Here is a 72,089-nt window from a genome sequence, read left to right as displayed (position 1 = left end):
AAAAAGTCTATGATATGCTTGACTTGCCACCATTGAAAAACTGTTATCTGGATGTTAATCTCGCTGATAATGCTAAAAAGAAACCTTTGGGGAGAGTTGATAATGTTCATATTATGGTTAACAATAACCTTGTCCCCGTTGATTTTGTTGTCTTGGATATTGAATTCAATGCATCTTGCCCCATTATATTGGGAAGACCTTTTCTTCGAACCGTTGGTGCTACTATTGATATGAAGGAAGGTAATATTAAATATCAATTTCCTCTCAAGAAAGGTATGGAACACTTCCCTAGAAAGAGAATGAAGTTACCTTATGATTCTATTATTAGAGCAAATTATGATGTTGATGCTTCGTCTCTTGATGTTACTTGATATATACTTTCTGCGCCTAGCTGAAAGCGTTAAAGAAAAGCGCTTATGGGAGACAACCCATGTTTTTACTACAGTATTTTTGTTTTATATTTGAGTCTTGGAAGTTGTTTACTACTGTAGCAACCTCTCCTTATCTTAGTTTTATGTTTTGTTGTGCCAAGTAAAGTTTTTGATAGTAAAGTAAATACTAGATTTGGATTACTGCGCAGTTCCAGCATTTCTTTGCTGTCACGAATCTGGGTCTACCTCCCTGTAGGTAGCTCAGAAAATTAAGCCAATTTACGTGCATGATCCTCAGATATGTACGCAACTTTCATTCAATTTGGGCATTTTCATTTGAGCAAGTCTGGTGGCCTAATAAAATCCATCTTTACGGACTGTTCTGTTTTGACAGATTCTGCCTTTTGTTTCGCATTGCCTCTTTCGCTATGTTGGATGAATTTCTTTGATCCATTAATGTCCAGTAGCTTTATGCAATGTCCAGAAGTATTAAGAATGATTGTGTCACCTCTGAACATGTGAATTTTTATTGTGCACTAACCCTCTAATGAGTTGTTTCGAGTTTGGTGTGGAGGAAGTTTTCAAGGATCAAGAGAGGAGTATGATGCAATATGATCAAGGAGAGTGAAAGCTCTAAGCTTGGGGATGCCCCGGTGGTTCACCCCTGCATATTATAAGAAGACTCAAGCGTCCAAGCTTGGGGATGCCCAAGGCATCCCCTTCTTCATCGACAACATTATCAGGTTCCTCCCCTGAAACTATATTTTTATTCGGCCACATCTTATGTACTTTGCTTGGAGCGTCGGTTTGTTTTTGTTTTTGTTTTGTTTGAATAAAATGGATCCTAGCATTCACTGTATGGGAGAGAGACAGGCTCCGCTGTAGCATATGGACAAGTATGTCCTTAGGCTCTACTCATAGTATTCATGGCGAAGTTTCTTCTTCGTTAAATTGTTATATGGTTGGAATTGGAAAATACTACATGTAGTAACTCTAAAATGTCTTGAATAATTTGAGGCTTGCAACTTGTAAGATATAATTTTCATAACTCATATGCTTTATTACTACCGTTGACAAAATTGTTTCATGTTTTCAAAATAAAAGCTCTAGCACAAATATAGCAATCGATGCTTTCCTCTTTGAAGGACCATTCTTTTTACTTTTATGTTGAGTCAGTTCACCTATCTCTCTCCACCTCAAGAAGCAAACACTTGTGTGAACTGTGCATTGATTCCTACATACTTGCATATTGCACTTGTTATATTACTCTATGTTGACAATTATCTATGAGATATACATGTTACAAGTTGAAAGCAACTCGCTGAAACTTAATCTTCCTTTGTGTTGCTTCAATACCTTTACTTTGATTTATTGCTTTATGAGTTAACTCTTATGCAAGACTTATTGATGCTTGTCTTGAAGTACTATTCATGAAAAGTCTTCGCTTTATGATTCACTTGTTTACTCATGTCGTTACCATTATTTTGATCGCTGCATTCATTACATATGTTTACAAATAGTATGATCAAGGTTATGATGGCATGTCACTTCAGAAATTATCTTTGTTATCGTTTTACCTCGCTCGGGACGAGCAGTAACTAAGCTTGGGGATGCTGATACGTCTCCGACGTATCGATAATTTCTTATGTTCCATGCCACATTATTGATGATACCTACATGTTTTATGCACACTTTATGTCATATTCGTGCATTTTCCGGAACTAACCTATTAACAAGATGCCGAAGAGCCGCTTGTCGTTTTCTGCTGTTTTTGGTTTCGAAATCCTAGTAACGAAATATTCTCGGAATTGGACGAAATCAAGACCCGGGGTCCTATTTTGCCACGAACCTTCCGGAAGACCGAAAGGGATACGAAGTGGGGCGACGAGGCGCCGCCACCATAGGGCCGCGCGGCCGGAGGGGGCCCGCGCCGCCCTATGGTGTGGGCCCCTCGTCGGCCCTCCGACTCCGCCCTTCCGCCTACTTAAAGCCTCCGTCGCGAAACCCCCGATACGAAAAACCACGATACGGAAAACCTTCCGGAGACGCCGCCGCCGCCAATCCCATCTCGGGGGATTCGGAGATCTCCTCCGGCACCCCGCCGTAGAGGGGATTCATCTCCCGGAGGACTCTACACCGCCATGGTCGCCTCCGGAGTGATGAGTGAGTAGTTCACCCCTGGACTATGGGTCCATAGCAGTAGCTAGATGGTTGTCTTCTCCTCATTGTGCTTCATTGTTGGATCTTGTGAGCTGCCTAACATGATCAAGATCATCTATCCGTAATGCTATATGTTGTGTTTGTCGGGATCCGATGGATAGAGAATACCATGTTATGTTAATTATCAAGTTATTACATATGTGTTGTTTATGATCTTGCATGCTCTCCGTTATTAGTAGAGGCTCCGGCCAAGTTTTTGCTCTTAACTCCAAGAGGGAGTATTTATGCTCGATAGTGGGTTCATGCCCGCATTGACACCTGGGACAGAGTGATGAAAGTTCTAAGGTTGTGTTGTGCTCGTTGCCACTAGGGATAAAACATTGGCGCTATGTCCGAGGATGTAGTTGTTGATTACATTACGCACCATACTTAATGGAATTGTCTCGTTGCTTTGCAACTTAATACCGGAGGGGGTTCGGATGATAACCTCGAAGGTGGACTTTTTAGGCATAGATGCGATTGGATGGCGGTCTATGTACTTTGTCGTAATACCCAATTAAATCTCACTATACTTATCATGACATGTATGTGCATTGTTATGCCCTCTCTATTTGTCAATTGCCCGACCGTAATTTGTTCACCCAACATGCTTTTATCTTATGGGAGAGACACCTCTAGTGAACTCGTGGACCCCGGTCCATTCTTTAATACCGAAATACAAATCTGCCGCAATACTTGTTTTACTCGTTTTCTCTCGCAAACAATCATCTTCCACACAATACGGTTAATCCTTTGTTACAGCAAGCCGGTGAGATTGACAACCTCACTCGTTTCGTTGGGGCAAAGTACTTTGGTTGTGTTGTGCAGGTTCCACGTTGGCGCCGGAATCCCCGGTGTTGCGCCGCACTACATCCCGCCGCCATCAACCTTCAACGTGCTTCTTGGCTCCTCCTGGTTCGATAAACCTTGGTTTCTTTCTGAGGGAAAACTTGCTGCTGTGCTCATCATACCTTCCTCTTGGGGTTCCCAACGAACGTGTGAAATACACGCCATCATTGAAGCATATGGATCAATAGTGGGATTTGTCCATCCTGATGACGGATAGATATACTCTGGGCCCTCTCGGTGGAATGTCATCTGATTAGCTTGCAAGCATATGATTGGATCATAAGAGATGACATATCATGGTACGAGTAAAGAGTACTTGTCGGTAACGAGGTTGAACAAGGTATGGAGATACCGATGATCGAACCTCGGACAAGTAAAATATCTCGTGACAAAGGGAATTGGCATCGTATGTAAATGGTTCAATCGATCACTAAGTCATTGTTGAATAATGGACACACACCCATATAGGTCATTGTTGAATGATATAATGGACACACACCCATATGAGCGTAGCATAAGATCAAGTCATTAAGTTCAATTTGCTATAAGCTTTCAATACATAGTTGCCTAAGTCCTTCGACCATGAGATCATGTAAATCACTTACACCGGAAGGGTACTTTGATTACATCAAACACCATTGCGTAAATGGGTGGTTATAAGATGGGATTAAGTATTCGGAAAGTGTGAGTTGAAGCATATGGATCAATAGTGGGATTTGTCCATCCCGATGACGGATAGATATACTCTGGGCCCTCTCGGTGGAATGTCATCTGATTAGCTTGCAAGCATATGATTGGATCATAAGAGATGACATATCATGGTACGAGTAAAGAGTACTTGTCGGTAACGAGGTTGAACAAGGTATGGAGATACCGATGATCGAACCTCGGACAAGTAAATATCGCGTGACAAAGGGAATTGGCATCGTATGTAAATGGTTCAATCGATCACTAAGTCATTGTTGAATATGTGGGAGCCATTATGGATCTCCAGATCCCACTATTGGTTATTGCTCGGAGAGGAGTCTCGACCATGTCTACATAGTTCGCGAACCGTAGGGTGACACGCTTAAGGTTCGATGTCGCATAAGTACATTCGAAATATGAGATGGAGTCCAAAGTTTTTGTTCGGAGTCTCGGATGGGATCCAGGACATCACGAGGAGGTCCGGAATGGTCCGGAGAATAAGATTCATATAAGGGAAGTCATTTTCCGGGGTTCGGGAAAAAGTCCGGTGTTTTGGCCAGAGCTTCTGGAAGGTTCTAGAGGGCCACCAGTGGGCCCACCACCCTGGGAGAGGCCACGTAGGTGCCACATGGCATAGTGGGGCCTGCCCACTATGACATGTGGGCCCAGGCCAGCCTACCCCTTAGAGATAAGATCTATCTCTTAATTTAAATGGTTTAAATTTAGAGATAAGATCTATCTCTAAAATAAAGTGTTTAAACGAAGAGATAAGGGGAAGGCTTGAGGGGGAAGAAAATTCTCCCCCCATGCGCCGGCCAAGGGATAGGTGGGGCCTAGGGGGAACCCTAGGCCGACCCCTCCCCCTATATAAAGAGGGGAGGGGGTGGCCGGCCAACACACCAATCCAGAAACCCTGGCCGCCCCCTCTCTTCCTCCTCCATATACTGCGCAGGCTTAGGCGAAGCCCTGCAGTAATTCTTCTCCACCACCACCACCGCGCCATCGTGCTGCTGGGATTCCGTGAAGATCTACCACACCTCCGCTGTCCGCTGGAACGGGGAGAGGAAGGGGCTTCATCGACACCGTACGCGCGACCGAGTACGGAAGTGCTGCCGGATTGCAGCACCGAGGACAATCGTCTACACCAACAACGAGATCTAATCTCGTAGGCTTTGGAAATCTTCGAGGGTTAGTCTCATATCAATATCGTTGCTCCGATCTTGTAGATTAGATCTTGGGTGTTCCATAGATTAGATCTTGGATTTATTCGTCTTGCGGTAGGAAATTTTTTGTTTTCTATGCTACGAACCCCAACAGTATTGGGACCTATGTTTTATTTTCTAAAACTTTTGGGGTCTTCTATAATAAAATACACTTCCTCTGTTTTTGTTTTAATCGAAGCTTCCAGACCCTTCGGGGCTCTATAAATAAATAAGCGCGCACCCAGCTAATGCGGAACTAGGTTGACCCATCCCAGGATTGTTGACGTGAACGGCTAGACTCGTGACTCGTGACGCTTCAAGCGTCAAAAATTGGGTCAGTTAGAAGTAGTTGACACTTTCGCTCGAAAATAAAATATTTCTTCCTTTTTTATATAAAGGGTCGCTGTGCATTCTAAGGGCAAAACTTTAACTAATAATTTGACCAAACCAATATGAGATTTTTGTTTTGAACAGGAAAAGATCCCCCTAGAACCTAGTAGGTGCATTTCATTCAAGCAGTGGGCTTACAAATTACATAGATATCCAAAACAACAAAGACAATAACTAACAGAGCCTGCAACTTTACTAAAAGGATCCCAAAACAAAAACAAGAAAAACATTCGAGTCTTTCTCCACAGCACAACATAGCTCCGCTCCGCATCCTGGCCAGCAACTCCGTTGCCAACGACGCAACACTTGGGACTGTGTCATTGAAGTCGCCAGGACGAAGCAGGAGAAGGGCCTCGGCAACGGCATATTGCCCGGAGGTTGAAGAACAGCTTGCGCATGGCTGAGGAGGACTGCTCAATGGCCAAGATGAGCACGGGCAACACGGAAGTCGCCGTCACATGTCTCGAGCTGGTGAACTCCTGGGAACGTCCGCAACTTGACTTCCCCATCGGACAGATCTGAAGCCCTCACCAAAGCAAGCCTCGCCGATGGCACCATCACCTTGATGGTTGCAGATCGGAATTTGGCCGGCAAGATCCGCCAGATCTGAGCCGCAACCGCGCTTTATTGGGGGAGGGGGAGGGGATGTAGTGGTAGCATCACCGGCCACATCCGACTCCATCCTTTGGACCGTCGTAGACAACAACAACACCGCACCCATCCACCGTTCCCTGCTCGTGAGCTCCGATGACAAGATCCCTGACGGCATCACGCCATTCCACATGGGTAAGACTAAACCCGAGTCTACAAATAATGCTACTATATATAGGGAGGAGCTGGGCTCCTCTCCCCCGTGGTCTCCGACCCGACGGAGAGAAGGGGAGAGAAGCCGCGGGCATGGGAGAGACTCTCATAGGATAGGTTGGAGAGAGAGAAGGGACAACAAGAAATGAGAGCCCTTTTTTAAAACAATATGAATCAGATCATCGGACTCAATTTGAAAGGTGTTTTTAACGATATGTTTTTGATGTTATATATCGATCAAATTATTAGTCAAAGTTTGGGTCCGAAATACTTAGTGGCTTCATGTATAGAAAGGGATGGAGTAGTGGATACTTGAATTGGATATGAGGGGATTGTACTTATGTTAGTCTTATGCACAAAGTACAAATCCAATCCTCCACAAATTATGCGCAAGAAAAGGGCTAAAATCTCCACTTGAGGGCATCTCCAGCGGCGCGACGCAAACGGACGCTGAGCGACCGTTTGTGTCCGCCGTGACCAAAAATGCGTCTGGCACTACCTCCAGCGGCGCGACGCATAGTGACTGGGTCGTCCCGGAGACGCAAACCTAGCCCAAATATGCGCCAGGTTTGCGTCTCTGCGGACGTTGAGCGGACGCGCAAAGTGTCCGCTCGGTCCTTGCACGGGCCCGCCTGGCAGGAACACAACTGCATCGTCTTCCGCGGCATTACTTGCGAGCGGCGCGCTGCAGCCTTTGCAGGGCCGCGTTAATGACGCGCCTCGACTTCCGCGAGCGTGCGCAGCGAGGCGGAGTTGCAGTGGCAAGCCATTGAAGGCGAGATGGCGTCCGAGCCTCTTAAAGGGACGCTGCCTGCGGCTATTTCCCCGACCAAACCATTGCCACATCCCACGGTATCCACCCCACCGACACCATGAGGAAGAAATGCTGGCAGTTCCGCAAGACCAAGAATGACCACGAGTCTAGCGGCTCGCGGTCCGGCAAGAAGGCACGGGTCGGCCGGTACGTCCACGTCGACTTTGCGCGTCAGCTATGGGAGGAAAACCGGCCGGTACCATGGCCGGACGCGAACTTGCCGGGAGGGGCTGGTACCTCAACTCGAGGCGTGTGCCGGTCCCCCCCGTGCCGCGCGAGGGCCGAGAGCGGCGGGACGAGGTGCGCCGCCGCCGAGCGATCTTGCCTCCGGATCTGCGGGAGGATCCGGCGTACGCGCTTAACTCCTACAACTGGATTTCATTCGGGACGTGGGAGTTCGATGCGCGCCGCCGCGCTGGCTGCCTCGCCGACGTAGACTACTTCGAGCGCGAGATCGCCGCAGAAGAAGAAGAGAACGACCAGGAGGACGCGGACGAGGACGGCGACGAGGGCGAGGACGTGACCATGCCACAGTACGACCACGACGAAGGCGGGCCGGCGTGGGATCCGGAGACCCAGCTGCCGGACATTTCCGAGGAGGAGGCCATTGCCATGGCACTGGCCAACAACGAGCAGGACGAGCTCAACGAGCTCGCTTTGTGGGACGGGCTCGCAATCCAGCTCCGCGAGTCAGTGCTCGCGCAGGGGAGGCCGGCGACTCCTCCGGCCACGCTGACGCGTTCCAACGTCCGCGCTCCGCCTGCTGCTCCGGCGTGGGATCCCTGGCCACAGCCTCCTGCCCATGCGGCGGTGCCTCCTCCACTGCTGGCGTACGAGCTTCCATGGCCGACGCCGGAGTTGATTGACCTCGTTAGCGACGACGACCAGTAGGCAACACCTACTTTTAGCACGTCTTTCTAGCTTTTTTATGTTTTTTTATTAATGTAAATTATGGCTTCATGAATAAAAAAAAATTATGCGTCGTGCCGCTGGAGCCACCCCCGACGCAAACGGACGCTCGGACTATTTCGACCATTTAGCCCGACGCATGCGTCCGTTTGGACGTCCGAAATGCGTCGCGGCGCTGGAGATGCTCTGAGGGAAGGTTGTTCTACATTTTCTGGCCCTCGGGCAGAACTAATTTTAGTTACACGTTTAGGTGTTCGAACGTAGGCCATATGTGTTAGGCTAAATGTGAGTGGGCGCATACTAGGTGCATTAGAATCTCGGTTGCACGGGGCCAATGCTGGGGCGACAGCAGTTGTGTTAGTCAGTCCTGCTGCAACTGCAATCGTAGTTTGAAATTTTAATCACGGACAGGGTCGGTCATGCACGCATGCATGCACATCGTCGGAACCCCGTCCCTGGCGCTGCGAAAGCCGAGTTTGACCGTCCGTCCGTCAAGGCCAAGCATGCATCCCACGAGCTTTCGAGTGGATAAATAACGGTTGTCAGCGATATCGGCACGCACGCACGCCTCGCTCCTACAGTGGCATGCATTTGTTTGTGTCGAGGGTCGAGACTATCGCAGCGGCGACGCGCGCTCCGGTCCGTGTCCTGACCAGCCTTCCCTCGCCCCGGTTTCCGATACGCACGCACAGGTAGGCGTGGGTTTCCGTGTGTGTCGGCAGCCGCGCCCAATCCGGACCGCCCATTCCCTCATCAACTTCGATGGCATGCCACGGCGGTCAAACCGGTCAAGCTCGCCTCCCCTCGACCAGCTACGTTACCGGGTCCCGTCCCGCACACAGCAGCTGCTTCCCGCACGGCGTCTCGTGCTCCTGCACCCATCTGCGGCCCACCTTGTTCTCACTGGTTACGTACCTGCCGCTCGTGCGGCCAAGGGCTGGCGTGAACTACGAGCTAGGGGCATGCCTGTCCCCGGTCAACCCTGCAGAGTGGATGGTGCGCCGGGCCGCACGTGCGGCACAGCTGGCACTCCAAACCTCTCGACTTTGGATTTGTCGTTAGCGGAGCATACGTTGGATAAGGAACTTGAGACAGTAGCTTGCCATTCCAAAAAAAAAAGTACAGTAGGCAGACGATGTGGTTTTTTATAAAACATGCACTGCCTCCTGCCCGAAATATTTGTGGCTGAAACGACCGAGCTGACACACTATGTCTAGATACATGGATTTAGGGCATCTCTAACGGGACGACGTATCTCAGACGTCTAAATTGTCTGCGTGTGTCCGTTTACGTCGGCCCGCAGAGTCATACGGGCTGGGATAACCATTTGCGTAGGGGTATCCCAGCTGTGCGGACGTATTTAAGCAGGATCATATTCTCATATATATATTAGGAAGGATTCCTAGTAACGAAGGTACCTGATAATTTAGTTGAAACACATAAGCTCTTGCGAGAAATCCTTGTATTTGAAGTACAAGAGGATATGTGGATGTAGGAGTATCAGCCCGTCGATGGCCATGATCGAAAAGATGATCGATCATGGCCCCCAAATTCCAGGGCCCCCGATTTTCTGCAGCCTAGTAGTCCAGTACCTGTTTTCTGCAGCCCAAGCCCAACGAAACACGACTGATTAGTTCGCCTTCTCGATCCGCAACCGAGAGCTCTAGGAAATCACGACGTTCTACTTCTGCTGTGTTGCTATTCCGCCTCGTGCCGGCGTGGGATACTGGGCGTGCGGCCGTGCGCATGCCTGTTCCCGTGATCTGTCCTTGCCGGCGAGTCGGCGACCCGGCGTCAGGTTCACCACAGCAATCAGCGGTCAGATCAGTTCACAAACTTCAGTCTTCGCCGAAGAGCGATCAGTTTAGCTACCAGTACCATGTCCTGAATTTCACTTATAAGGAATAAGGACAGATTCACTTGCTATTAAACCAGTGCTGTGTTAAACAAACCTGAATTTAAATAACTTGCTGCTCACGAACTTGTTGCTGTTTCAGACTTTCAGTTTAGAGCTGCCACACAGTAGTCTGTAGTCATGAACTCATGATGCCTTATTTTGTATTTTTGCTAATTTGTTAAATAGGACAAATTATAAGAACAACAAAGTGTCTATCTGGTGCTGAAAAAAGAAGAAGAAAAAAAAAGAGACTAGATGCAGTAACTCAGTCGCAAAAGGGTGCTCTAGACCTAGTTGTCATGAAAAAGTCTGAAACAAATTCTGAAAATCAAACTCCCATTATTTAATGCAGTAGAGGGTGAGGCTCACATCGCAGAATTTGATGAAGGTGATGATGCTAATAGTGGCGATGAATGACGAATGCGCGAGGATCCTAGTAAGGAATAGTGCACATAGAATTTATATAGTTAAGTGGACTTATGATATCATTTTGCTGGTTATTGAGTTTGAACTAAAAAATAGCCCCATTTTGTAAGTCGCATCGGGGCCCCCATTTCCTGGAGACGGGGCTGAGGAGTATCGGTTGTATCTATCATAGCGATGTCTTCATCATCCTTCCCTTCTTGAATTGAAGTCGTCCTCGACATAGTCTCATCTTTTTTACCAACATATGCCTTCAAATCGGAGGTAATGATGTCCTCATCAGCAGAAGAGGGACAAAACGAGTACGAAAAGGATGGCTTCATCGTGGATTACGCCGATGAAGATGAGTAGAAGGAAGAGGAAGCTAGAGCTAGTGGTGAGCAGAGGAGGGATAAAACGAGCACGAGAAGGATGACTTCATCCTTGATGACGCCGATGAAGATGAGGAGGAGGAAGAAGAGGAAAGAGCTGGTGTTGAGCAGAGGAGGGACAAAACGAGCACGAGAAGGATGGCTTCATCGTGGATGACGCCGATTAAGATGAGGAGGAGGAAGAAGAGGGAAGCCAGAGCTGGTGGTGAGCAGAGGAGGGACAAAACGAGTACGAGAAGGATGGTGACGAGGGTGCTCCTCGGCAATGCCCACCTTTTGGGGCTAAGGGTTGACGGAATCCTGCAGGCTGACACGAGACATCGGATACCAAACAGATAGGGAGAGAGATTTACCCAGGTTCGGGGTCCTCGATGAGGTAAAACCCTTACTTCCTGCTTGTATGATCTTGATTATCGAATAAATTGGGTTACAATGGGGTAACCGAAGGCTATGAATAAGATCTCGTCGAGAGGCTAAGATTTCTAAAGATCTAGCTCTAGACTTGCGGTGAATATGGCTGTGGTGATTGTATGTACCTCGGCATACCCTCTCCTGGCCCTTATATTGCAGGTCAGGTCCCAAGAGTTTTGTCCGGGTTCGACTAGTTTACAAAGAGTTCTATGTCTAAGCTTTCCTTGTCCTTCGTCTTCTTGCCTTGTTCATCAAGAATCTTTCTTCGTAACCGACGTATCGATCCACCTTGGTTGGTGGATGATCTTCATGGGCCCCTGGTTAGGTCGTAGGAGGTAGCATAACATTGGTTACCCAAAGGGTAATGCCCACATCAGTAGCCCCCGAGTGACTGGCTGAAGTAAAGCTTCGGGCAGGGACTAAAATTGTCTTCTGTCGAACATCCATAATTGTCGGAAGGTCTTGATCTCTTGAAACCAAAAGCTCATCTTTATCGGGTGCGCGTCCAGCGCTCCCGATAGGAGTAGCCCCCGAGTCTAGGCACGGATGCTTGCAACCGTGTGTAGACTCAAGTTGTACTACTCGAATGTTTTTGGCTGTCGATGTTTGTCGCAAGCTGTCGTGATCATCCAATATCTTTTTTATATCGGGTCTTCCATAACTTCGAGTAAAGTCATGCCAACTGATAGTACGTAAGGGATTTGAATAACGTGTCCAGTTTTACTCGATAAATCAATGCTGGTTAACAGCCGATGGCAAAACAACGTTACTCTACTCAGAATCAAGTCCCCGGGCATGATCCTGGATCTTTGAAAATCTTCGAGTCCACACCTTTCTGTCTTCAATAACTTTCTATCGGGTGCGCGTTCAGCGCTCCCGATGGGAGTAGCCCCCGAATCTGGGGACGGATGCTTGGAATCGTGCGTAGACTTTAATTCAAGCAGCTCAATGTTATAGATTTCTTCGGATGCTTCATGAGGAGCCGATACTTTTGATGAAATCACCAGTGACGTGGCCACCGCGGCGGCTCGATTGACGGGACGTGACCTGACGGGCCCACCCTACTTCTGCGCGGTCAGTTAGGAAATGACTAGTCCTTGCGCGTTGACCGAGGCGCCTCCTCAATTTCCGCACGTAGTGGGAGTAATGGGCCGCCGGTTTCTCTCTCTTCTTGACACGTGGTTGACTGGATCTTTGTCCATCTTCCCACGATGCAGAAATAACGGCCACGATCCTCAGTCAGTTTCTTGTTATAAATAGGGGGACTCTTACGTTTTAACTTGTTACACATCTCGCACTGCTCATCTTCTTACTCTGCCTCCCTCTCTCCACTGCTTCCGCCTCTGCGAGCTCTCCATCAAGCATGGGAAAGAAGAAGGGTACAACCAGCTCCGGTGCTACCGCAAGCGCACCCAAAGCTAGCCTCGATTGGACGACATCCACCATCTCCAAGCGTGAGGAGAACACAATGAGGTTGCTAGGGCTCATTTCTTGTGCGAATCTGACTTTGCTCATCCAGGTTTTGTTTCTCGCCCAAAGCCTCCAAAGGGCTTTACTGTCATGTTCGTTGCCTTTCTGCAGCGTGGGCTTCCTCTTCTAGCCCACGAATTTCTTTGTTGCCTCCTTTTTCCTACGGGATCCAGCTCTAGCAGCTGACCCCGAATTCCATTCTCCACCTCTCCATCTTTATCACTGTGTGTGAGGCCTACCTCGGCATTGATCCCCACAGGGGTCTGTGGATGACATAGGCATCCCAGATGGGCCTGCCGAATAAGGTACCCGGGGAAAATCGAAGGTCCACGACCCGAAGTTTATGAAGCTCAGAAGCCCAGTAAGCATCGATATGGAAAATAGAGATAGATTAGGAATAAAAGACTTGTATCAATACGGGAAGGACTCAAATAAGTCTCCCGGACTTTGTAACTTGTACGATACGAAAACCTCGGTTCCACCTCCTATATAAAGAGGAGCCGAGGGTGAAAGAAAGGATCGAACCATTGTCAACACACACCTTAGTTTTTCATAGTCGAGCACCTTTTCGGCTGAAACCTTCGAGATCTACTTGCCCTCTACTTTCCGCGAAACCCTAGTCTACAACTTGTAGGCATTGACAAGTTAATACCTTGTCAATTGGTGCCGTTTGTGGGGATTGGAGGCGACAAGGAGCTGATCTCGATGGCACGGACAACATCATCAACATCATCAGTAGCAAGCAACGTGATGGACGGAGGTAAACAGGTCAAACTTGATCTCGTCGATTTTGTTCCTCACCCTCCCGCCCGTTTTGCATGCGTATGCCGATCTGGACGAGTCAATGGAGATGATGTTCGGGAGCTTCCACTTCCACGTCGTGAGAGAAGGATCGCATCGTCTGGCGGCACCGATTTTTTCGGAACCGTTAGCGGCCGATTCCGATTTCTCGGGATCATCATCATCAAGCGAGTCAGGCGAAGAGGAGGCTTCACCGCCAAGCTACATCAAGCCCCCCGCCGGTGGAGAACTCGCTGATCTGCTCGCCGGCATGTCTTTCGGTCATTCTCGGATTCCGATCTGGACAACGACTTGGAGAGCATCGACAGTTTCGACTTCATCGACAGATCTACTTCTATTCGGGAGGTCTTCGCCGATCGTTACGACGGTGTCACCGACCCCGAAGATGAAAGCACAATGGCAAAATAGCACCAAGTCTGCGTGATTGGGGAAGCAAGTCGACAAGAAGATGAAGCGTCGGAAGCTTTCGATGATTTGGGTAACCCATACATTGACCCCGCGAATCTCACCCGCGGAACAGGCCCCAAATACGTTGGCCCCACGGCGCGAGAGAGGGTGCAGCTGTTGCAAGCAGCTTGGGATAGAGCTGGAAGAGCCATGAATGGCACAAAGCCGATGACCACAACAGCTATGACAGAAGAATTGCAGGCATATCAATATAGACTCGCTCGTGCTGGACGTGAGCTATAAAAACCAAGAAAGGTACTTGATGATAGAAGAGCTGCAGCTTCCGCGTCAAGTGCGCGCAGGGCCAACCTGAGCCGACAATCAGGATCTACGGGAGATAGTCACAGAGCAGCACGCGCGAGAGGAAGATCTCGGCTAGCTAACGTGCCTGAGCACGGAACAGAGAACCTGATACAAAACCTCGACATGTCCTTTATGTCGATAGATACAAGAGGGCACATCATCCCCAAAACATCAGAAGCAGGATATATGGCGACACATCCTTTCATATTAGCATCCCAGCCACCTGCAGGAGATCCCAGGGAAGCATTGTATAACATGGCCATTGCAGGAGTTGGAATCATGGGGACAACGATACAAGGATCGAGTACACCGCAACCCGAGAGCGCACGAAGGCAAAACAATCCTCAACCTACTTCGTCAGCGCGAGATCCTCCTCGAGCGGGGGACGCAAGAGATACGACGATATTAACACGAGTTGATAGAGCACGACAGGAGAGAAGAGAACGTTGGCACACACCAGAAGTCGACGAAAAGGATATGTGCGGTCTCCCTTGTTTTACTCGACGAGTCCGTAAAACTCGGGTTCCTTCTGGGTTTAAGTTACCCGATAATTACAAAAAGTTCGATGGCTTGCAAGACCTTGAGGATTGGCTGGTAGATTACCTGGAAACAGTGAAGTTAACAGGTGGAACTAGAGGAACTGCCATGCAGAGCAGCCAGGTTCACCTCAGCGGAGCCGCAAGATCGTGGATAAAGAAATTACCGGAAGGATCCATCGACAGCTATTAGACTTTCGAGGACTTGTTTGTGAAAAACTTCCGCTCAACGTGCAAGAAACCTGCATCAATAGAGGTGTTGAGGGCCTGCAAGCAAAAGTATGATAAACCAATGAGGATGTATATCCAGCGATGGAACATCATAAAAAACTCAGCATAAAACATATCTGATGAAAGGGCAACCGACGCATTTGTTGCGGGGATCCGAAGAAGAGACATAATCGAGGATTTGGGTAGATCCAGGCCAATAACAATAGCAGATCTCATGGAGATAGCAAACCGATGGGCGGATGGCGAAGATGCTGTTCATAATAAATGGCACAGATCACCCGACGAAGATCGCAAGAGAAACAACAACCAAAATAGGCGACGATATTCTCGTCAGTTTTCAGATTATGATGGTCCCAGCCAAGTGGCGGCTGGCTTCCGAGGAAACAGTGGAGGAAATCATCTGGATGATTACCAGAGAAGTAGCGAGCAGCGCAATGATCATTGAGATGCGCCAAGCTCCAGCAGACAAAATAATCGGCCAAGGTTCCCGAGGCCATACAATATATCACCCGCGGATCTTCTGAATGGGCCATGGAAGTTTCTACAGTGAAGGGAAAAGACAGTCAGGGCACCTTCAGAAGGACTGCCGAACATTCCTAGCTCTGCATAGATATGCGGACCATACAAACGCACAAGCAGCAAACAGGGGGCCAAGGAGTGAGCTTCACCTGCCACCACCACCCGAAATCACTAACGAAAATCAAAATCAGTTGCAGTTGGCGGCAACTCCAACCAACAACGGCCCTTACATTGACACAACATGAGCAGTGTCGATGATTCAGAAAGGGAGACCCTTGAATAGGATGCAAAAGGTAATTTCGCGACAGGTATACATGGTAGAGAAGATGCCTCCACCAACCATCGAGTACCTTAATTGGTCGGGACAGGACATAGGATTTACTCAAGCGGATCACCCACCTCAAGTTCCGCGACCGGGACAATCAGCTATGATTTTACCAGCAGTGATCGCAAGATTCGAGGTCTCGCATGTATTCATAGATGGAGGGAGCAGCCTGAACCTCATATACACAGACACCTTGAGGAAGATGAATATATCTCTGGCAAATCTGACACCAACAGATACACACTTTCATGGCATCACACCAGAGAAGCTGAACTATCCTTTGGGAAAGATAAACCTCGATGTACAATTTGGAACTCGAGAAAATTACAGGAGGGAGAAGTTGGAGTTTGAGGTTATCGACTTTCCATCACAGTATCATGCTATACTGGGACGACCCGTGTATGCCAGGTTCATGGCTGTACCACATTACACATACCTGTTATGGAGGATTTCTGGTCCCAACAGCCCAATCACAGTAAAGGGAAGTTTTGCTCTAGCAGATAAATGTGACAAGAACTTTCATAAGCTTTCTAAAACCTTCGGGATGCAGGCTGAGTATGAAGCTTTTAGGCTCACCACCAACTACGACGTACTACCGATGGAGGAAGGCCACTCAAGGAGCAAACCTTCGACACCTCCAAGAATTAGAAGGAAGTGCAGATTCACCCGACGGATCCTAAGAAGACGACAACTATCACAACAAATATGGATAGCGCATAGGAAAGCGCGCTCGTCGAGTTCCTCCGTGAGCACTGGGAAATCTTTGCATGGTGTCCCGCTGACATGCCAGGAGTACCCAGGGAACTCGCCGAGCACCCCCTTAATTTGGATCCAAGAGCCAGGCCAATCCGACAAACTTTGCGGTGTTTCTCCGAGCCAAACCGCAAAGCTATGCTATCAGAGATTAATCGACTTCGAGAAGCAAATTTCATCAAGGAACTACATACAGAGGCCACATGGGTCGCTAACCCAGTTTTGGTCCCGAAGAAAAACACTAATGTCCTTCGCATGTGCGTCGATTTCACGTGTCTCAATAAACATTGTCCAAAGGATCACTTTCCCCTCCCGAGGATCGATCAAATTATCGACTCCACAGTGGGATGCGAACGTCTTTCCTTGCTGGACGCATATTCTGGTTACAACCAGATCCGCCTAAAAGAAGAACATGAAGTCAAAACAGCTTTTATAACCCCTTATGGCGTGTTTTGGTACAGAACAATGCCTTGCGGGTTGAAAAACGCGGGAGGTACTTATCAGAGGATGATGCAGAAGTGTCTGGCCATGAAGATTGGCAAGAACGTCAAAGTATACATTGACGACATCATCATAACAACAAAGCAAGGATCTTCTTTGATCGATGATCTCAGAGAAACCTTCGACAATCTCGACAAGTTTCGCTTAAAGCTGAACCCGACAAAATGCTCCTTTAGTGTTCCTGCTGGAGAACTCCTGGGGTACTTGGTGTCAGCCAGGGGAATTGAGGCAAACTCCGAGAAAATACAGGCCATCGTGACGATGAGGAAGCCAACCAAGCTCAAGGAGACACAGTAGCTGACGGGCCGCGTCGCAGCTCTGAGCAGGTTTGTCGCCAGGTTAGGAGAAAAAGCGATGCCCTTCTACGCGCTCATCAAGAAAGGAGAAAGTTCGAGTGGAACAAAGAAGCAGACAAAGCTTTTGAGCATCTAAAGCGCACAATCTCGACACCTCCGGTGTTGGTGGCTCCGAAAGAGAAAGAACCCCTCCTGCTATACATCGCGGCCAAACCTCACGTGGTCAACACAGGTCTCGTGGTGGAACAAGAAGAAGAAGGGAAAATTCATGGAGTTCAACGTCCAGTATACTTCATCAGCGAGGTACTATCACCGTCCAAGCAACGTTGCCCGCATTATCAGAAACTTGCATATGGAGTATTCACAACAGTAAGAAAGTTACATCACTATTTTTCGGCACACCCGATAATAGTAGTCAATGAGGCACCTCTCTTGAACATCCTAAACAATCCAGAAGACACGGGACGTGTCTCCCTTTGGGGAATCGAGCTTTCCCCTCGGGACATCACGTACGAAAAAAGAAAGGCGATCAAGTCGCAGATTCTGCCGGATTTTGTCGCAGAGTGGATGGAACTGCAATATACGGGACCCCGCATTTGTCGAGTACTTGGAATAGGAACTTTGACGGGTCCAAGAGATTGGAAGGAGCTGGAGCAGGCGTGATACTTGTATCACCCCAAGGTGACAAAATGAAATATATACTGTGGATGACGTTTCCTAACGCATCCAACAACGAGGCAGAATATGAAGCCCTCATACACGGGATGAAGATGGCTAAGGCGTGTGGCGCAACTCGACAAAAATTGTTTGGCGACTCCCAGTTGGTGGCTCAACAGGTGATGAACAAGTGCGACGCAGCCAATGATAACATGATAGCGTATAAGGAAGTGTACAATGAACTCGAGAAGCTCTTTGATGGCTGCGATGTCAATCACATCAGCAGACTTAGCAACGATGAAGCCGACGTTTTGGCAAACATTGGCTCGCAATGCTTGCCAATACCACCTGGCGTTTTCTGGGAGGAGATAAGTGAAAGATCAACCAAGGCAAAGAAAGCACCGAAGCAGCCAAAGAAAAAAAGAAAAGGCCAAGGAAGTCTCGGGGGCTCGAGCAGCTCAAGAGACAAACGCATCAGAAGATGAAGAGGAACCAGAAGAGGTTATGATGATACAAGTTCCATGGATGCAGGTTTACGTGGAATACATCACAAGGAAAGAGATACCCGAAGATCCGGTAGAAGAACGGCGAGTTATCCGATGATCCAAGGCGTTCACCGTGGTCAAGGCAGAGTTGTACAAACGGAGCATCTCAGGAGTATTGCAGAGGTGCGTCACACTCGAAGAAGGGCGAGTTATACAGAAAGATATACATGAGTAAATATGTGGCCACCACGCAAGCATTCGAGCAATAGCAGCCAAAGCTTTTCGGGCAGGATTTTATTGGCTGACAACAGTCGAAGATGCAAAAGATATAGTACGCACGTGCAATGCGTGTCAGAGATTTGCGACTAAATCTCATTCACCGGCAGCAGAGCTGATGCCAATACCATTGGCGTGGCCTTTCGCGCAATGGGGGCTTGATATGGTGGGAAAATTGCATAAGTCCTGGCCAGGAGGACACGTGTATTTATTCGTAGCTGTCGACAAATTTACCAAGTGGATAGAGGTAGTACCAGTAACTTTGGCAGACGCAACATCAGCGGTAAACTTCGTCAAAGGAATAGTTTTTCGATTTGGCGTCCCTAACAGCATAGTTACAGACAATGGCAGCAACTTCACCTCTCGACAATTCAAGGAGTACTGCGCAGAAGTAGGCATCAAACTACATTTTGCATCGGTGGCACACCCGCAAACCAATGGCCAAGTCGAGAAAGCAAACTGTATCATCTGCAATGGCATCAAGAAGCGGCTGCTAACACCACTCAAAAAGGCGCGACACACTTGGATTGATGAGTTACCCAACGTGCCATGGAGCATACGAACAACACCCAATACAACAACCACAGAAACTCCGTTTTTCTTGGTCCACGGAGCTGAAGCGGTACTCCCGATAGAAATAGAGAATAATTCTCCAAGAGTCGCAAAATATGACAAAGAAACTTCGAGAAAGGCGCTGGAAGATGATGTCGACGCACTCGACGAAGCAAGGGATGAAGTATTGTCAAGATTAACCACGTACCAGCAGAACCTCAAAAATTATCACAGTCGACGTTTGCGACCCAGGTCTTTCCAAGTTGGTGACCTAGTTCTTCAGCTCACACAGGATAGCCATGAAAAATTTGAGTCTCTATGGATAGGGCCATACATCGTCACTGAAGTAATTCCAGGAGGAGCATACAGATTGAAGGACAACAAAACAGGGAAAGACGAGCCAAACCCATTGAACGTGGCGCAGCTTCGGCGGTTCTACGCATAGAGAACAATATAGTCAATTATGTAAGCATACATTGTACTGAAGAGCTTGCAAGTTTTCAGACGCACACTTTTCCTTTCAGGGCACCGAGTGGGGCTGGAAGGTTTTTAATGAGGCGGGCTTGCGATGCTGCAATATAATAAAAATAGTGATGGTATATATTTTTCACAAGGCTCGGGGGCTTGTACCCAAAGAGTTCACAAAATATATTCGACTCTCAAAATATAGCGCATAATTACTCGCCTTAGTTAAAAACCTCGCGACTAACAACCATAGATATGCCAACGAGGATACTCGGGGGCTTGCAAAGAAAAATAATAACATACAAATTTGCCTTGAATGTACATAAGTCTCGCAATAATTACAATATATACAAATATAATCGACTCAGGCTACACATCTCGAGAAAAGAAAAAAGAATAGCTTTCATATCAATCTATCTATGGCTATGTTCTCCTTGGCAGCACGAATATTCTGCGTTGAGTTGTCATACCGATGATCTGTGAAGAAAGCGGCATCGTACGGAAGAAGCTCATCAATCATTTTCTCGGCAACAGGTGACGCAACTTCATTGTTTTTGTCAATGTTCACCCTCCTCTTCGACGTTTTGCGGTAAAAAAGGTCGAAGAGATTGTTGAAGTCCAATTTTGAGTGACAGACCTTCAGCCAAATCAGAGCAAACTTTGCACCGACCACCATTTGGGCCTTTACAAAGTCATGGATACTCTCCACATTCCTGAACTTATCCATAAGTTCAGTAATATTCCTAAATTTATCCATAAGTTCAGTAATATTCCTAGGCTATGGGTTTCGAGGAAACACAACGTTATACACCATGGCTAGAGTACTGCCGAAGAAATCTTGGAACTTCCGAACTTGAGCAGCACGATCCTGGAACCGAACAATTTGGCAGGCACGATTTTCCTCAGCAAGAAGTCAATATTGTTCTTTTTGGCGAGGTCAAGAAGAACCCCGACTCGCGAGTTCACCCGTTGTTCTTCGGCGACTGCGTCAAGGAATGAACCTACATACAGTACAGAAGACAAAACACAACCTGGTAAGAGACATGGAAAATATAGAAGGAAGAGGAAAGCCACAATAGAACATACCCGCCATATCTTTACTTGCATCAGTCATCAGCTCAAGCATATAATTCTCGCGCTTAACAGCATGAGAAGCATCAGCAATAGCAGATTCCTTCAGTTCAAGAGCCTCTTGCGCTTGCTGAAGAGCAGCCCGCTCACGTTCCGATGATTTGCGAGATTGGTCCATAATGGTGATAGCCTGCTTTTTCATATCTTGTAACTGCTGTCGAAGATCGGCTAGTTCTTGGTGCACTGAATCAGCTGATGGCGTGTATTTCACACGTTCGTTGGGAACCCCAAGAGGAAGGTATGATGCGCACAGCAGCAAGTTTGCCCTCAGAAAGAAACCAAGGTTTATCGAACCAGGAGGAGCCAAGAAGCACGTTGAAGGTTGATGGCGGCGGGATGTAGTGCGGCGCAACACCAGGGATTCCGGCGCCAACGTGGAACCTGCACAACACAACCAAAGTACTTTGACCCAACGAAACAGTGAGGTTGTCAATCTCACCGGCTTGCTCGTAACAAAGGATTAACCGTATTGTGTGGAAGATGATTGTTTGCAGAGAAAACGATAGAAACAAGTATTGCAGCAGATTTGTATTTCAAGTATTAAAAGAATGGACCGGGGTCCACAGTTCACTAGAGGTGTCTCTCCCATAAGATAAAAGCATGTTGGGTGAACAAATTACAATCGGGCAATTGACAAATAGAGAGGGCATAACAATGCACATACATGTCATGATAAGTATAGTGAGATTTAATTGGGCATTACGACAAAGTACATAGACCGCCATCCAACCGCATCTATGCCTAAAAAGTCCACCTTCAGAGTTATCATCCGAACCCCTTCCAAGTATTAAGTTGCAAAGCAACGGACAATTGCATTAAGTATGGTGCGTAATGTAATCAACAACTACATCCTCGGACATAGCGCCAATGTTTTATCCCTAGTGGCAACAAGCACAACACAACCTTAGAACTTTCGTCACCTGTCCCGTGTGTCAATGCGAGCATGAACCCACTATCGAGCATAAATACTCCCTCTTGGAGTTAAGAGCAAAAACTTGGCCAGAGCCTCTACTAATAACGGAGAGCATGCAAGATCATAAACAACACATATGTAATAACTTGATAATTAACATAACATGGTATTCTCTATCCATCGGATCCCGATAAACACAACATATAGCATTACAGATAGATGATCTTGATCATGTTAGGCAGCTCACAAGATCCAACAATGAAGCACAATGAGGAGAAGACAACCATCTAGCTACTGCTATGGACCCATAGTCCAGGGGTGAACTACTCACTCATCACTCCGGAGGGGACCATGGCGGTGTAGAGTCCTCCGGGAGATGAATCCCCTCTCCGGCAGGGTGCCGGAGGAGATCTCCAGAATCCCCCGAGATGGGATTGGCGGCGGCGGCGTCTCTGGAAGGTTTTCCGTATCGTGGTTTTTCGCATCGGGGTTTCGCGACGGAGGCTTTAAGTAGGCGGAAGGGCAGAGTCGGAGGGCCGACGAGGGGCCCACACCATAGGGCGGCGCGGGCCCCCTCCGGCCGCGCGGCCCTATGGTGGCGGCGCCTCGTCGCCCCACTTCGTATCCCTTTCAGTCTTCTGGAAGCTTCGTGGCAAAATAGGACCCTGGGTCTTGATTTCGTCCAATTCCGAGAATATTTCGTTACTAGGATTTCTGAAACAAAAAACAGCAGAAAACAACAACTGGCTCTTCGGCATCTTGTTAATAGGTTAGTTCCAGAAAATGCACGAATATGACATAAAGTGTGCATAAAACATGTAGGTATCATCAATAATATGGCATGGAACATAAGAAATTATCGATACGTCGGAGACGTATCAAGCATCCCCAAGCTTAGTTCTGCTCGTCCCGAGCAGGTAAAACGATAACAAAGATAATTTCTGAAGTGACATGCCATCATAACCTTGATCATACTATTTGTAAACATATGTAATGAATGCAGCGATCAAAACAATGGTAATGACATGAGTAAACAAGTGAGTCATAAAGCAAAGACTTTTCATGAATAGTACTTCAAGACAAGCATCAATAAGTCTTGCATAAGAGTTAACTCATAAAGCAATAAATCAAAGTAAAGGCATTGAAGCAACACAAAGGAAGATTAAGTTTCAGCGGTTGCTTTCAACTTGTAACATGTATATCTCATGGATAATTGTCAACATAGAGTAATATAACAAGTACAATATGCAAGTATGTAGGAATCAATGCACAGTTCACACAAGTGTTTGCTTCTTGAGGTGGAGAGAGATAGGTGAACCGACTCAACATAAAAGTAAAAAGAATGGTCCTTCAAAGAGGAAAGCATCGATTGCTATATTTGTGCTAGAGCTTTTATTTTGAAAACATGAAACAATTTTGTCAACGGTAGTAATAAAGCATATGAGTTATGAAAATTATATCTTACAAGTTGCAAGCCTCACGCATAGTATACTAATAGTGCCCGCACCTTGTCCTAATTAGCTTGGACTACCGGATCTTTGCAATGCACATGTTTTAACCAAGTGTCACAATCGGGTACCTCCATGCCGCCCGTACAAAGGTCTAAGGAGAAAGCTCGCATTTTGGATTTCTCGCTTTTGATTATTCTCAACTTAGACATCCATACCGGGACAACATGGACAACAGATAATGGAATCCTCTTTAATGCATAAGCATGTGGCAACAATTATTATTCTCATATGAGATTGAGGATATATGTCCAAAACTGAAACTTCCACCATGAATCATGGCTTTAGTTAGCGGCCCAATGTTCTTCTCTAACAATATGCATGCTCCAACCATAAAAGTGGTAGATCTCTCTTACTTCAGACAAGACGGACATGCATAGAAACTCACATGATATTCAACAAAGAATAGTTGATGGCGTCCCCAGAAACATGGTTATCGCACAACAAGCAACTTAATAAGAGATAAAGTGCATAAGTACATATTCAATACCACAATAGTTTTTAAGCTATTTGTCCCATGAGCTATATATTGCAAAGGTGAATGATGAAATTTTAAAGGTAGCACTCAAGCAATTTACTTTGGAATGGCGGATAAATACCATGTAGTAGGTAGGTATGGTGGACACAAATGGCATAGTGGTTGGCTCAAGGATTTTGGATGCATGAGAAGTATTCCCTCTCGATACAAGGTTTAGGCTAGCAAGGTTATTTGAAACAAACACAAGGATGAACGGTGCAGCAAAACTCACATAAAAGACATATTGTAAACACTATAAGACTCCACACCGTCTTCCTTGTTGTTCAAAACTCAATACTAGATATTATCTAGACTCTAGAGAAACCAAATATGCAAAACAAATTAGCAAGCTCTAAGTGTTTCTTCATTAATGGGTGCAAAGTATATGATGCAAGAGCTTAAACATGAGCACAACAATTGCCAAGTATCAAATTATCCAAGACATTTTATAATTACTACATGTAGCATTTTCCAATTCCAACCATATAACAATTTAACGAAGAAGAAACTTCGCCATGAATACTATGAGTAGAGCCTAAGGACATACTTGTCCATATGCTACAGCGGAGCGTGTCTCTCTCCCACAAAGTGAATGCTAGGATCCATTTTATTCAAACAAAACAAAAACAAAAACAAACCGCCGCTCCAAACAAAGTGCATAAGATGTGACGGAATAAAAATATAGTTTCAGGGGAGGAACCTGATAATGTTGTCGATGAAGAAGGGGATGCCTTGGGCATCCCCAAGCTTAGACGCTTGAGTCTTCTTATAATATGCAGGGGTGAACCACCGGGGCATCCCCAAGCTTAGAGCTTTCACTCTCCTTGATCATATTGTATCATACTCCTCTCTTGATCCTTGAAAACTTCCTCCACACCAAACTCGAAACAACTCATTAGAGGGTTAGTGCACAATAAAAATTCACATGTTCAGAGGTGACACAATCATTCTTAACACTTCTGGACATTGCATAAAGCTACTGGACATTAATGGATCAAAGAAATTCATCCAACATAGCAAAAGAGGCAATGCGAAACAAAAGGCAGAATCTGTCAAAACAGAACAGTCCGTAAAGATGGATGTTATTAGGCCACCAGACTTGCTCAAATGAAAATGCCCAAATTTAATGAAAGTTGCGTACATATCTGAGGATCATGCACGTAAATTGGATTAATTTTCTGAGCTACCTACAGGGAGGTAGACCCAGATTCGTGACAAGCAAAGAAATCTGGAACTGCGCAAGTAATCCAAATCTAGTACTTACTTTACTATCAAAGACTTTACTTGGCACAACAAAACATAAAACTAAGATAAGGAGAGGTTGCTACAGTAGTAAACAACTTCCAAGACTCAAATATAAAACAAAAATACTGTAGTAAAAACATGGGTTGTCTCCCATAAGCGCTTTCTTTAACGCCTTTCAGCTAGGCGCAGAAAGTGTGTATCAAGTAACATCAAGAGATGAAGCATCAACATCATAATTTGTTCTAATAATAGAATCATAGGGTAACTTCATTCTCTTTCTAGGGAAGTTTCCATACCTTTCTTGAGAGGAAATTGATATTTAATATTACCTTCCTTCATATCAATAGTAGCACCAACGGTTCGAAGAAAAGGTCTTCCCAATATAATGGGGCAAGATGCATTGCATTCAATATCCAAGACAACAAAATCAACGGGGACAAGGTTATTGTTAACCATAATATGAACATTATCAACTCTCCCCAAATGTTTCTTTTTAGCATTATCAGCGAGATTAACATCCGGATAACAGTTTTTCAATGGTGGCAAGTCAAGCATATCATAGACTTTCTTAGGCATAACGTAAATACTTGCACCAAGATCACATAAAGCATTACAATCAAAATCTTTGACTCTCATTTTAATGATGGGCTCCCAACCATCCTCTAGCTTTCTAGGAATAGAAGTTTCAAGTTTTAGTTTCTCTTCTCTAGCTTTTATGAGAGCATTTGTAATATGTTTTGTGAAAGCCAAATTTATAGCACTAGCATTAGGACTTTTAGCAAGTTTTTGTAAGAACTTTATAACTTCAGAGATGTGGCAATCATCAAAATCTAAATCATTACAATTTAAAGCAATGGGATTATCATCCCCAAGGTTGGAAAAAATTTCAGCAGCTTTATCACAGGCAGTTTCAGCAGTTTTAGCAGTTTTCGTGTAATTTTGCGCGCTTTGCACTAGGAGTAGAAGCATTGCCAACACCAATTATTTTACCATTGATAGTAGGAGGTGCAGCAACATGTGAATCATTAGCATTGCTAGTGGTGGTAATAGTCCAAACTTTAGCTACATTTTCTCTTTAGCTAGTTTTTCATTTTCTTCTCTATCCCACCTAGCACGCAGTTCAGCCATTAATCTTATATTCTCATTAATTCTAACTTGGATGGCATTTGCTGTAGTAACAATTTTATTCTCAATATCCCTATTAGGCATACCTTTCGATTTCAAAAGATCAACATCAGAGGCAAGACTATCAACCTTAGAAGCAAGAATATCAATTTTATTGAGCTTTTCCTCAACAGATTTGTTAAAGGCAGTTTGTGTGTACTAATAAATTCTTTAAGCATAGCTTCAAGTCCAGGGGGTGTATTCCTATTATTATTGTAAGAATTCCCATAAGAATTAGCATCACCGTTACCATTATTATAAGGATATGGCCTATAGTTATTACTAGAATTGTTCCGATAAGCATTGTTGTTGAAATTATTATTTTTAATGAAGTTGACATCAACATGTTCTTCTTGGGCAACCAATGAAGCTAACGGAACATTATTAGGATCAACATTAGTCCTATCATTCACAAGCATAGACATAATAGCATCAACCTTATCATTCAAGGAAGAGGATTCTTCAACAGAATTTACCTTCTTACCTTGTGGAGCTCTTTCCGTGTGCCATTGAGAGTAATTAATCATCATATTATCAAGGAGCTTTGTTGCTTCACCAAGAGTGATGGACATAAAGGTACCTCCAGCAGCTGAATCCAATAAATTCCGCGAAGAAAAATTTAGTCCTGCATAGAAGGTTTGGATGATCATCCAAGTAGTCAGTCCATGGGTTGGGCAATTTTTAACCAGAGATTTAATTCTTTCCCAAGCTTGAGCAACATGTTCATTATCCAATTGTTTAAAATTCATTATGCTACTCCTCAAAGATATAATTTTAGCAGGGGGATAATATCTACCAATAAAATCATCCTTGCATTTAGTCCAGGAATCAATACTATTCTTAGGCAGAGATAGCAACCAATCTTTAGCTCTTCCTCTTAATGAGAAAGGAAACAATTTTAATTTTATAATGTCACCATCTACATCTTTATACTTTTGCATTTCACATAGTTCAACAAAATTATTGAGATGGGCAGCAGCATCATCGAACTAACACCAGAAAATTGCTCTCGCATAACAAGATTCAAGTAAAGCAGGTTTAATTTCAAAGAATTCCGCTGTAGTAGCAGGTGGAGCAATAGGTGTGCATAGGAAATCATTATTATTTGTGGTTGTGAAGTCACACAACTTAGTATTTTCAGGGGTAGCCATTTTAGCAGTAGTAAATAAAACAAACTAGATAAAGTAAATGCAAGTAAACTAATTTTTGTGTGTTTTTGATATAGCAAACAAGACAGTAAATAAAGAACTAGCAACTAATTTTTTTTTTGTGTTTTGATACAATGCAGAAAAAAAGTAGTAAATAAAATAAAGCAAGACAAAAACAAAGTAAAGAGATTGAGAAGTGGAGACTCCCCTTGCAGCGTGTCTTGATCTCCCCAGCAACGGCGCCAGAAAATATGCTTGATGGCGTGTATTTCACACGTTCGTTGGGAACCCCAAGAGGAAGGTATGATGCGCACAGCAGCAAGTTTTCCCTCAGAAAGAAACCAAGGTTTATCGAACCAGGAGGAGCCAAGAAGCACGTTGAAGGTTGATGGCGGCGGGATGTAGTGCGGCGCAACACTAGGGATTCCGGCGCCAACGTGGAACCTGCACAACACAACCAAAGTACTTTTCCCCAACGAAACAGTGAGGTTGTCAATCTCACCGGCTTGCTGTAACAAAGGATTAACCGTATTGTGTGGAAGATGATTGTTTGCAGAGAAAACAGTAAAACAAGTATTGCAGCAGATTTGTATTTCAGTATTAAAAGAATGGACCGGGGTCCACGGTTCACTAGAGGTGTCTCTCCCATGAGATAAAAGCATGTTGGGTGAACAAATTACAGTCGGGCAATTGACAAATAGAGAGGGCATAACAATGCACATACATGTCATGATAAGTATAGTGAGATTTAATTGGGCATTACGACAAAGTACATAGACCGCCATCCAACCGCATCTATGCCTAAAAAGTCCACCTTCGAGGTTATCATCCGAACCCCTTCCAGCATTAAGTTGCAAAGCAACAGACAATTGCATTAAGTATGGTGCGTAATGTAATCAACAACTACATCCTCGGACATAGCGCCAATGTTTTATCCCTAGTGGCAACAAAGACAACACAACCTTAGAACTTTCTCGTCACCGTCCTGGTGTCAATGCAGGCATGAACCCACTATCGAGCATAAATACTCCCTCTTGGAGTTAAGAGCAAAAACTTGGCCGAGCCTCTACTAATAACGGAGAGCATGCAAGATCATAAACAACACATATGTAATAACTTGATAATTAACATAACATGGTATTCTCTCGTCCATCGGATCCCGACAAACACAACATATAGCATTACGGATAGATGATCTTGATCATGTTAGGCAGCTCACAAGATCCAACAATGAAGCACAATGAGGAGAAGACAACCATCTAGCTACTGCTATGGACCCATAGTCCGGGGGTGAACTACTCACTCATCACTCCGGAGGCGACCATGGCGGTGTAGAGTCCTCCGGGAGATGAATCCCCTCTCCGGCAGGGTGCCGGAGGAGATCTCCGGAATCCCCCGAGATGGGATTGGCGGCGGCGGCGTCTCCGGAAGGTTTTCCGTATCGTGGTTTTTCGCATCGTGGGTTTCGCGACGGAGGCTTTAAGTAGGCGGAAGGGCGGAGTCGGAGGGCTGACGAGGGGCCCACACCATAGGGCGGCGCGGGCCCGCCTCTGGCCGCGCGGCCCTATGGTGGCGGCGCCTCGTCGCCCCACTTCGTATCCCTTTCGGTCTTCTGGAAGCTTCGTGGCAAGGTCTTGATTTCGTCCAATTCCGAGAATATTTCGTTACTAGGATTTCTGAAACCAAAAACAACAGAAAACAGCAACTGGCTCTTCCGCATCTTGTTAATAGGTTAGTTCCAGAAAATGCACGAATATGACATAAAGTGTGCATAAAACATGTAGGTATCATCAATAATATGGCATGGAACATAAGAAATTATCGATACGTCGGAGACGTATCATCAGCACACGAAGAATCGTCTACGAAAACGTCTGCAGGTGTTCTTGTAGAGCGAGACGCGGCAGGAAAAGCATCGGAAGGACCAACAGCCTCGGTATAATTATCAAAAACCAGCTGGAAGAAAGAAATATAGACATCAATCATTCGGTGGGGAACACTTTTTCATTGATAGTCAAGGTATTTACATAAAGAAGGATCCTTACAAAAGTCGACTCCTAGTGAGTGATACGTCTCCAACGTATCTATAATTTCTTATGTTCCATGCTAGTTTTATGACAATACCTACATGTTTTATTCATACTTTATATCGTTTTGATGCATTTTCCGGCACTAACCTATTAACAAGATGCTGAAGCGCCACGTCCTATTTTCTGCTGTTTTTGGTTTCAGAAATCCTACACAGGAAATATTCTCGGAATTGGACGAAACAAAAGCCCATGGTCTTATTTTCCACGGAGGCTTCCAGAACACCGAAGAGGAGACGAAGAGGAGCCACGAGGCGGCCACACCCTAGGGGGGCGCGGCCCCACCTCTGGGCGCGCCGCCATGTGGTGTGGGCCCCTCGGGACTCCACCGACATCGCCCCTTCGCCTATATATTCTCTCCGTCGTGAAAACCCTAAAACACCCGACGATATTCCACGAAGAGTTCCGTAGCCGCCGCCATCGCGAAAACAAGTTTCGGGGGACAGAAGTCTCTGTTCCGGCACGCCGCCGGGACGGGGAATTGCCCCCGGAGTCATCTCCATCGACACCACCGCCATCTTCATCGCCGTTGCTGTCTCCCATGATGAGGAGGGAGTAGTTCTCCCCCGAGGCTGAGGGCTATACCGGTAGCTATGTGGTTCATCTCTCTCTCCCATGTGATCTTTATGTGATCATGAGCTTTGTATCACTATTAATCTATGTGCTACTCTAGTGATGTTATTAAAGTAGTCTATTCCTCCTCCATGATGTAAAGGTGACAGTGTGTGCATCATGTAGTACTTGGCATAGGTTATGATTGTAATCTCTTGTAGATTATGAAGTTAACTATTACTATGATAGTATAGATGCGATCTATCCCCCCTTTCATAGCTATTGGTGACAGTGTGTATACTATGTTAGTACTCGGTCTAAATTGCAACGGTCTATTATGCACTCTAGAGGTTACTTTAATATGAACTCCAGATGTTGTGGAGCTTGTTTACTCCGGCTTGAGGTGTGCTTTTATAGCCCTAAAAAATGAATGGTGTTTGTTATCCAACAAGAGAGTGTTTGAAAGTAGCACAAGTGAAGAGAAGTTATTTATTTATGTGATCATTGTTGAGAGTGTCCACTAGTGAAAGTATGATCCCTAGGCCTTGTTTCCAAATATCGAATCACCATTTATTTACTGTTCTACTGCATGTTTACTTGCTGCCATATTTATTTCTGATTGCAATTACTACTTATACTCATCCATATTACTTGTATTTCACTATCTCTTCGCCGAACTAGTGCACCTATGCATCTGACAAGTGTATTGGGTGTGTTGGGGACACAAGAGACTTCTTGTATCTTAATTGCAGGGTTGCTTGAGAGGGATATCTTTGACCTCTACCTCCCTGAGTTCGATAAACCTTGGGTGATTCACTTAAGAGAAACTTGCCGCTGTTCTACAAACCTCTGCTCTTGGAGGCCCAACACTGTCTACAGGAATAGAAGCGTGCGTAGACATCAAGCTATTTTCTGGCGCCGTTGCCGGGGAGGTAAGGTAAAAGGTATTCATATCCTCCGACTACTAAGCTATTTCCTAGCACTGTTGCCGGTGTGTGAGTGCTCGAAGCTATTTCCTTTAGATCCTGCAATTATATCTTTTTGTTTCTTGTTTTTATTTTCACTAGTTCGGCTTAATGGAAAACAACAAAAAAATTAGAGATCTTTATGAACTTTATATTGAATTAGGACATGATGTGTTTGAAGAGAGAATTAAAAAACCCATGGAACTTTGTTTGCAAAATAGTTGTAGCAATGTTATTAGCATGAACTCTTTGAATACTATTATTGCTAATGCTATGGAAGAATTTAAGCTTGGGGAAGCTGGTTGTGATATTTTTAGTCCCCCAAGTTTTGAGGAGAAAATTTTCTTTGATGATACTTTGCCTCCCATTTATGATGATTATAATGATAGTGGTATGTTGGTGCCACCTACTATGGAGGATAAAGTTTATTATGATTATACCATGCCTGCAATTTATGATGATTACAATGATGGTTGTGATAGTTTTACTCCCACTATTACTAATAAAATTGATTATGCTTATGTGGAGAGTAATGATACTTTTATGCATGTGAATAAGAATGTTTTATGTGATAGTTACATTGTTGAGTTTGTTCATGATGCTGCTGAAAGTTATTATGAGAGAGGGAAACATGGTTATATGCATCTTAATAATATTAAGTTTCCCCTCTATATGTTGAGAATCTTGAAGTTGCGCTTGTGTTGCCTTTCTATGCTTATTGCATTATGCTTACATGACTTGTTTATTTACAAGATTCCTTTTCATAGGAAGTGGGTTAGACTTAAAAGTGTTTATACTTGCTTTTGAGGCTCTCTTTTGCTTCAACTCTTATTTCTTGCGAGAGCATCATTAAAATTACTGAGCCCATCTTAATGGCTATAAAGAAAGCACTTCTTGGAAGATAACACATGTGTTTATTTTGCTACTGTTTTGTTGTGTCTTGGAAGTTGTTACTACTGTAGAAACCTCTCCTTATATTTATTTTATTGCATTGTTGTGCCAAGTAAAGTCTTTGATAGTAAAATTGATACTAGATTTGGATTCCTGCGCAGAAACAGATTTTTAGCTGTCACGAATTTGAGTAGATCTCTCTGTAGGAGACTCTAAAAATTCTGCCAAAATTCATGCGTGTTCCTCAGATATGTACGCAACTTTCATTCAATTTGAGCTTCTTCACCTGAGCATGTTAAGTGCCTCAAAAAAATTCGTCTTTACGGACTGTTCTGTTTTGACAGATTCTGCCTTTTATTTTGCATTGCCTCTTTTACTGTGTTGAATGGATTTCTTTGTTCCATTAACTTTCAGTAGCCTTGGGTAATGTCCAGAAGTGTTAAGAATGATTGTGTCCTCTCTGAACATGTGAATTTTTGATTATGCACTAACCCTCTAATGAGTTTGTTTTGAGTTTGGTGTGAAGGAAGTTTTCAAGGATCAAGAGAGGAGGATGATATAATATGACCAAGAAGAGTGAAAAGTCTAAGCTTGGGGATGCCCCCGTGGTTCATCCCTGCATATTTCAAGAAGACTCAAGCATCTAAGCTTGGGGATGCCCAAGGCATCCCCTTCTTCATCGACAACTTATCAGGTCACCTCTAGTGAAACTATATTTTTATTCCGTCACATCTTATGTGATTTACTTGGAGCGTCTGTGTGCTTTTATATTTGTTTGTGTTTGAATAAATTCGGATCCTAGCAATCCATGTGTGGGAGATAGACACGCTCCGCTTTTTCATTTGAACAGTTGTGTTCTTCATTTTTAATGTTCATGGCTAAAGTTAAAAGCTGCTGCACTTATTGCTATTTGGTTGGAAACAGAAAATGCTTCATGTGGTAACTGGTATATTGTCTTGAATAATTTGATACTTGGCAATTTTTTTGAGCTCTCAAGTAGATCATGCTTAAGCTCTTGCATCATGTAGTTTAAACCTATTAATGAAGAACTACCATAGAGCTTGTTGAAATTTGGTTTGCATGATTGGTCTCTCTAAAAGTCTAGATATTTTCTGGTAAAAGTGTTTGAACAACAAGGAGACAGTGTAGAGTCTTATAATGCTTGAAATATGTTCTTATGTATGCCACTCAATGGCAATCCACATCCCATGCCTGGGCTACTACAGCCTGACTTGAATAATTTTGTGAATCCACAATTTCCTGAGATTGGATGGGATGTGCAAGAACAGGTGCAGCCTCCTGTGCATAATCATGGAGTTCAACACCCTCTGTTTGAGGTGGAGGAAGAGCAAGATCAAGCTATGGAGGTGGAGGCCCAGATACAAGAGCAACAGCAAGAAGAAATCCCTGAGCAGCCAATGGAACAGGAAATTCACCAGTTTAATGAGTCTGCCTTTCTTGATACCTCAAGTTCAGAAGGTTCAGTTAACATGATACAGGCCCCACAACACTTGGTTATCAACAGGATTGAGGTGCAGTTTGAGGTGGTAGACAAGAAGTTTCTTTCCTTTTTACACAAGGAATTTCCTAGCTATACAAATTGTTTGTCTGATGTGATGGTTGGGCCTCTGCTGCCTAAGGACATGGTCATGGATAGAATCTATAAAGGTTTAGCTCCTTCTCTTTTCATGAAGGCTATTCCTATGGCATTACCTACACAGAAGTTTGCCTGGCTTTCTGACTATAGGAGTTTGATCTCTGAGATACCAAGTTACAGTCAAGCACCAATGGCTCCTGGTGATATGCAATTCAGTGTGGAGTATATTGTTGTTTCTGGTATTGTTGGTGGGAGAACAGCAGTCAGCAAGAGGAGGAACAAGGACCCTTTCACTCCAAGGTTTACAAGAAGTGCATTTAAAGCCCAGATGCATATTCAGAAGAAAGAGATGAAGAAACCATACAGGAGGAACTCTATCACTGCTGCAGTTTCTCTTTTTACTGAAGAAGTGGACAGTTCATCTTGGACTGATAGTTCTGTCAGAAGATGTACTAGGCACATGGCTAAAGCAAATGGGTATAAGTTTGAGAGTATGCCAGACAAGGGTACAACTAGGAAAAAACCTAAGTCGTCCAAGCCAGAACAAGCAGATAAGGAGGAGGTTGTTCCTTTCATACCTGTTCCCACCTTGCAGAACATTGGGAGGCAACTACAAATCCCTGAGGAAGACATCACAACAGAGAAGCTTATGGCTGCTCCTGTGGACACCAAGGAAAAGAAGTCATCCAATGGATTATAGTTTGTTATGTCAAACAGTCAGTGGTGCTTTTGTGGCAATTAGGAGAATAGCTTTTGGAAGTGCAAGACTCTCACTCTTCATTTGTGATTGTAATGATAATATTTGCTGCTATGGTGTTCATGGTTATCTTGTGTGGCCTGTTATGCATGGTCCACTTTTGCTGTGCTACATTTGGTTTTAATGAATAGAACAACAATGAAGGTAGATTGGAATGTTCTTTGTTGGAATGTCAGAGGGTTAAATGACAAAGACAAGAGATTATTGGTGTTTAACAAAATTGATGAAAGTAATTGTGCCATTATATGCCTGCAAGAAACTAAATGTGAATCTTTTGACCACTCATTTATAAGGACTTTACTGCCCCAAAAGATTTGATAGATTTGCTTTTGTGCCCTCCATTGGTGCTTCGGGGGGATTATTGTCCTTTGGAATAGTAGGGTTTTCATGGGCACTCTTCTTGAAATCACTCACTCTGCTATTAGGATACAATTCACTTCTGCTCACACTACTGAAAAGTGGACTCTGGTTACTGTGTATGGTCCTTGTAGAGGTATCATGAGGGATGAATTTGTTCAATGGTTGCATGATTTGAATATCCCTGTACATGATAATTGGTTACTCATTGGGGACTTTAATTTTATGAGATCAGTTAATAATAGGAATAAACCAGGGGCTGATATGGCAGATATCTTTCTTTTTAATAGTATCATCAGTCACCTGGGGTTATTGGAATTACCTCTGAAAGGTAGACGTTTTACATGGTCTAACATGCAAGCCACACCCTTGATGGAGCAATTAGATTGGTTTTTCACAACATGTGAATGGACTCTCAAATTTCCCAATACAATGGTATTCCCTTTGTCAAAATCTACCTCTGATCACATCCCTTGTGTGGTGTCTATCTCTACCTCTATTCCAAAAGCAAAGATTTTTAGGTTTGAGAATATTTGGTTGGAGCAGCCAGGGTTCATGGATGTAGTAAAGAAGGCTTGGGAATTACCAATTCACAAGAATAATGTTGCTTCTGTTTTGGCTGCAAAATTTAAAAATCTCAGATATGCTCTGAAGAAATGGGGGAAAAATCTGTCTCATTTGAAGTTGATAATTGAGCACTGCAATAAGGTCATATTATTCTTTGATAATCTGGAGGATTCTAGGGATTTAAGTAGGGAGGAATTTAATTTCAGAAATATTGTGAAGGTACATCTTAAAAAATTATTGGGCATACAGTCAACATATTGGAAGAATAGATGTACAATTAGATGGATTAAACTTGGAGGAGAAAATACCAAATTCTTTCATGCCAAGGCTACTGAAAGATACAGATATAATGTGATCTCAGTTATTAAAGATGAACAAGGGAACCCTATGGTGGATCATAATCAGAAGGCTAATGCTCTTTGGGCATGTTATAAAAATAGAATGGGAGTAACAAATGTTTCTGCCACACAAGCTGACATATCTCACCTTATCTCCCCTGTTGAAGGTTTGGAGTCTCTGTCAAAAGAGTTTACTCTTGAAGAAATTGAAGGTGTGGTTCAACATATGAAAACTGATAGAGCTCCTGGTCCAGATGGATTTAATGGGCTGTTTGTCAAGAAGTGTTGGCAAATCATAAAGGATGACTTCATTAACTTGTGCAAGGATTTTCATAAGGGTCAAGCTCCTCTGGAAAGTATTAATAGTTTCTTTATAACTCTGATTCCAAAGAATTTGTCTCTAGAAACAGTGAATGATTTTAGACCAATCTCACTGACAAATACTTGTCTGAAATTTCTGACAAAGTTGGCTGCTAACGGACTTGCATTCAAATTACAAGATGCATTCATGAAAACCAGTATGGGTTCATAAGGGGTAGAACTATTCAAGACTGTTTAGCATGGACTTTTGAATACCTTCACCAATGCCACAAATCTAAGAGGAAAGTTGTTGTGTTAAAGCTAGATTTTGAGAAGGCCTTTGATACAATTGAACACAAAGCCATTATCAAGATAATGGAACTTAAAGGGTTTGATCCAATATTTATTAATTGGGTGATTGAGATTCTTTCTTCTGGTTCATCCGCAATTCCGTTGAATGGGGTTCCCGGTAAAACTTTTGTATGCGTAAGAGGGGTCAGACAGGGAGACCCTTTATCCCCTCTTTTATATGTTCTTGGTGGGGATCTTTTACAAAGTTATGTCAATCATGCATACAGAGAAGGGAGATTAAAGGCACCAATTCCAAATAGAGGAAGGAATGACTACCCTATAGTGCAATATGCAGATGACACTATTATTATGGTACCTGCTGAGATTGAGCAATTACAGATATTGAAAGAGGTACTTGAGGAGTATACAGCTTTCACTGGTCTCAAAGTTAATTATCACAAGTCTTCACTCATACCAATAAATATTTCCCAATTAGAAGCTGAGGCACTATCAGCACAGATACAATGTAATATTGCCTCCATGCCATTTCCATACCTTGGTATTCCCATGGGCACAACTAAGCCAACAATCAGGGATCTCTCTCCACTCACTGATAGAATTGAAAGAAGACTTACTGCTTCAGCATCATTCTTGTCTTATGGAGATAGACTAATATTGGTTAATTCAGTTCTGTCATCCATGCCTATTCATTTTCTTAGCACATTGGATATACCAGATGGAGTGATTGATGTTATTGATAGAGCCAGAAGGAATTGCTTGTGGAGGAAAAGAAAGGATGATGAGAAGGTGCACTCTCTGGCCTCCTGGGACATGATATGTAAACCAAAGAATAAAGGAGGTTTAGGTATCATTAATCTGAAGATTCAGAACAAGTGCCTCATGATGAAGCAGCTCCATAAATTCTATAATAATGTGGATCTTCCTTGGGTCAAACTAATAAGGAATTCATACTACTATAATGAGGCACCACATGCTGTCACTGTTTGTGGTTCATTTTGGTGGAGGAACATTATGAAAATGTTTGAACTATACAGACATTTGACACATTGCAAGATTGGGTCTGGAGAGACTATTCTTTTCTGGTCAGATAATTGGAATGATGGGGTACTCCAAGATATTTTTCCCAGACTATTTTCCTTTGCAAGGGACACATTCATTACAGTCAAAGAGGCATTGCAGATTACTGATCCTGCACAGGCTTTTCATTTGCCTATTTCTGCTGAGGCTGCTACTGAATTAAGAACACTTCAGCATATGCTAGCAGGTGTAGTTACCTCAGATCAGGATGATCAATGGCTTATTACAAGCAACAAATCAGGAGCTTTTATTCCAAGTCAAGTTTACAGATTGAGTTTTCATCATATCAATTCACATTTTCCATCACAATGGATATGGAAAAGCAAGTGTACCTCTAAGCATAAATTCTTTGCCTGGCTTATATTACATGATCGAATCAACACCAAAGATATGTTAAGGAGAAGACATTGGCAAGTTACCTCTGATCATAGTTGTGTCTTATGTTCAGCTGATGCTCTGGAAGATTGGTCACATTTATTCTTTGAATGCACTTTTAGTGTCAGAGTTTGGATATACTTACAAATCAATTGGGCATCAGGTTCTGGACCAGAAATGCTGAAAAATACTAAGAAAAGATTTAAGGGCCCCTGTTTTGTGGAGATTATTATCTTGGCTTGCTGGAATATATGGAAGCAGAGGAATAATAAGATTTTCAAGGATATACAACCAACCTTTAGAAAGTGGAAGGAGGGTTTCTTCTCTGATATTACTCTACTTAAGCATAGAGTAAAAGAGAGTACTGTTCCCTTTTTGTCATCATGGATTGACAATTTTTTGTAAATAGTTAGACTCTAGTTGTGTCCTTTTTGTAAATATTGTAAATACTTTCTGGTTTGAGCAATAAAAGGCTGTGGGGGACTCCCCTGCAGTAGTTAGTTTCAAAAAAAAATGTTCTTATGTAAGTTTTGCTGTACCGGTTCATACTTGTGTTTGCTTCAAACAACCTTGCTAGCCAAAGCCTTGTACTGAGAGGGAATTCTTCTCGTGCATCCAAAACCTTGAGCCAAAACCCATGCCATTTGTGTCCACCATATCTACCTACTATGTGGTATTTCTCTGCCATTCCAAAGTAAATTGCTTGCGTGCTACCTTTAAAATTTCATTCCTTGTCTTTGCAATACATAGCTCATGGGAAAGTAGCCTAAAAAACTATTGTGGTAATGAATATGTCGCTTATGTATCTTATTTCTTATAAGTTGCTTGTTGAGCGGTAACCATGTTTCTGGGGACGCCATCAACCTGTTACACCTTTGTTGAATATCATGTGAGTTGTTATGCATGTTCGTCTTGTCTGAAGTAAGGGTGATTTATCATGATTAAATGGTTCGAGTATGCATATTGTTAGAGAAGAACATTGGGCCGCCAACCAAAGCCATGTATCATGGTGAAAGTTTCAGTTTGGACATTAATCCTCAATCTCTTATGAGTATATTATCTGTTGTTGAATGCTTAAGCATTAAAGAGGAGTCCATTATCTGTTTTCTATGTTGTCCCGTATGGATGTCCTCAAGATGAGATTTATCAAAATTGAGAAATCAAATGCGATCTATCTCCTTGGACCTTTGTACAGTGTGACATAGAGGTACCCCTTTGTGACACTTGGTTGAAACATATGTAATGCAATGCTAATCCATGGAAATCCGAGCTAATTAGGACAAGGTGCGAGCACTATTGGTATTCGATGCATGAGGCTTGCAACTTATAGGATGTTTTCTGCATAACACATATGAATTATTACTACCGTTGAAAAAATTGTTTCCATGTTTTCAAAATAAAAAGCTCTAGCACATGAGTAATCCCTGCTTCCCTCTGCGAAGGGACTTTCTTTTACTTTATGTTGAGTCAGTTTACCTACTTCTTTCCATCCTAGAAGCAAACACTTGTGTCAACTTTGTGCATTGATCCTTACATACTTGCTTATTTGCATTCATCATATTACTTTGTGTTGACAATTACCCATGAGATATACATGTTGAAAGTTCAAAGCAACTGCTGAAACTTAAATCTTCCTTTATGTTGCTTCAAAACCTTCTATTAAGAATCTATTGCTTTATGAGTTAACTCTTATGCAAGACTTTATTGATGCTTGTCTTGAAAGTACTATTCATGAAAAGTCTTTGCTATATGATTCAGTTGTTTAGTCATTATCTTTACCATTGCTTTGAATCACTTCATTCATCTCATATGATTTACAATAGTATTGATCAAGATCATGTTGGTAGCATGTCACTTAAGAAATTATCCTTGTTATCGTTTACCTACTCGAGGGCGAGTAGGAACTAAGCTTGGGCATGCTTGATACGTCTCCAACGTATCTATAATTTATTATGTTCCATGCTAGTTTTATGAAAATACCTACATGTTTTATTCATACTTTATATCGTTTTGATGCATTTTCCAGCACTAACCTATTAACAAAATGCCGAAGCGCCAGTTCCTATTTTCTGCTGTTTTTGGTTTCAGAAATCCTACACAGGAAATATTCTCGGAATTGGATGAAACAAAACCCCACGGTGTTATTTTCCACGGAGGCTTCCAGAACACCGAAGAGGAGACGAAGAGGAGCCACGAGGCGGCCACACCCTAGGGGGCGCGGCCCCACCTCCGGCCGCGCCGCCATGTGGTGTGGGCCCCTCGGGACTCCACCGACATCGCCCCTTCGCCTATATATTCTCTCCGTCGCGAAAACCCTAAAACACCCGACGATATTCCACGAAGAGTTCCGTAGCCGCCGCTGATGCACGTATAATTGACACGTCCGTTGGGAACCCCAAGAGGAAGGTGTGATGCGCACAGCAGTAAGTTTTCCCTCAGAAAGAAACCAAGGTTTATCGAACCAGGAGGAGCCAAGAAGCACGTTGAAGGTTGAAGGTGGCGGAATGTAATGCGGCGCAACACCAGGGATTCCGGCGCCAACGTGGAACCTGCACAACACAACCAAAGTACTGTGCCCAAACGAAACAGTGAGGTTGTCAATCTCACCGGCTTGCTGTAACAAAGGATTACCCGTATTGTGTGGAAGATGATTGTTTGCAGAGAACAGTAAAGAACAAGTATTGCAGTAGATTGTATTTCAGATGTAAAGAATAGGACCGGGGTCCACAGTTCACTAGAGGTGTCTCTCCCATAAGATAAAAGCATGTTGGGTGAATAAATTACAGTCGGGCAATTGACAAATAAAGAGGGCATAACAATGCACATACATGATATGATAAATATAGTGAGATTTAATTGGGCATTACGACAAAGTACATAGACCGCTATCCAGCATGCATCTATGCCTAAAAAGTCCACCTTCAGGTTATCATCCGAACCCCTTCCAGGCATTAAGTTGCAAAACAACAGCACAATTGCATTAAGTATGGTGCGTAATGTAATCAATAACTACATCCTTAGACATAGCATCAATGTTTTATCCCTAGTGGCAACAAGACATCCACAACCTTAGAACTTTCCGTCACTGTCCTGCATTTAATGGAGGCATGAACCCACTATCGAGCATAAATACTCCCTCTTGGAGTTAAGAGTAAAAACTTGGCCGTAGCCTCTACTAATAACGGAGAGCATGCAAGATCATAAACAACACATAGGTAATAACTTGATAATTAACATAACATAGTATTCTCTATCCATCGGATCCCGACAAACACAACATATAGAATTACAGATAGATGGTCTTGATCATGTTAGGCAGCTCACAAGATCCAACAATGAAGCACAATGAGGAGAAGACAGCCATCTAGCTACTGCTATGGACCCATAGTCCAGGGGTGAACTACTCACTCATCACTCCGGAGGCGACCATGGCGGTGAAGAGTCCTCCGGGAGATGAATCCCCTCTCCGGCAGGGTGCCGGAGGCGATCTCCTGAATCCCCCGAGATGGGATTGGCGGCGGCGGCGCCTCGCAAGGTTTTCCGTATCGTGGCTCTCGCATCGGGGGTTTCGCGACGGAGGCTATTTGTAGGCGGAAGGGTAGGTAAAGAGGCGGCACGAGGGGCCCAGACGACAGGCCGGCGCGGCCAGGGGCCAGGCCGCGCCGCCCTAGCGTGTCGGCGCCTCGTGGCCCCACTTCCCTTCCCCTTCGGTCTTCTGGAAGCTTCGTGGCAAAATAGGACCCTGGGCGTTGATTTCGTCCAATTCCGAGAATATTTCGTTACTAGGATTTCGAAACCAAAAACAGCGTAAAACAGCAACTGGCTCTTCGGCATCTTGTTAATAGGTTAGTGCCGGAAAATGCATAAATACGACATATAATGTGTATAAAACATGTAGATATCATCAATAATGTAGCATGGAACATAAGAAATTATCGATACGTTGGAGACGTATCAGCATCCCCCAAGCTTAGTTCTGCTCGTCCCGAGCAGGTAAACGATAACAAAGATAATTTCTGAAGTGACATGCCATCATAACCTTGATCATACTATTGTAAGCATATGTAATGAATGCAGCGATAAAAACAATGGTAATGACATGAGTAAACAACTCGAATCATAAAGCAAAGACTTTTCATGAATAGTACTTCAAGACAAGCATCAATAAGTCTTGCATAAGAGTTAACTCATAAAGCAATAAATCAAAGTAAAGGTATTGAAGCAACACAAAGGAAGATTAAGTTTCAGCGGTTGCTTTCAACTTGTAACATGTATATCTCATGGATAATTGTCAACATAGAGTAATATAGTAAGTGCAATATGCAAGTATGTAAGAATCAATGCACAGTTCACACAAGTGTTTGCTTCTTGAGGTGGAGAGAAATAGGTGAACTGACTCAACATAAAAGTAAAAGAAAGGTCCTTCAAAGAGGAAAGCATCGATTGCTATATTTGTGCTAGAGCTTTTATTTTGAAAACATGAAACAATTTTGTCAACGGTAGTAATAAAGCATATGAGTCATGTAAATTATATCTTACAAGTTGCAAGCCTCATGCATAGTATACTAATAGTGCCCGCACCTTGTCCTAATTAGCTTGGACTACCGGATCATCACAATACACATGTTTTAACCAAGTGTCACAATGGGGTACCTCCATGCCGCCTGTACAAAGGTCTAAGGAGAAAGCTCGCATTTTGGATTTCTCGCTTTTGATTCTTCTCAACTTAGACATCCATACCGGGACAACATGGACAACAGATAATGGACTCCTATTTAATGCATAAGCATGTGGAAACAATTAGTGTTCTCATATGAGATTGAGGATATATGTCCAAAACTGAAACTTCCACCATGATTCATGGTTTTAGTTAGCGGCCCAATGTTCTTCTCTAACAATATGTATGCTCCAACCATTAAGGTGGTAGATCTCTCTTACTTCGTACAAGACGGACATGCATAGCAACTCACATGATATTCAACAAAGAATAGTTGATCGCGTCCCCAGAAACATGGTTATCGCACAACAAGCAACTTAATAAGAGATAAAGTGCATAAGTACATATTCAATACCACAATAGTTTTTAAGCTATTTTATCCCATGAGCTATATATTATAAATGCGAATGATGGGATTTTAAAGGTAGCACTCAAGCAATTTACTTTGGAATGGCGGAGAAATACCATGTAGTAGGTAGGTATGGTGGACACAAATGGCATAGTGGTTGGCTCAAGGATTTTGGATGCATGAGAAGTATTCCCTCTCGATACAAGGTTTAGGCTAGCAAGGTTATTTGAAACAAACACAAGGATGAACGGTGCAGCAAAACTCACATAAAAGACATATTGTAAACATTATAAGACTCTACACCGTCTTCCTTGTTGTTCAAAACTCAATACTAGAAATTATCTAGACTTTAGAGAGACCAAATATGCAAACCAAATTAGCAAGCTCTATGTGTTTCTTCATTAATGGGTGCAAAGTATATGATGCAAGAGCTTACACATGAGCACAACAATTGCCAAGTATCAAATTATTCAAGACATTTTAGAATTACTACATGTAGCATTTCCCGATTCCAACCATATAACAATTTAACGAAGAAGATTCAACCTTCGCCATGAATACTATGAGTAAAGCCTAAGGACATATTTGTCCATATGCAACAGCGGAGCGTGTCTCTCTCCCATACAAGTGAATGCTAGGATCCATTTTATTCAAACAAAAACAAAAACAAAAACAAACAGACGCTCCAAGCAAAGTACATAAGATGTGACCGAATAAAAATATAGTTTCGGGGAGGAACCCGATAACGTTGTCGATGAAGAAGGGGATGCCTTGGGCATCCCCAAGCTTAGACGCTTGAGTCTTCTTAATATATGCAGGGGTGAACCACCGGGCATCCCCAAGCTTAGAGCTTTCACTCTCCTTGATCATATTGTATCATACTCCTCTCTTGATCCTTGAAAACTTCCTCCACACCAAACTCGAAACAACTCATTAGAGGCTTAGTGGACAATAAAAATTAACATGTTCAGAGGTGACACAATCATTCTTAACACTTCTGGACATTGCATAAAGCTACTGGACATTAATGGATCAAAGAAATTCATCCAACATAGCAAAAGAGGCAATGCGAAATAAAAGGCAGAATCTGTCAAAACAGAACAGTCCGTAAAGATGGATTTTATTGAGGCACCAGACTTGCTCAACTGAAAATGCCCAAATTTAATGAAAGTTGCGTACATATCTGAGGATCACTCACGTAAATTGGCATAATATTCTGAGTTACCTACAGAGAATTAGACCCAGATTCATGACAGCAAAGAAATCTGTTTCTGCGCAGTAATCCAAATCTAGTATGAACCTTACTATCAAAGACTTTACTTGGCACAACAAAACATAAAACTAAGATAAGGAGAGGTTGCTACAGTAGTAAACAACTTTCAAGACTCAAATATAAAACAAAAATACTGTAGTATAAACATGGGTTGTCTCCCATAAGCGCTTTTCTTTAACGCCTTTCAGCTAGGCGCAGAAAGTGTAAATCAAGTATTATCAAGATGTGAAGCATCAACATCATGATTTGCTCTAATAATAGAATCATAAGGTAACTTCATTCTTTTTCTAGGGAAGTGTTCCATACCTTTCTTGAGAGGAAATTGATATTTAATATTACCTTCCTTCATATCAATAGTAGCAACGGTTCGAAGAAAAGGTCTTCCCAATATAATGGGGCAAGATGCATTGCATTCAATATCCAAGACAACAAAATCAACAGGGACAAGGTTATTGTTAACCATAATATGAACATTATCAACTCTCCTCAAAGGTTTATTTTTAGCATTATCAGCGAGATTAACATCCAAATAACAATTTTTCAATGGTGGCAAGTCAAGCATATCATAGACTTTCTTAGGCATAACGTAAATACTTGCACCAAGATCACATAAAGCATTACAATCAAAATCATTGACCCTCATTTTAATGATGGGCTCCCAACCATCTTCTAACTTCCTAGGAATAGAGGTTTCAAGTGTTAGTTTCTCTTCTCTAGCTTTTATGAGAGCATTTGTAATATGTTTTGTAAAGGCCAAATTTATAGCACTAGCATTAGGACCCTTAGCAAGTTTTTGTAAGAACTTAATAACTTCAGAGATGTGACAATCATCAAAATCTAAATCATTATGAGCTACAGCAATGGGATCATCATCCCCCATGTTGGAAAAAATTTCAGCAGTTTTATCACAGGCAGTTTCAACAGTTTTAGCAGTTTCTGGCAGTTTTGCACGCTTTGCACTAGGAGCAGAAACATTGCCAACACCAATTATTTTACCATTGATAGTAGGAGGTGCAGCAACATGTGAGGAATCAACATTACTTGTGGTGGTAATAGTCCAAACTTTAGCTACATTATTCTCTTTAGCTAGTTTTTCATTTTCTTCTCTATCCCACCTAGCACGCAATTCAGCCATCAATCTTATATTCTCATTAATTCTAACTTGTATGGCATTTTCTGTAGTAACAATTTTATTTTCAATATCCCTATTAGGCATAACTTTCGATTTCAAAAGATCAACATCAGAGGCAAGTCTATCAACTCTAGAAGCAAGAATATCAATTTTATCAAGCTTTTCCTCAACAGATTTGTTAAAAGCAGTTTGTGTACTAATAAATTCTTTAAGCATAGCTTCAAGTCTAGGGGGTGTGTTCCTATTATTGTTGTAAGAATTCCCATAAGAATTACCATAACTGCTACCATTATTATAAGGATATGGCCTACAGTTATTACTAGAATTGTTCCGATAAGCATTGTTGTTGAAATTATTATTTTTAATGTAGTTTACATCAACATGTTCTTCTTGGGCAACCAATGAAGCTAACTGAACATTATTAGGATCAACATTAGTTCTATCATTCACAAGCATAGACATAATAGCATCAATCTTATCACTCAAGGAGGAGGTTTCTTCGACTGTAATTTACCTTCTTACCTTGTGGAGCTCTTTCCGTGTGCCATTCAGAGTAATTTATCATCATATCATCAAGAAGCTTTGTAGCCGCCCCCAAAGTGATGGACATAAAGGTACCTCCAGCAGCTGAATCCAATAAATTCCGCGAAGAAAAATTTAGTCCTGCATAGAAGGTTTGGATGATCATCCAAGTAGTCAGTCCATGGGTTGGGCAATTTTTAACCAAAGATTTCATTCTTTCCCAAGCTTGAGCAACATGTTCATTATCCAATTGTTTAAAATTCATTATGCTACTTCTCAAAGATATAATTTTAGCAGGGGGATAATATCTACCAATAAAAGCATCCTTACATTTAGTCCAGGAATCAATACTATTCTTAGGCAGAGATAGCAACCAATCTTTAGCTCGTCCTCTTAATGAGAAAGGAAACAATTTTAATTTAATAATATCACCATCTACATCCTTATACTTTTGCATTTCACATAGTTCAACAAAATTATTAAGATGGGCAACAGCATCATCGGAACTAACACTGTAAAATTGCTCTCGCATAACAAGATTCAAGAAAGCAGGTTTAATTTCAAAGAATTCTGTCAGTAGTAGCAGGTGGAGCAATAGGTGTGCATAAGAAATCATTATTATTTGTGGTTGTGAAGTCACACAACTTAGTATTTTCAGGGGTATTCATTTTAGCAGTTGTAAATAAAGCAAACTAGATAAAGTAAATGCAAGTAATTAATTTTTTTATGTTTTTGATATAGATTGCAAGACAGTAAATAAAGTAAAGCTAGCAACTAATTTTTTTGTGTTTTGATATAATGCAGCAAACAAAGTAGTAAATAAAATAAAGCAAGACAAAAACAAAGTGAAGAGATTGGGAAGTGGAGACTCCCCTTGCAGCGTGTCTTGATCTCCCGACAGCCGGTGCCGTAAAAACGGTCTTGATGCACGTATAATTGACACGTCCGTTGGGAACCCCAAGAGGAAGGTGTGATGCGCACAGCAGTAAGTTTTCCCTCAGAAAGAAACCAAGGTTTATCGAACCAGGAGGAGCCAAGAAGCACGTTGAAGGTTGAAGGTGGCGGAATGTAATGCGGCACAACACCAGGGATTCCGGCGCCAACGTGGAACCTGCACAACACAACCAAAGTACTTTGCCCCAACGAAACAGTGAGGTTGTCAATCTCACCGGCTTGCTGTAGCAAAGGACTACCCGTATTGTGTGGAAGATGATTGTTTGCAGAGAACAGTAAAGAACAAGTATTGCAGTAGATTGTATTTCAGATGTAAAGAATAGGACCGGGGTCCACAGTTCACTAGAGGTGTCTCTCCCATAAGATAAAAGCATGTTGGGTGAATAAATTACAGTCGGGCAATTGACAAATAAAGAGGGCATAACAATGCACATACATGATATGATAAATATAGTGAGATTTAATTGGGCATTACGACAAAGTACATAGACCGCTATCCATCATGCATCTATGCCTAAAAAGTCCACCTTCAGGTTATCATCCGAACCCCTTCCAGTATTAAGTTGCAAACAACAGACAATTGCATTAAGTATGGTGCGTAATGTAATCAATAACTACATCCTTAGACATAGCATCAATGTTTTATCCCTAGTGGCAACATCACATCCACAACCTTAGAACTTTCTGTCACCGTCCCAGCATTTAATGGAGGCATGAACCCACTATCGAGCATAAATACTCCCTCTTGGAGTTAAGAGTAAAAACTTGGCCGAGCCTCTACTAATAACGGAGAGCATGCAAGATCATAAACAACACATAGGTAATAACTTGATAATTAACATAACATAGTATTCTCTATCCATCAGATCTCGACAAACACAACATATAGAATTACAGATAGATGATCTTGATCATGTTAGGCAGCTCACAAGATCCAACAATGAAGCACAATGAGGAGAAGACAACCATCTAGCTACTGCTATGGACCCATAGTCCAGGGGTGAACTACTCACTCATCACTCCGGAGGCGACCATGGCGGTGAAGAGTCCTCCCGGAGATGAATCCCCTCTCCGGCAGGTGCCGGAGGCGATCTCCCGAATCCCCCGAGATGGGATTGGCGGCGGCGGCGCCTCAGTAAGGTTTTCCGTATCGTGGCTCTCGGTACTGGGGGTTTCGCGACGGAGGCTATTTGTAGGCGGAAGGGCAGGTAAAGAGGCGGCACGAGGGGCCCAGACGACAGGCCGGCGCGGCCAGGGGCCAGGCCGCGCCACCCTAGCGTGTCGGCGCCTCGTGGCCCCACTTCCTTTCCCCTTCGGTCTTCTGGAAGCTTCGTGGCAAAATAGGACCCTGGGCGTTGATTTCGTCCAATTCCGAGAATATTTCGTTACTAGGATTTCGAAACCAAAAACAGCAGAAAACAACAACTGGCTCTTCGGCATCTTGTTAATAGGTTAGTGCCGGAAAATGCATAAATACGACATATAATGTGTATAAAACATGTAGATATCATCAATAATGTAGCATGGAACATAAGAAATTATCGATACGTCGGAGACGTATCAGCCATCGCGAAAACAAGTTTCGGGGGACAGAAGTCTCTGTTCCGGCCCTCGCCGCCGGGACGGGGAATTGCCCCCGGAGTCATCTCCATCGACACCACCGCCATCTTCATCGCCGTTGCTGTCTCCCATGATGAGGAGGGAGTAGTTCTCCCCCGAGGCTGAGGGCTCTACCGGTAGATATGTGGTTCATCTCTCTCTCCCATGTGATCTTTATGTGATCATGAGCTTTGTATCACTATTAATCTATGTGCTACTCTAGTGATGTTATTAAAGTAGTCTATTCCTCCTCCATGATGTAAAGGTGACAGTGTGTGCATCATGTAGTACTTGGCGTAGGTTATGATTGTAATCTCTTGTAGATTATGAAGTTAACTATTACTATGATAGTATTGATGCGATCTATTCCCCCTTTCATAGCTATTGGTGACAGAGTGTGTATGCTATGTTAGTACTCGGTCTAAATTGCAGCGGTCTATTATGCACTCTAGAGGTTACTTTAATATGAACTCCGGATGTTGTGGAGCTTGTTTACTCCGGCTTGAGGTGTGCTTTTATAGCCCTACACAATGAATGGTGTTTGTTATCCAACAATAGAGTGTTTGAAAGTAGCACAAGTGAAGAGAAGTTATTTATTTATGTGATCATTGTTTAAAGTGTCCACCAGTGAAAGTATGATCCCTAGGCCTTGTTTCCAAATATCGAATCACCGTTTATTTACTGTTCTACTGCATGTTTACTTGCTACCATATTTATTTCAGATTGCAATTACTACTTATACTCATCCATATTACTTGTATTTCACTATCTCTTCGCCGAACTAGTGCACCTATACATCTGACAAGTGTATTGGGTGTGTTGGGGACACAAGAGACTTCTTGTATCTTAATTGCAGGGTTGCTTGAGAGGGATATCTTTGACCTCTACCTCCGTGAGTTCGATAAACCTTGGGTGATTCACTTAAGGGAAACTTGCTGTTGTTCTACAAACCTCTGCTCTTGGAGGCCCAACACTGTCTACAGGAATATAAGCGTGCGTAGACAGTGAGCCGATACGAATAGTCGCAAGTCACAAAGAAAGTGACAGTTACAAAAGGAAAGAAAAAAACATAGGAACATGTTGGTCTACTTGACCTTCGTCCTAGTGGTGCTAGTGGATGCAGCAGACTTTGGGTTCAGGAAGGCGAGGATTTTCTTTGAGTGGGTCATGGCGTTCTTCATCAAAGCTTTCCAAGTCTCCTTGTTCATCCCCTTGGGATTGCCAGCCTTCGCCCAGTCAACGTTCTGCTCGCTGGCGGCAACTAAGGCGATGGTTCCCTCAAACCCAATCTTTAGACTATCATGGCGATAGGCCAAGGCAAGATCCTCCTTACCCAAGAAATGCTGAACAAGCTCAGAGAAAATCTCCATCCGCGTATCCTTAGGAAAGAAGTGGGGAACAGGCACGTAAACGCGTTGCGAGCATTGGAAATATTGGTGCGCGCCTAGTCGCTATTCAACTCCAAAATAGAGAGAGCATCGAGGAGATTATCCTCGGTTTCTTCATGCAAAGTAAACACTTCACCCATCCGCCCTGCTGGAGGAAACCACAAGTTCATCAATATCAGAGATAATTACATGAGGCAGAAGCAAAATAATAAAGTGCAATTGAATAGCTTACTAGTGAATCTTCGATTCTGCGTGTCAAATCGCGCAACTAATTAAGGCGTTTTCACGCTCAATTTGCTGGGCCACCTTATTGCTCAAAGCATCCTCGGTAGTCTGAAGCCTCTGGTGGAGTCCTTCAACAACAGTGGCGTCTTTTTCAGCTTTCTCACGAGCTTTTTCGCTGCGCTCTAGTTTGGTTGCAAGTGCGTCAGCGCGTTCTTCGGCTCGCTGGAGAGCTTCTGAAAAGAGGTAATTGGAAGGCAAAGACCCTTTGTTAGAAGGCAAAAAGTCATTTGGCGAGAGCAGGAATCACATCGAGAACAATGTGGCTTTACCTCTAAGAGCGGTGGCTTCATCGCGGAAACCAATGAATTGGGAGCCGAGGTCGATTAGATTCTTCATCAAAGGCTATCAAGAAACAAAGTCAGGGAAAAATAGTCAATGGAAAGCAAACTCAACAAGGGTAAAAATATTGGCAGAAAGAGGACAATAGAAAAGCAAAACAAAAGAGCAAACTAAGGAAAACACTAGGGACTTACATCGTCCAGGAAGGGAGTCGACGAATTCCCCGTGACAAGTTCACCAGTGTCGCCAGCCCCAGTTCTTGCTTTCTTTGGCATAGGTGCACGGGGGCTGGCTGCTGGAGTCGAAGTTTCTATGATTTGTTGAGGGGGAGGTGTAGAATCTGCAGCAGTGCGAGGTTCTTTCGAAAGAACCATGGTGTTGGACGTGCTCGTAGGAGCCGTGCCATGAACCACGGGTTCCTCTTTTTCTTCCTCTTCAGAGCTATCAATATAGAAATATGATTATTCCGAAGGAAACAGAGATAGGCAAAACACAAAAATAAAGAAACTTACGAGCTAATGGCGCCAGCCTCATCGTAGGGGTCGAAATCACCCTCTTCTTCAGTTTCTTCGGCAGCCGGATCAGTAGGCTTGGAGGAGCCGGAATCCTCGACATCGCTCCTTTTCCTCTTGCGCCCATGAGAAGTGGCAAGAGGAGGAGAAATGGAGTGACCAGAATCAGATTGTTCTGATCCGGTTTCGCTTTCGGAGGAACCCGCGGATTTTTGGGATTCCGCGGTTTCACTCTCAGGAAGAGAGGACTCTTGCAAATAATCGGTGAAAACGATTCTACCGTCCACCTCTCCACCTTTAGGGAGTGGGGGGAGAGAAGAGAGAGTTTGATGTTTCTGCTCAATGCAATGCAAAGATAAGAAAAATGAGAACGAGGAAAAACATATGCAGTCCAAAAAACAAGGAGAAGCTTAATTAGAAGAAACACTTACTTCGGGGAGAGCGTGGGAAGAACTATATGGCTCCACGCGGAAAGATGAGGGAACTTCATGTTTTTTTCTCAGAGGGGTAAAACGTTGGATCAGCTTCTCCAAGTCCTTCACAGAAAGATCCTTGGATAAACGATCGACATCTTTGGCTCCTGAGTACATCTAGAGAGGGTTTTTGCGAGCCTGCAGTGGCTGCACCCGGATTCTAAGGAAATAGGCAGTTATTTGAACACCCGAGAGTTCTTCTCCATCGGTGTTTTGCAGTTGGTGGATGCGGGTCATCAGAGCTTCAGTGGCCACTTTTTCTTCGGCAGTGGCCTCTGTGTCCCAAGATCTGCGTCTTTGGATTTCCTCGGCACCGTTAAACAGCGCGATACCATAATCATGGGAGGGGGAATACTCGTCCTCGATATACAGCCACTTCTTGCGCCAACCTTGGACGGAGTCGGGGAATTTCACGTCGAAATAATCAACATCGGGACGGACGCAGATGCAAACGCCGCCTACATTGTAGACGACGTTTCTAGAGTTGTTTCGCCGGAGGTAAAAAATGCGTTCCCACAGGCCCCAATGAGGATGGATGCCGAGGAAACACTCGCAGAGCGTAATAAAAATGGAAATATGGAGGAGAGAATTCGGGGTCAGCTGGTGCAGCTGAATCCCGTAGATGAACAAGAGAACACGGAGGAACTCGTGGATAGGAGTGGAAAGACCGCGAATGAGAAAGTCAATGAATATTACCTGAAATCCGATAGGAGGATGCGGGAAGCTTTCATCGCCAGGAAAAATCAGGGACTCCTGCTTCTTCAGCAGGCCAAGCTTCTTGAGCATCTTCTTGTCCTGGTTGGTAATCTTGGATCGTTCCCATCCGGAAACCTGCACTTTTTTCGCGGGCGCATCGGTGCCTGGAGCCCTGTTGCTCAGCATCTTGGTGCGCGGAGGAGTCATTGGAAAATCTTCAGTAGAAAAGTAGGAGGAAGGGAGGCATGAGCGCAAGGAGCTTCAGCAAGAGCAATGGAGGAGAGAGAGAGACAAGCTGATGTGCGGCATGGCGAAGGGGAGAATAAGGACGATGAGGTAACTTTATAATAGGAAGCTGACCCGCCGCGCCGTTGGATGAAAAGATGGAGTGTTTTTAGCCTTACACGTGTTCCAAGGGGTAAACTGGTCTTATCACCCTAAAATTACTGGTTGGAGTTACTGCGCGCATGCCAGAAATTACGGAAGACGTGTGTCCCCCACTTGCGCAACATGTCGATGGCGCAGAACTTTGCACCCACGTCTCAGAAGAAGTGACAGGAGCCGTGGTTTCCCAAGGAGGTAATCGTGGCTAATGTCAGCAGTGATGTCATTCCAAAGAAAACTTCGAGTGCTTCTATCAAATATAGCGACAGGAAAATCTCGAGTGTTCCAATAGAGAAACTTCGGGAGCCTATGATCAAATACAAGAATTTTCTCATATGCTCGGGGGCTACTCTTATCAGAAGTATTGTTTATACTTCTGATAAGAGGACAAGTTGAAAAGGAAAAATACAGGGTTGGTGAAAAAAAAAGCAAAGGTTGATCCTACAACCAAGTGCAAACACTTGTCTGTAGCCTCAGGGGCTACTCCCATCGGGAGCGCTAGTCGTGCACCCCCGATGTAATTGAAAAAAGAGAAGGGACCAGCAGCAAGTTAAGTAAAAAAAGAGAAAGAAAGAAGATGAAAGGGAGGTAAAAAATAGCGAGAAGGCAATACAAATTGAGCCTACGACCAAGTACAAGCACTTGGCCATAGCCTCGGGGGCTACTCCCATCGGGAGCGCTGGTCGCGCACCCAACGAAATATGAGATCATCACATTTTCGAGTTATATATAACTCGAAATATACTCCCATCGGGAGGACAAGATTCTATGTCATTAGATGACTCGAATAAATATGCCATTCCAACAGCCAGAAAAGGCACTCGACAATATATTCTCAGAGCGAGTCCGCCGCGGTAAAATATCTGAATGCTATAATCTTTTACGAAGGTAAGTCCCCGGGATCCGTCCAGTGCGGCGTGGTATCGCACCCGAATACGCTCTACTACTTTATCCGTGTTAACAGACGCGAAGAAAAATCCTAACGGACGCGTTAGATACTCAATAAAATTCAACTGGAATTTGCCGTATGGTAAGACCTTAAGCGGCGCATGTCGAATTAAGCCAGTATCCCAAGGTCGAGTCCAGTGACTTGACCTTCAAGTAGGGTTTTGCGGGATTCCCACAAGAGCAGTTAACTGGTGCCTGATCTGTCAGATGAACAAGCCCCATCTACCATTATCCTTGTACAAGATATAAATGCTTCGAGCAAAATATTATAAGAATTCATAGAACTTCTGGATTGTTTTTACAATGGAGATTTTACTCGACTATACGATTCAAGCAAAATCTCGGGGGCTACTGACATAGGCATCCCAGATGGGCCTGCCGAATAAGGTACCCGAGGATAATCGAAGGCCCACGACCCAAAGTTTATGAAGCTCAGAAGCCCAGTAAGCATCGATATGGAAAATAGAGATAGATTAGGAATAAAAGACTTGTATCAATACGGGAAGACCTCAATACGGGAATAAAATTTTATGAAGCTCAGAAGCCCAGTAAGCATCGATATGGAAAATAGAGATAGATTAGGAATAAAAGACTTGTATCAATACGGGAAGGACTCAAATAAGACTCACGGACTTTGTAACTTGTACGATACGAAAACCTCGGTTCCACCTCCTATATAAAGGGGAGCCGAGGGTTAAAGAAAGGATCGAATCATTGTCAACACACACCTTAGTTTTTCAGAGTCGAGCACCTTTTAGGCTAAAACCTTCGAGATCTACTTGCCCTCTACTTTCCGCGAAACCCTAGTCTACATCTTGTAGGCATTGACAAGTTAATACCTTGTCAGTGGAGGAAGATTATTTATGTCAAACGCCACAGTGGAAACGATGGCCCTCATGTGGTCGGTGGTGTCGGCTTCATTGTCAGGAAGGAAGGCAACTACTTCAACTTTCCGATGAGAGAGTCTATCCAAGGCTGGCGGCAGAAGTGGTTTTATCTTCGGGAGATCCTAGCACCAGGTCATTGATCTAATATGCCACCATTCGAAGATTTTATTGTTGTTGTGCCGAAGAAGTCCTGGCAAAACACCTTGATTGCTGAGGAAAGCGACACTACTAGGAAAAGGCCTAGCCGTAAGGTTGACTTCAGTGGCGCACCATGATGGCCGTGCGCCACTACTGCTTAGCAGTGGCGCACCACAAAACGGTGGGCAACTGTTACAAATGTAGTAGTGGCGCACCTTGTTTGTGGTGCGCCATTACTAATTCCTGGCAGGAGGCCATCTCCTACCCAAAACTAATAGTGGCGCACGTCTCCTAGGTGCGCCACTTCTACTTTGCTTACCTATGGCGCATGGCATAGTGCTGCGCCACTGCTAGGAGGTGGCCAGGGCCCCTTTAGAGATGAGGGCTTTAGCAATGGCGCGCTGCCGTGGTGCGCCACTACTAGCTATTGCGCACCACCAACATGGTGCGCCACTGCTAAGTTGGGCAGGGGCGTGAGTTGCAGGTACCAGGTGAGCAGTGGCGCACCATGAAGCAGTGCGCCATTGCTATGTCACCCTAGCAGTGGCGCACGGCTAGGTGGTGCGCCACTGCTAACCTGGGACCATTTCCTGCTTTTCCCCCTCCACTAACATGTGCCACCCACTTTCCCCAAACACTCTTCCACCACCACCTCCCACCAAATCTGGATCTGGTCGTGTTGCTCCTCCTCCCCACCTCATTTTGACCTCTTCATTCACCCAAATTAAGTGGTAAACTTAATTTTCTTGGTAGGTAAGTAAGGGTGAAACTTTCTATAGCTCAATACCTACTCAATCTCAACTTTTTTCCTCATCTAACACTCTCGGTCTCGCCGTATCGGTAACATTGTTGGTTTTATGCTTTGTGTGTGACCGGTTACGATCGTATTGCACACGTGTGTGCATATATGTTATGCGAAAGCTCTGCATGTGTTTTGCATGCGCGAAGCGTCACGTGCATATGTGTGTTGTATGCGAAGCCTCCACATGCATGTGTTGTATATGCGAAGCCTCCACACATGTGTTGCATGTTTTTGTTTGCAGGGATTAGAAATGTGATGGAGTTGCCAATATTTTGCCGAAACATTGATTCATTTCCATTTCGGTGAATAATGGGCATACTACGCATATACATATGTCCTATTTTTAGGGAAGGTCATGCCAAAATTTTCTTTTGGTATACTAAGATATCCATTTTCTCTATACCCGCAGGCGACCATGGTACGCATGATGAGCGAAGGCGTTGTGGCTAGGTTTTTGAAAGCCGCGACGGCCGAGATGATTAAAAATAAACAAAAGGAGATAATATGTCCGTGTCGAAGATGCAAGCTGACGAGCCTTATGGACCCTAAAGCCGATATGGTGCGGGACCACCTTCTCATGCGTGGTTTCATGGATGGCTATCGGAGGGAAGGCGACGAAGATGATTATGAATTTTTCCATGGGATTTCAACAAGAAATAAGGAAGGAGGTGAGCACCATGTAGAAGATCCCGGACATGATCAGGATGTAGAAGATCCCGGACATGATCAAGATGTAGAAGATCCCGGAGATGATCATGATCACAATGTAGGAGATCCCGGACTCGATGATGAGGAAGATCAAGATGGAGGTCATCATGACGATCATGAAGATGAAGACGATGGACCATCGTCGATGGACTGGGTGCAAGACCCTTATCTTCAAGAGTTGCTTCTCAAGCAGACGAGTAACGCAAGAGCTGCCGCCCGAGAGAAAGCCAAGATGGATCAACTAGAGGTAGACGCGGTTACTGCATTGTATGAAGGATGCAGGCCGGAGGATACCCGCCTGAAAGTAATGCTCATGGCTCTGGAGATGAAGGTAAAGCAAAAAATGACCGACACATCCTTCAACGACAACATGTCATTCTGGCACGAACGTCTTCCCAAAGGTAACACATATCCGACTAGTATCGAGGAGGCCAAGAAAATCGTGTGCCTCTGGATTTACCGCATGTGAAATACCATGTGTGCTTGAACGATTGCATCATTTATTGCAACGAGCACGCGGAGTCTACCATATGTCCAGAGTGCGGCGTCAGTTGGTACAAGAAGGGTAAGAAAGCTCCTCGGAAGGTGGTGTGGTACTTTCCGATCACTCCTCGTCTGCAGCAGTATTTCGTGGATCCTAAGCAAGCAAAGCTAATGCGCTGGCACACGGACATGACGAAGGGAGAAGATGACGCAGATGATCCGGACAAAAAGAAGAAGGACAGGATGTTGAGACACCCTTCGGATGCTAGCCAGTGGAATGCGTTGAACCTCGAGTACCCAGAATTTGGGGACGATCCTAGGAACATAAGGCTGGGCGCGAGCACCGATGGAGTCAATCCGTTTGGCAGCCAGAGCAGCATGCATAGCACCTGGCCCGTGTTTCTGTGGATGTACAACCTCCCCCTGGTTGTGCATGAAGAGGAAGTACATTCAAATGAGTATGCTTATTGAAGGGCCGAAACAACCAGGGAACGGCATCAATCTGTATATGGGGCTTCTTAAAGAGGAGCTAGCCACGCTATGGGACACGCCTGCCAATACGTGGGACGCCGCCGCGGAAGAATATTTCCCTATGAGAGTCAGGTGCATGGATGACACAACGTACCGCCAGCTAGATAGAGATCCCGGGCCCTCGAAAACGGTGTTCATGGGACATCGAAGGTGGCTTCGCGAGGACGACCCATGGAGGAAACGCAAGGATCTGTTCGATGGTCAAGACGAACCCCGAAGACGGCCACGTACGAGAAGCGGCGAGCAAATAGACGAGCTATTGAAAAATTGGAAAGAGTGCCCACCGCCGGGAAAGAGCTGCTGCTTAAGATATGGAAGACGAGGTCTGTTTTCTGGGACTTGCCGTACTAGAAGATCCTCCGTGTGCCTCACAGCCTTGATGTCATGCACATCACGAAGAACGTGTGCGAGAGTCTGCTTGGTACCCTCCTCAACATGCCAGAGAAGACCAAAGATGGGCCGAAAGCAAGGTACGACTTGCAATCAATAGGGATCAGGGAGGAGCTTCACGCGGGACGCCCTAATGATGATGATGACGATGACGATGATGAGGCGGAGGACTCACAAAGTCGTCGCAAGAGCAAAAAGGCCAAAAAGATCGAATATTACTGCCCCCCGCGTGCTTCACTCTAAGTCAGAAGGAGATCGAGCAGTTTTTCGACTGTCTCCTAGGAGTAAAACTTCCTTACAGCTTACGCGGGGAAGATAAGCAGGTACCTAGACAAAGCGAGCAGAGGTTCAGCGGAATGAAGTCTCACGACTATCACGTGCCGATGACGCGATACTTCCGGTTGCAATCCGTGGGATCATGGACGCGCACGTCCGTGAAACGCTTTTTGGCCTATGCAACTTTTTTGACGTCATCTCTCGAAGTCTCGTTGGCGTGAGGCAACTTAGAAGGCTACATGAAGAGATCGTGGTGATATCGTGCGAGCTTGAGATGTACTTCCCGCCCGCATTCTTCGACGTTATGGTGCATCTCCCGGTACATATCGTGGAGGATATCATCCAATCGGGGCCGACGTTCCTGCACAAGCATGATGCCGTTTGAAAGGATGAATGGTGTCATCAAAGGGTACGTTCACAACAGGGCACGTCCGTACGGAAGCATAGCCAAGGGCTTTCTCGACCGAAGAGTGCATCTCCTTCGCACGAGTTATCTAGAAATCGAGAATCCCGTCGGTCTGCCCGTAAACAGCACCTCGGGAAGCTCGCTGGATGGGGTCACCGCGAGGGTAGCCGCGAAATGCATGTCGACTTCAAGGGTCGAATCGCCGACTTTGAAAGAGCAAACCTAGTCGCGCTACAACACATAGACGTGGTCGATCCTTGGGTGGTATAGCACAAAACCTTCATCGCCACGACATACAATGATCAGGGCCAACAGAGGACGGACAGAGATATAATCAAAGAGCACAACTCAACCTTCACGCGGTGGTTCAAGGACAAGATGCTGACATACCCTATAGACGAGGATTCTTCTGCGGAAGAAAAACTCATCTTTGCCTTGTCACAGGGCGCCGAACAAAACCTGATGACATTTCAGGTGTACGATATCAACGGCTACACATTATACACCGAGGAAAAGGACATGAAGAGCGATTATCAGAACTCCGGGGTAACGATGGAGTCCTACACCGGTGACATCAAGTAGAGATACTACGGAAAGATCGAGGAGATCTGGGAGCTGAGCTACGCCAGAGAGAATGTGCTGATGTTCCGTGTCAGGTGGGCCAAGAACGTCGTAAAAGAAGACCGGCATTTCACCACCATGGTTATACCCGAAGCCAAATCCAAGACAGCGGGCGCAAAGTTCACCGCGAAATATGAGCCATGGGTACTAGCTTCCCAAGTGGACCAATTCTTCTTCATTACCGACCCGCAAAAGCCCAGCCGTGTTGTCGTGAGGAGAGGCAAAAGGAGCATCATCGGAATGGATGGAGCCGCCAACGAGCTAGACTTTGACTAGTACGGCGATCCGAAGATGGAAGATGACGACGACGATGATGAAGAACCATACACAACAAGAAGAAGCAGGACCACCCTACCTAAAGGCCGTCCATTCAAGAGAAGAAGTCTAGGAGTTCCGGGGCTAAATTATTCAACCGCGAGAAAGAAGGGCAAGAAGATTGTGAAAAGATAATTATGTATCATTTTATTGTATGAATAATGGATGTCATATTGTTAATCTACACATTGTACCTATCAAAATAGACATATAATTTATATTTTTGGATATTTTCTAGATTCTATAGTATTTTAAATATTCTACATAATTATAATTATTTATGCCTTTTATTTTGGTGTATTATGCTATTTAGGATGTTTATTATAGTGTTAAATCAATTTAAAAAATAAAAGGAAAAAAATTGGGGCCGCCAGGGTTCGAACCTGGCCGGTTGGGTTTGGCACAAACCAACCAGAGACAGAGCCAGTGTGGTACTAATCGGAATATGTCAATTCCCCCCGCGTTTGTCTTTTGACCCAGACATAAAGTGGTAGTGGCGCACCCCTAGAGGTGCGCCATTGTTAAGCCTCATAGTGGTGTGCGCCATTGTTAAGCCTCATAGTGGCGCACCACTAGAGGTGCGCTATTGCTAAGGGTGTCTTGGACTTAGCCAAAATTCCCCGTCCATTCCCCACTGTGGCCAGATCGAGATTTCCCCACTCCCCCTCGAATCCCCACCGGTGACTGCCACTCCCCCTTGATTCCCCGACGGTGACCGCCACTCCCCCTCGAATCCCCGCCGGCGACCACCTCTCCCACTGCCGGCGCCCCATCCTCTGCCTCGTCGCTAACCAGGCTGCGCACCATGGAGCAGGAGTAGGAGAAGCGCACGCCGCCTACGACCTCGTCCTCGACCTCACCGCCGATGAGCCGCACACCCTCGACCTCTGACGCTGCCTGCGACCTCGTCCTCGAGCTCACCACGCCCTCGACCTCTGACCGCTGTTGCGCATCCTTCCCAGGTAGCCTCCGTGCTCCTCCCCTCATCCTCCTCTGCTAGGTTGACTGCTAGGTGGTACTCCTGCTGCTTGGTGCTCCCCCTCGAGCCGGCACTGCTGCTGCTGCTCGGTGCTCCCCCTCGAGCCGGCGCTGCTGCTGCTAGAAAGCCTGCTGCTTGGTGTTGTTGTTGCTGCTAGATAGGTTGCTGTTGCTGTTAGGTGCTGCTGCTGTTAGGTTGTTGTTACTGGATAATTCAACTAGTATGATTTAACAGCATAAGGTTAATTCATCATCCTTGGAGCAGTAGGAAAATAACATGGAGCAGTAGTAAATTTAAATTGGTGCAGTGGTAGAGATCTAGTGATTTTAAGCTACTGACTATTATGTATCTGATATTGCATACTCTATTTGGAAAATAACATGGAAACTAAAAAAGAATTAGTAGTTACTATGCTATGGCACTATGAGCACCAGCACTCCTACTGCTGTTAAGCTAGTATATTATTTTTTTAGAAGAAATGCATTGCAAAATGGGTGTAATTCTAAGAGGTTGTTGCATGAATGTTTGCATTCTATATTTTGGAAATCATGGGTTTTCAAACAATCTGCATAGCTTCTTTTTTTAGAGGTGAGGTGCTGCTAGGTGCATGTGCTAGGTAACTCTTTTATTTTTAGAGTTCAAAGCTTACTGGTGCTTGCTAGGTGTTGTTGCTGCTACTAGGTGCTTGCTAGTTGCTTGCTGGTGCTTGCTAGGTGTTGCTGCTGCTGGTGCTCTCTAGTGCTTGCTGCTGCTTGCTGGTGCTTGCTAGTGCTTCCTGGTGTTTGCTGCTGCTGCTAGGTTGTTAGGTTGCTGTTAGTTGCTAGGTTGTTAGTTGCTAGGTTGATTGCTGCTGCTACTAGGTTGTTAGTTGCTAGGTTGATTGCTGCTGCTGCTAGTACTTTATTTTTATAAATAGACTGGTTGCTCACAACCATTTTATATGTCAAAAGATATCTGGTTACACATTGTTGCTAGCTGCAATGTGGTTGTGGTGGCTTTGCTGCTGCTTGTGGCTGCTGTTGGCTGGTTGCTAGGTGTTGCTGCTAGCATATTAGTGATAGGTGCTGCTGCTAGATGTAGTTCTTTTATTTCTGCCATAGTAGTAGCAACAGAATCAAGCTATTCCATCATGAAGTAGCTAGCAGTAGCAAATAAATCAAAAATAACACCATTGGCATGGGCTGCTTGGATTATTCAGTAGAATCATTTAGATGAAAAGCTTACTGACTTTTTATTTCTGCCATCATAGTAGCAACTGTAGCACTTTTATATTCAGAGTTCAAAGCTTACTGACTTTTTATTTTAAACATTTGCAAGGCTGAGAAGGAGGTCATGGCTGAGACTTGAGCAGCAGCTTGGAGCAGAAGTTGGAGAAGCAGCTTGGAGCAGCAGCTTGGAGAAGCAGCTTGGAGCAGCAGCTTGGAGCAGCAACTGGAGAAGCAGCTTGGAGCAGACAGGAGGTTTTCAAACAATCTGCATAGCTTCTTTTTTTAGAGGTGAGGTGTTGTTGATGCATGGTGCTAGCTGCTGCTGCTTGCTTGCCGTTGATGCATGCTGCTAGCTTCTGCTTGCTTGCTGTTGATGCATGCTGCTGCTTGCTCTGGATCTGTTGCTACTGGTTGCTTGCTGTTGGTTCTCAGCTGGTGTATATGGTGTCATATTCTTGTGCATGTGCCATGGTGCTCAGCTGGTGTATATGAGGAACAATTGTACATGTGCCATGGTGCTCAGCTGGTGTATATGGTGTCATATTCTTGTGCAGGGATCGACTGAGTTGCCCATTATCGCCGAAATGTTGATTCATTTCCGTTTCGGCGAAAATGGGGCACTCATATGTCCATAAATTAGCATAGGTCATGCCCAATTTTTCCGTGAAATTTTGCTCTAAATTTATGCATTTTTTCCTACTTAGTTCTAACATGGCCGACAACGATGAGGCCGGCAGCAGCGGCAGCAAGCCATTCTGGATGATAACCGATGAAGTGGTGATGATGGAGTCACAACCTCGCCGCGACGACGGCGAGGATGATGGCACCGATCCAGACTACCGAGCGGATGATGCCGCCGAGGACGACACCACTAACGATGGTGCCGCCGAGGATGAAACCACGGATGGCGGCGAACACATGAACGACGGTGAACACACGGACGGCGGCGAGCCAAAGAAGCAACGGAGGGAGCGTCGCCCGAATGTGCTCAGCACTGTGAAGCAGGCATTCACCGAAGTGGACACCAGTGGGCATCCAACGGCGCCCCCTGAACTAGTCAAAGGGTACTCGGCCCAACTCGGGTGCATCCTCCGGAGCACGGTCTCGATCAACACCGAGAACCTCAGGCATCCTGACCGAGCGAATTTGCGCTCCCTCCTCTTCACGAAACTGCACGAACGATACGAGTTCCCGGTGGACTGCTCAGAAAAACGTCTCATGCGGAATAAAGTGCACAATGCCACCCTCACGAAGATGAGCACCGCCCTCGCTAGTTGGCGGCACCGAGTGAAGAAAATGATTCAGAAGGGCGAGAGTTACGAGAAGATCAAGGAGTCAAATCCTTCTATCATCGAGAAAGACTACGCTGATTTCAAGATCAAGTGCGAGAGCGAGTCAACGTCGGATTCAAGTCAGTGGGGGAAGGACATGCGGAAACTGAACTTAGGCACCCACAAACTTGGTCCTGGCGGGTTTAGGCGGCGCAACCGAAATGGGACGCCCAGGATAAGGAGCGTGTGAGGAACAACCTTGAACCCCTCTTCTCACAATACAAAAACAAGCTAACCTGGAAGTTCCTCCTGGCCCGGTACCGTGTTGACCCTACTACAAAGGAGCTCACCACCAATCCGGAGGTGAAGGAGTTTGAGGCTCTTCTGGTAAGGAGTGCACCCGCTTTATTAGCTCCTTTATGGTTGCATTCGAATTGATGAATCTAAATTACTAAGTGGTTCATGCATGTTCCTCCCATAGGCTAAGGAGGAAGCTGCTAATAAGGAAGGCGAAAAGGAAGCTGAAATCAGTAGCGGCGCGGGGTCCACGAGCTCCTCGCAGTGTGCCCCTTGGGACAACCCTTTAAATAGGGCGTTGAATGCCCACAAGAAGAGGGATCCATTGAGTAAGCCGACGTCGGTTGGTCGTGTGGTCGGCGAAGGATGCTCTATGAAATGGTCAGATTACTACAAGTCGGGGAAAAAGGAGAAAAAGGCCACCATCGATGAGAAGGAGGTCGCACATCTCAAGGCACAAGTTGCGCAGATCCCGACATTGGTCGAGGAGCAAGTGCGACAACAAGTGCAACATATCGTGGAGACCCAACAGAGGACGCAACGACAACAAGTGGAGGACCAAGTGGGCAACACGCTTAGCTCTATCATCCCTACCTTGGTTGCCGGTCTGGACGCGTGGTATAGGGGAGGAACAAAGGGGCCTCCCCCGGTTCCCAGTTTCACGAGCAGCAACTCGCACAACGTGGAGCCATCGGTGAGTCCGCAGGCAGCAACAATGGTGTCTCCGGCGGCGCAAACCTTGGTGGCTCCGGCGGCGCCAACATTGGTGGCTCCGGCGGTGCTAACCTTGGTGGCTCCGGCGGCGCCAACCTTGGTGGCTCCCGCGGCGCCAACCTTGGTGTCTCCCGCGGCGCCATTACTTCAGCTCAATGCACCCGTCGCTGCGGATAATACGCCGCCCGACACCGCGCCAACAAGCGGCCACTCCATCAGTGGCACGCCCGCCGCCGGCGGTGCCTCGACCTTAGCCGAGATGGACGCCATCATGGTAACCAACCCTTGTCTCTGATGACTTCCATATCCTTGCCTTTGACTAGCTAGCCATCCCTAACGCGCTACATGTTTTCCGCAGGGTGCCGCCGCCGACGTCCCATGCACTCTCCTGCATTTTGTGAAAGGCGAGTTGATTGATGTTGCCAAGGCCAAAATCGTTCAACCGAGCAACTGCCAGTTACACGGTGTACCCATGGCACCCGACGTGTATAGGATTCAACTGGTTCGGGTGCTTAGTGGCTACAACGACGTGGTACCTCTCTTTCAACCCCATGGTGCCGACGAAGATGAGGTCCTTACCCTCCACCAACGCTTCAATTGGTCCATGGTTTGGCCAAAGAGCCAGATTCGTTTGGGGGCGAGCGACACCACCCCACGGACAGCACCCCAAGCCGTGCCAGCGCCAAGCCATGGCAAGACCACCCCAACGGTGCCGCCATCAGCCGACGTGGACATGCATATGGCACAGGATCCTCACGATGGTCCGGACGAGGACAGTACGTTTGCCAACCTTGACTGCAACTTCGATTTTGCGATGGACTATGATCTCATTGGCCAACCCTCTCAAGCTGCCACCGAGGGGAAAACCTATTGCAACAAGCGGCGCCTATTCTGTTCTCAGGAGACGCCTCCAGCTGCCGACTTCACCGACACTCAACCGATAGCCGAGGTGAGAAGTGTTATAAGTCCTAACACACTGAAGAAGGCTTGCGAAGAGGAGAATGCAGTCCCAATAAATACGAAGCCAAAGGGACGGAAAAGAAAGAAGAAGGACGACAAGTCTGCCAGCCAGCACCGATCCGTGCTCAGGACGGGCCACCAGTGCCAAGGATATCGAGTCGAGGGTGCATGTGTCAGGTGAGCCGATGCTAATTAAAATATTGTACGATGCTGCACCCGGTCCTATGCGATCTCTGTTGGACGGTGTTTGGCATATGGAGGAGCGGCGTCTCAAGGAGAAAAGATAATGGATACCCGGTGTATGTGGCCAAGGTGCCCTCGGGCCATGGCTTTGTCGATAGCGGCTTCGCCCAGAAGATCTTCTTGCGGTATGATGACATCTTCGCCATGTTGAACAGTTATCCGCTGCACTACACCTTCGTTCGCCTATACTCGATCAGTAAGGCAATGCGGATCATTAGAGACAAGACCCCAGGCATCACGATAGCCGACCCCTTCTACATGCGTGCCGTCCACTTGGCCAGTGCCGGTGACCGGAAAGTGGCGTCTGAGTACCTCAAAGGCTTCTTTCTAGCGAACCAGAAGAAGTACAACCTCCTTCTTCCTGTATTTCCCGAGTAAGTCATCCCCTCACCGGTCTTAACACGTGATTTTTTTAGATTTCTATCGTCATGTTCTTAAACATTATGTGTTCTATACGCAGAGACAATACCTGCACACTCATCTCCATAACCCCGAAATATTCCATGGCCACATACTTTGATGCGGAGAGTAAGTCAAGAGCGGACTACACGAATGTCAAGGCTGTACTTGATGATGCTCTCAATGGCTACGTCAAAGCTAAAGGCATCATGGAGAGGCCAAATCGTAGGTACGGGAAGCACGTGTTCAAGCAAATAAAAAATTTCCCCTGCGTCAAGAAGCCGCCTTCTAGTAAGAAGGATGCCTACTACGCCCTCCACCACATGGAGGCGTTCATACGGGACCAACAGCAGCTTACGCTGCCTGAGCATCTCAGAGACTGGGGCAACGGCTTGTCGTGGATCCGGGACGACGACATCAAGCAAGAGTTCTTTCGCATCCAAGTAGAGTTCTGTGAAATCATCTTTCAAGATGTCATTAGAAGCGCGGGGGAGTTCTATGCCGGCTATCAGCCGTCGAACAGTGACATAGACACAATGCTCCAAATGCAGGGTGACGACTACCGCTCATGGTTGTGCTTGAAGAAAGGCAGCGGTTTTATCCACGCTCCGTCGTCCCTTTAGCCGAGTCTTGATGTGCGAGCCTAGTTATGTAGTTGTGAACTAAAGACGAGCTTGTGTTGTAATAAACTTTATCCAGCACTTTACTTGCATGTCTGTTTAATTACTAGTTCGGCTATGTTTGTGAAATTATATATATGGCTCTGTCGTTTTCCACACTTGATTTGGTCGTTAATTTTGTTTGCATATGCCGATGATTAGAATAGTTGGTCACTACACTTGGGGGAGGCGCCAGTGAGCCTGGTGCGATGACACAAATATCAATCTCTTGTGCATCCTACTTGGTCTCACTAACGCCTTCCCTAAATGTTAATATTTGTTTGGACCAACAATGTATGAGGCCCTCGTCATTCCATTTGCTTTGGTTTTTCAGAATGCCGATGATTAGAATGTTCGGTCAACTGTACACTCCGGGGTGACGCCAGTGAGCCTGGTGTGATGACACAAATATCAATCTCGTGTGCATCCTACCTGGCCTCACTGACGCCATCCCGGAATGTTCATATTTGTTTCGAGCAACAATGTATGAGGCATTCCATTTAGTTCATACTAGCTACTTGTCTCTTATTTGAGTTGGCACTTCTTAATTGCATTGGTCGATGATTAGAATGGTTGGTCACTTGTACACTCGGGGGTGGGGCCAGCGAGCCTGGGGTGATGGCACAAATATCAATCTCTTGTGCACCCTACCTAGCCTCGCTGACCCCATCTCTGAATGTTAATATTTGTTTCGACCAACAAATTATGAGGCATTCCATTTAGTTCATACTAGCTACTTGTCTCTTATTTGAGTTGGCACTTCTTAATTGCATTGGCCTTTCTTCCATTTTAATGCCGATGATTAAATTTTGTGGTCACTACACTTGGGGGAGGCGTTAGCGAGCCTGGTGCGATGACACAAATATCAATCTCTTGTGCATCCTACTTGGTCTCGCTAACTCCTTCTCTAAATGTTAATATTTGTTTGGACCAACAATGTATGAGGCCCTTGTCATTCCATTTGCTTTGGTATCTCAAAATGCCGATGATTAGAATGTTTGGTCACCTATACACTTGGGGGAGGGGCCAGTGAACCTGGTGCGATGACACAAGTATCAATCTCTTGTGCATCCTACTTGGTTTCACTTACCCCTTCCCTAAATGTTAATATTTTTTCCGACCAACAATGTATGAGGCATGCCTTTTAGTTCATACTACTTGGATCGTTTTTGAGTTTGCTCTTATTCGTTGCAAACATCTATGAGCGTGCACTAATGTTTCTTTGGCTTGTTCATATATGTGCAGATATGACGTGGTATGTCGTGTACAAGGGCAAGGTTCCCGGAGTCTACAACGAGTGGGAGGAGTGTCGGAGACAGGTTCACCGTTTTAGCGGTAACAGCTACAAAGGGTACACCACTAGAGCGGAGGCCGAAGACAGATACGCACGCTATCTGGCGGGAGAGAGGACGGAGCGGAGGAGGAACCGGATGAAGACCACTTTCATCGGGACGGTGCTAGTAGTGACTCTAGCTCTCTTCTATGTGATGGTAGTTTAGATGATCGACCTTGTGTAACCACTATCACATTTGTGAATTTGTAACTCCGTAACTCGTCTAATATTTGAAATCTTGTGAATCATGGAGGCTAATGTGAAGAACTATGTATTGATATACTGTGCTGTTGTTTATATGTGTTATATATCCTGTATTTGTGCTGTTATACTGTTCTATACAACCTATACAAATACCAGCTAGAAATGCAAAAAATAAAAACGAAATACTAGCAGTGGCGCACTGGTGGACCATGAGTGGCGCACGACCACTAAGTAGCAGTGGCGCACTAGTCTGGAACCTTGGCGCACTACTCGGTGATCCCCTTCGAAAGTAGCAGTGGCGCACCGAAGCTGCTAGCAATGGCGCATGTCTGAGGTACAACAGTGGCGCACCTTGACAACCAGCAATAGCGCACCAGCTCGAGATAACAGTGGCGCACCCCAGGAGGCAGTAGTGGCGCACCAACAACAGGCAGTAGTGGCGCACTGCTGAGCAACAACAGTGGCACACCCCTTTGGAGTAATAGTGCCGCACCACTAGACATTTCAATGGCGCACAGTGTAGTGCGCCACTGTGACTTAGGGTAGTTGTGGCGCACCAGTAGTGCGCCACTACTAAAAGTTAGCAGTGGCGTGATAGTAGTGGCGCACCAGCAGTGCGCCACTGATGGGGAATAGTGGTGCGCCACTGGATAGCTATTTCCTAGTAGTGCGAGGTAGCCAACCAATTGTACGAAAAGATCTTATATCTAAAGAGTTCAGGAGGTCAGACGATGTGCGGCACTGAAGTAGTCGCAGTGTTCCTGAATCGTCGAGTGTAGCCGGTAATGTCGAGAGCCCATGAACTCTGGTTGCATACTGGTGCCAAGGTTAAATCGAGGATCAACCCGAATAATTTTTCTGAGGAAGATCTTCGGGACGAGGTGAGGCGTCTGACTTGCTTCAGCTAGAAGGACACCATAGCTATGACTTCGACTCGCCCTCCTTTTGATTTTAAGCACCTTCCTTCTGAGGTAATTATTTTATTTGTCTTTGCATCCGATGTCATTTTTGCTCCCGAACCTAAGATTTATTATTTTGCTTTCGACAAGCTTCTACCATCACTCAATGCTATCCACCGACGCCCGAAAGTGTAGCAGCTCCGGAAGATGACGAATCTTCCGAATAAACTGAGGATGACCAGAATGTTCTTGAGGATAGCGATGCTTTGGGTGATGAAGCCCCTGAAGATGACGCACTTATCAATTCCATGCATTGCAGGAAGATTAATGAAGATCTGATGGCGACAGTGGAGTTGAGTCCTAGCGGACGAGATGACGATGATGTTGATGCAATCCCTTCTCATGCACCTTCCCGAGAGACTTCAGCTCTTCAAGTCAGAAAAATACCATCAAGACTCTTTGCAGAAGAGGATGACTTGGAGTCAATTTCGTAAGTTTCCTTTTCACCTTTTGTTTCTTTATACTTCCACTTAGCTTCTTTCAGCTTACTAAAATTCATTTCTGCTTTTGACCAGTTCCTAGGAAGATAACGACGTTCCTCTTTCAAAGAGGGAAAAAATAATATCTGATAAGGCAGAGTCTGCAGACGAATCGATGCCTTCGACTGCCGGAAGTGATCATGCCACCACTCCTCCGCCAAGAACAGCTATGGCCAAGGTAAAAACTTCTACAGTTAATCCTTCAGCAAGCGCCTCCCACTCCTCCGTCTTCGAGTGATCATGTAAGCATTTCTTTTTTAGTAAACAGTAGCCAGCGTAGTATCCGTCAGCCCCCGAGCCGATGATTGGCTCTTTGAAAAAAGCCAACTATAGGTTAAGATATGCCTGTTGTATAACCTGACGTAGTACTTTGATACTCTTGCTGCAGCCAATTCATGCCGTAGTTGATATTGTGGCAGATTTTGCTGATCAGTTCGTTCAACTAGAAGCAGAAAACGTCCAACTTCGCAGGCTGCTAAAACTTCAACTGATCAAGTGCTAGAGGCTAACAGGCTAGCAGCCGAAGCACAGAGCCAAAATGCATGCCTAAAGGACGAACTGAAGAAGTTGAAGAAGAAGATGAAGGAGGAGCAGGAGGCAAGGCGCAAGGCTTTCGTTGAAGCAGATCAGAAGGAAGGCGCTCTACGCGAATCCATTGAAAGTTTGCTAAGTAAGATTTCTTCATGCTTGTATGCTTCTTCTTTTCCTCAGAATACTCTAATGTTGTAATAAATTGTTTCTCCATGATATTCTAGATACCGCTGACATGCCTATTGACCGTACAAACAAACTTCGAGTGGACTCTATGTCGAATGCCCTTTCATTTGCAGCTGAATCCAGCAACTAGATCCAAGATCTCTTGAAGAAGACCAAAGGAGCTTTGTCGAGGTTATTCTCGATGATGTTCCCAAAGCTGGACTAGAACAAGACTCTTGGAGAGATGGTGGATACTTTCTTCGTCGACTCCTCTGACGCTATTGAGGTATTGAAGAGATGTTCTCGTCTTTACGGAGCAGTCCTCACTTTTCAACTTTTGATGGGGCCTGGACTTGGTTCTGACCCGGAGACACTATCCAAAGCGCTACCAATGGATGCAAATGGTTTCCTTGTCGACCTTGAGCCTTTAAAACAACCCTCACTATCGTGCGCCAATCGGCTCCTTAAATTAGTTGATGAAGATAAGAAGAAAGCTGCATCCAAAGCTGCACCAAGTTCATCGGCACAGACTGGATCAAACTTTTTTAGTTGTAACCTGAATACATTCAACCCTTGCTCTGTAATGAATTAAGCTGACTCTGTTGTCAGCAGTTAACTTTCTACATAGCCTTTTGAATGAAATGCTTTGCTAGCTCCCGATAGGAGTTTTCTGCATTCGATATTTTCCTTTTGATGATTTTCTGAAGATGTATATATTAAATATTTTATTGCAGACTCCTTTGACTTCTTTCCGAGTTGAGCGTTCTTTGCATCCTTCTGCTATTGATGAATCGGAACTTGTGCGTCGTCTACGCGATCAAATTTCCCGACTGAATAAAGATATAGATGGTCTTCATACTATGACAGCATTGGTGAAGAAGAAGAGCGAAATTTCTGCTGCAGTCGAAGAACATGCTTTAGATCGCCTTCGTGTGGCTACCGAGAGCCTAAGCTGTAAGCAGTTAATCACCATTTTTATTTTATTGATACTTCTATAAATAATCTTCTGCTGACTTGCTCGTCATGTTCAAAAGTTGTTGCTTCCGATGAATCAGAAGAAAATAAGCGGATCCATGAGAAGATTGCAGTGATGACCGACATTTCTCACCCGAAGTGTGAATTATGGTCAAATAGGTCAAAGGCCGTAATTGTGGCGAAGTTTGAGTATCGAGCTGAGAAAGTTCATTATTACTTTGATAAGTACCATGCTCATCTAACCATGGTATGGAAAACCATGTTTCCTTTAGATCCAGCACCCGAGACTCTGTCGCCTTTGTCCAATCGATTCAAGACTCCTATTAGAATTCGATCTTTGGTGCGTAAAGAACTTCGTGATGGGGCCGAGCTAGCACTTGCTTCTGTTTTAGCATGTCATTCGACCATGGATTTAGAATCGTAGCCAATGCTAATGTAAGACTAGATCAATACTATCCCATAGCTAGGCATCCTGCTCATATTATTATTTCTAGGATGGAGGCAGGTACCAATAGAGATTTGAAGAATCAAGAAGATCAAGGGACCTCATCATGATAGGAATTCTTTAAATATCCTTGCACATAGTGTGCTTTTGTAATTGAAAGGAATCACTCCTTTTTAAAGATGATCTTGCGTTGCAAGAAGTAACATTTTGTGTATTTGATGTCCTTTTTTAACACCATTGTGAATCGATGGACCGTAAGTCCAGCCGAAACATTTTTCTATTTTGTCGAAGGCAACTGAGTGATCAGGTCAGTTTGCTCACTCGACGACCCTGTAGTAATCGCAATTTTTGCAGAGTCGCATGTATGTTTGTAAGAGCGACGCCCTTCGAATAAACGAGGGAATTAAGCGCTTTTTATTCGGCTTCGTAACATGGTGCACTGGCATGAGCCTTTTGTATGTTGTATTGTTTCCACCAACTACAACACTCACATGTTTATTTGAGGCTTTGATGGAATTTATTTTTGATAAGAATTTACGGTTTCCGAGTATTGCCGGAAAAACCATGCTACGTCGATAACTAGAGCTCCCGATGGGAGTAGTAGTCAATGACGACATTGTAATAATTCTTGCAGCCCCCAAGTATTGCCGGGTAAGCTATGACGCGTTGTTAACTGGAGATCCCGATGGGAGTAGTAGTCGATAAAAAAGAACCCGAACATTTGTTTGCATGAGAAGATAATCATATATGCTGAGCCAGAAGTTTTATTCATAATACTTAACTAGCTAAGAAGCCTTAATGGAAAAGAAAAAAGGTCGAGTCCTACACATAAAATCGTCGCAAGTGTGCGACGTTCCATAGGTTCCCAACATCTTTTCCCGAAGTAGGATTCTTGAGGCGATTAACTCCTCCTAGGATTACTTCAGTGACGATAAATGGTCCTTCCCATGGAGATTCAAGTTTCAGGTGTCTTTCTTGCTTCAACCGTAATACTAGGTCACCAACGTCGAAACTTCGAGTGCGAACTCTTTGACTGTGGTAAGTCCGTATTGCCTGCAGATATACTGATGTTCTTGCCGAGGCGATGTCTCGAGCCTCTTCAAGAAGATCCACATCGTCTTGCAGTGCTTGAACAGAGGTTGTCTCTTTATATGCGGCCAACTGAGGTGCTTCAAAATGAACGTCGGCAGGTAGAACAGCTTCGGCTCCGTAGACAAGGAAGAACGGAGTATATTGCGTTGACCTATTTGGTGTAGTCCGCAAACTCCATAGCACCGATGGTAACTCTTCGACCCAAGCTCTAGCCGCACCTGTGAGTCGCTTTTTAATGCCATTGCATATCAAGCCATTGATCCTTTCCACTTGTCCGTTGGTTTGAGGATGTGCAACCGAGGCAAATTTGAGCTTGATGCCATAGCTGTTGCAGAATTCATGGAATTCCTTCGAATCAAAGTT

Source organism: Lolium rigidum, chromosome 2 (assembly GCF_022539505.1).
Source record: "Lolium rigidum isolate FL_2022 chromosome 2, APGP_CSIRO_Lrig_0.1, whole genome shotgun sequence".
NCBI classification, from domain to species: Eukaryota; Viridiplantae; Streptophyta; class Magnoliopsida; order Poales; family Poaceae; genus Lolium; species Lolium rigidum.
Note: the sequence above shows the minus strand (reverse complement) of the source record.